Source organism: Coregonus lavaretus (assembly GCF_964263955.1).
Source record: "Coregonus lavaretus genome assembly, contig: HAP1_SCAFFOLD_79, whole genome shotgun sequence".
NCBI classification, from domain to species: domain Eukaryota; kingdom Metazoa; phylum Chordata; class Actinopteri; order Salmoniformes; family Salmonidae; genus Coregonus; species Coregonus lavaretus.
The window spans coordinates 263,928-336,016 of record NW_028157882.1 but is presented as its reverse complement, the minus strand read 5'-3'; the positions used below and the strand labels follow the sequence as shown (position 1 = coordinate 336,016).

The following is a 72,089-nucleotide window of genomic DNA, read 5'->3' as shown; positions in this document are numbered from 1 at the left end:
AACAAATCTAAAAACCTTTTTTCGCTTTGTTATTATGGGGTATTGTGTGTAGATTGCTGAGGATTTTTATTTATTTAATCCATTTCAGAATAAGGCTGTAACATAACAAAATGTGGAAAAAGTCAAGGGGTCTGAATACTTTCCGAAGGCACTGTATATATATATATATAACATTGGCAATATCAATGTGAGTTAGCCACATACTTCACAGAAGTGTTTGCCTGTCTTGCCTTCCATATGGGAGCACATATCAAATTCAATGAACATGCATGTTTGAGTTTGAAGTTGAACATGATTATTGCCCTACCATGAATGTGACGATTTTAATTTACTGTACCTGTGCTGCCTCGTACATAAACATTTGACTATAAACATTGACTACAGTTAAAGCTGTTCATTCTGCTCCTACTAGCTTGAGCTGGAGTATACTGGAGTATGTTTGTTCAAGTGTGTATTCAAGTGTGTGCAAATATGCCCATATTGCTTTATATTTTTGCAAAATTGGTTGTTGTTCACTCACAGATGCAACTTGAAGTGCCAGGTCATTCTTCTCCTGCACCAGGGCCACCAACTTCTCCTCCAACTCCTTCTTCTTGGCCAGAGCCTTGGCCAGGTCTGTCTGCATCTTCTCATAGTTCTCCTTCATGTTGGCCAGCTCCTTCTCAGTCTCAGCACTCTTCAGCAGGGGCTTGATCTTGTAATAGACCTTCATCCATGGCCAGTGTTTCACATTCATGAATGAGCGAATGTTGTACTGGATGGTGTACACAGATTCTCTGGTCGACAGAAAGAATAGAGTGGCATGGTGAGTGACATGCTTAAAGCTACATTCTGGGATTCAAAGAACAACAAAACGGAACACCCCCGCCACTGTTTGTTTACAGCTGAGGAATGGGGCTAGGGAAGTGTAACCCCTCTTAAATTCACAGACAGCGGTCTAGATGCAAGGACTGACAGGTCATGCTAAGCACATGAGGCATTTTATGTTCTAAAGAATGAATGGATAAATTCCACAAATGTAAATGACAATTGAACAGCCAAATGCCAAACTGCAGCTATAAAGCTAGAATCCTTAGTTACTAAATCCATTGTTGGACTTATAAATGAATTAACCCAAAAGCTTTAGTAAACCATTATAAGCCCTACTTTCTCATCCTGAAAAACTCACAGCATATACAGTATGTAATCAAAATGCATTGGTTCATAGAAAGCTTTGCCAAGATGTCCACTATTCCTCACCTCCTCTCCATCATCTTGCTAAACTCTCTCCTCATGAGGAATCCACGGCTGAGAGCCTGGACCATGCCGACCAGAGTGGCCAGCTTCTCATCTCTCATCTCCTCCAGGACACCCAGAAGACCGGCTTTGAAGAACACCTGAGACACAGGTTAGCATGGTCAATGGAACCACAGATGGTGACAGATAGAAAGGGTTGAATCAAAAGAGGGGAAAAACACCACTAGATTGATTCCAACAACAAACTTTGCAACGCTTACAAACTAACCATGGGATAGGATGTTTAAGTAGTTAGTTATTGTACAGTTGTAGATTAATAATGTCCACAGATACAGATAACTGCAGCCATACCACTCTAACACAATGCACATGATAATGAGTTTAGTTTCTCTTCTATACTTGAATGACGTTGAAGTAAAAAAACACTACAATGTTTTTCCACCTTTTCCTTTAGTTAAATGAAGAAGAAAGAACAAAAGGATGCATAGATCAACTGGAGAGATTTTATATGGTAAGGGTTTAAATTATCATTCAAGTTGTGTTTTGTTGTCAGCTTTTGCTGGGGGTATTTGACTGACCTTGGTGTGTCCAAACTTGTAATCTTCGTGATTCACATCAATGGAACCAAGCAGCTTCTCAGAAGCCTTCTTGTTGTCCATGAACTGGCCCTCGGGGATGACACTGGCATTCAGTACTTTGTACCTGAATGAAGAGACAGTTTTAAAATATGTCAAGCTGTAATAGGTTGGTTATATTACGTAAAAGGTAAGCCTATTCTGATGCTGGGAAAACCCTTGGAGCAGATCTGTATTCTTGCGTCCATTTATGTTTGTGTACCTCTGCTTGAAGTCAGCATAGATGATTCTGCTGGGGAAGCCCTTTCTGCAGATCCTGATACCCTCCAGTACACCATTACACCTGAGCTGGTGGATAACCAGGAAGTTCTCCATCAGACCTGGAAAACAAACCAAGTCTCTTTTAATACACATAAACAGGTTAAAGATTGGGATTGTTAAAGTCACTGATACTGTACTGATAAGATGACATATTTAACTCAATATTTATTGTACCTGGAGTCTTTGACTCGTTGGGGATCAGGCAGCGCACAAAGTGAGGATGAGTGCTCCTCAAGTTGGTCATCAGCTTATGTAAGTTCTCCTGTAAGAGGGTTACAAACCATTTTCTCAGACATCATTTATGATAATCAATGCACCTTTTGAAGGACTGACTAAAACTTTCAAAAGCTCACCCTGAACTGGGAGGACACAGTCTGCATGGAACCACCCTTCTTCTTGCCTCCTTTCTTGCTTGTATCTGTTAAAATGGGGAAAAGTTGAAGATAACTAGAAAAGTACATTTCTTAGAGCGGGTGGAATAAATACAATAATAATAAGAGTATGTAAGAAATCTAGAGTGGTCTTGTCTTCAGCAAGCACATTAATTATAAACCAGAGAATATCTGGTTAACTTCACACTTATCTAGAGGCAAATGCTACCAATGAGATTTGTGTAAAATAACACCTATTGTATGATTGAATTAACCAAGTGTATGAATAAATTAACCCGGTGAAAACGCCATGAGAAATTGGGATACATTCAAAGACTTTAAAGAACATTTGGTCTGATTTATAACTGGTGCTTAATTAAATATTTTGACGTGATGCTAGTCTTACCCTCAGGTGGGGCAGCGGGATACAGGGCAGCCAAAAGTTTGACTGAGGACTTCCCGTACAACTGACAAACTGAGTCGTTCAGGGGGTCCTTGTTCTTCTCCAGCCAGCCAGTGATGTTGTAGTCCACAGTACCAGCGTAGTGCACCAGGGAGAAGTGGGCCTCTGCCTTGCCTTTGGCAGGCTTTGGTTTCTCAAACGCCTTTGTTTTCCCAAGATGCTGGGAGTACAGCTTGTCCTTGAAGGTAGTGTCTGAAGACTTGGGGAACATGCACTCCTCTTCAAGGATGGAGAATATGCCCAATGGCTTTACGAAAAGAGATGCATATCAAATTAGTGATATTTACATTTAGGATCACATTCCTTCAGTAAAAATGCTATTATAGTATTATGTACATTTAGGGACACATAATAGGAAACATATTGAGTTCTCAACAGTCAGATGCGTTGTAAAACTGTGATAATATTTCACACAGCGATCCCTATGAGCTTTGCTGTTGCGGTCCAGTATAATCCTCACAGACAGTTTACCTTCTCAATAAGCTCAATGCAGGCAGCCAAGTCCATGCCGAAGTCAATGAAGGCCCAGACGATTCCCTCCTTCTTGTACTCCTCTTGCTCCAGGACGAACATGGTGTGGTTGAAAAACTGTTGCAGTTTCTCATTGGTGAAGTTGATGCACAGCTGTTCCATGCTGTTGTACTGTTGATGGAGTTTTAAAAGGGATAATTTCATCATACAAGGCTGTAATCCATCTCAATCACAACTAATTATCTTGTTCTGGTCTCATACTCACATCAAAGATCTCAAAACCGGCAATATCGAGCACACCGATATAGAACTGCCTTGGCTGCTTGGTGTCCAACATTTCGTTGATACGAATGACCATCCACAAGAACATCCTCTCATAGATAGACTTGGCCAGAGCGCTGACTGAGTTATTAACCTGCAATGATAATACCTCAAATTAATACATGCGATATTGACCATGTCTACTGATAAGGTGATACGAGCTTGGGAAAAACTAAAGTATGCACTTGTCCCCAAAATAATTCCAGTGCTCAGAAAATGGTAGATGCTGTGTTTGGCCGCCTAACCTGAGGCACAGTCTGTCCCTTGGTCACATACTCGTTGCCGACCTTCACTCTGGGGTAGCACAGAGCCTTCAACATCTCAGCTGAGTTCAGGCCCAGCAGGTAGCCGATTTTATCAGCCACTGGAGAGAGAGAACCAACAACAACAGACTCAGGCACACAAGATGGCTTGTTTCTGATGTCACACTGACAAAATAGTTTGGCTTACTTCTTTGTGGGTTAGGTTTAGATTTTCTCCCATATCCATAATTTCAAATAATTTCTGGAGGTTGGTATTTTGTCTTCACAAAAACTCCTGCCTGACTTTTATATGAAACTTACGGGTTCTACACTGGGTGAACAAAACATTAGGAACACCTGTTCATTCTATGACATAGACTGACCAGGTGAAAGCTATGATCCCTTGCTGATGTTAAATCCACTTGTTAAATCCACTTCAATCAGTGTAGATGAAGGATTTTTAAGGCTTGAGACAATTGAGTCATGGATTGTGTATGTGTGCCATTCAGAGGGTGAATGGGCAAGACAAAAGATTTAAGTGCCTTTGAACAGGGTATGGTAGTAGGTGCCAGGTGCACCGATTTGAGTGTGTCAAGAACTGCAAAGCTGCTGGGTTTTTCACGCTCAACAATCTCCTGTGTGTTTAAAGAATGATCCACCACCCAAAGGACATCCAGTCAACTTGACACAATTGTGGGAAGCATTAGAGTCAACATGGGCCAGCATCCCTGTGGAACATTTTCAACACTTTTTAGAGTCCATGCCCCAAAGAATTGAGGCTGTTCTGAGGGCAAAAGGGGGTGAAACTCAATATTAGGAAGGTGTTCCTAATGTTTTGTACACTCAGTGTATTTCTATGTTTGGGACTGGGAATTGGACTAATGCTTTACATATTGTTTATCTGTGAGTGGGACTGGCAATGGGACTAATGCTTTACATATTGTATATCTATGAGTGGGACTGGGAATGGGACTAATGCTTTACATATTGTATATCTATGAGTGGGACTCACCCTCTGTGCCGTCTGGCTCGGCCTGCTCCTCACGCTGCTTCTGCTTGAATTTCAAGTTGCCATGGTGCAATACAGCTCCTGTCAGCTTGTAGATGGCCTGCTTCTCTTCATTACTGAAGCCCAGGATTGTAATGGCATCCTGGCATTAAAGAGGAAGTACAACAGTGATGAACTGAACGGTAGTTTGGTATATAAAAAAATTAATACATGAACATTCCCAGCTGCCACCATGTTGGAATGTCACAGTGCATTCAGTGTGTATGGTGGTCATTACCCATTCCCTATCTAGTGTTTGGTTAACCCTTTGTTTGACTCACGTCTGTGGCATCCAGCTCGTCATTGTCATTGATGCTGGCCACAGTGATCTGACCCTGGCTGCACATGGGGAAGTCGTAGGGGTTGGTGGTGATGAGCGCCATTTCTGTGGACAACGGAGAACGGCTTGTCAGTTAAATCTCTTAGAATTGTGCTCTCCTACCTTTTACAGTATCTCTCCCTCCTTTACTCAATAGATGGACTCAAGGATACATGTAGTATATAATAAATAGCATCAAAAGAGGGGACTGAGACTTGTGGACTAGTGTGATCACAGTGCATTACTTGATAGATATTTCCCAAAAACCTGACCCATGTCTAGATGCCTTGTTACCTTGAATGTACTCATTGTGTTAGTTTTAATAGTGTGGACTATGGTGTGGAGGGGTTGAGGGTAGCTGAAGGATGGGACTAAAAACAAACAAAAGACAACTATTGTAAAATACATTGTGTCCGTAAATAGTATGTATAAGCTGTAAGTAGAAGCATAAGTGTTGTTGTCCATTAGTTTACTCCAATTAGGGGAGGGATGGTAGGTTTAGGGGAAAATAATAAAGGGAAATATATTGTACAAAACATATGGGGGATTGGAAATGATGCAGACAATTACATTGATGGAAGCCACAATCTATCTGCAATATTAAAGCTGATCTACCCCCACCCCCCCCACCCCCAAAAAGAAATGTGGACTATGATTTTTTTTTTTTTTACAAGTTCCACAGATGGGGGTGGGAATAATTTCCTCTGAACCTCTACTTTGCCGTACCAACTATCTCAGGTTTGTGGTTGGTCATCATCTGGAAGAAGATGTGGTAGCCTCTCTCATCGGGCAGCTGGAAGGTCACTCTGGACTTCTCCAGCAGGTCTGAGGGAGAAAGAGAAAGAGAGATGAGAGAGTGAGAGAGAGAACATGAGATACATTTAAATTTGATGATCTCCAAAAAATAATCTGTGTGTATTTAGGAAAGCATTGAGAAACAATCAAAACCAACTCACAGGTCTCAATGTCAGCTTTAGCCAGTTTACCACCTTGGAAGTGAATCCTGATGAATTTACCCTATAGTAGAGCATGGGGGTTAGAAATGGGTCAACAAATAAATCTAAACTTTTTACTTTGATAGACCTCTTTTAAATGTTACAGTTTTTTGGACAGATGTTGGATCTATTGATACAGATGTAGGATCCAGTTTGCTACAGCAGGAAAATAAATCCTGCAGCAACAGGAAATGTGAATTATTATGTGGCTTGCAAATAATGAAAACAAATTGGTGATAAAACATTTTATTACCGCAAATCAAGTCTGAAATGTTAAAGTGCAACTATAGGGAACTACAGTAATACATTTTTCCAATATTAAATTAACTTCCACAGTATGTCCTTCATACTTACAAAGCGAGACGAATTGTCGTTCCTCACTGTCTTGGCATTACCGTAAGCCTCCAGCAGAGGGTTAGCTGCAATGATCTGATCCTCAAGAGACCCCTGATTGAGACAAACAAACACAAGTTGCTCAGAAACTGGTAAAGTAATTTTTTCTTGATTGCTTGAAATGTGTTAAAAAGGCAAACATGAGCCCAACCTACCTGCATTTTGCCGGGGTCTGCTTCCTTCTTCTTCTCGCCACCAGACACTGCAATGGTGGCGAAGTACTGGATGACACGCTTGGTATTGACAGTCTTTCCTGCACCGGATTCTCCACTGGTTTATATGACAGAGAAAGAGGGAGTTTAGGTACATGTTTGAGTGTCAGATTGGCTTTCACTAAGAAATAGCATAGAAAAATACACTGTTGACCTGTTTTCTAATATTCCCATTTATCAACTCATTATTACACATAGCCTAATGCTCTAATCCATTCATAATGTCATGTATTTCATCACACCAAGAGACCCAACATATTACAATAGAAACACCTTCTCAATGACATTTTAGTAAACAACTTACGTAATCAGGACGGACTGGTTCTCCTTATCTGTAACCCAAAAACATATTGCTTATCATACTCAAGCAACATTATGGGGACATTACTGCATTCATAGCATCATCACGAATTTCAATTTGGAACATATTACATTCAAGGCTAGTGAATTCAGATATCCCCAGCAAACTGTTCCAACCTAGACTAGAAAACAGTAGATACGTCTCTAAAACATATTTAATACTATTTATTTATCTCTGTAGCTCAGCTGGTAGAGCACGGCGCTTGTAACGCCAAGGTAGTGGGTTCGATCCCCGGGACCACCCATACACAAAAAAAAAAAATGTATGCACTCATGACTGTAAGTCACTTTGGATAAAAGCGTCTGCTAAATGGCTTATTATTATTATTATTATTATTATTATTATTATTATTATTATTATCTATTTATAAACATTTATGGACTTTGAGATCAATATGCACTTATGGACATCCATCCAACCCACCAACCATCCCTCCATCCATCCATCCATCCATCCATCCATCCATCCATCCATCCATCCATCCATCCATCCATCCATCCATCCATCCATCCATCCCTCCCTCCCTCCATCCATCCATCCATCCATCCACCCCTCCATCCATCCATCCATGCATCCATCAGAGCTCGTACCAATCAGCATGAACTGAAAGGCGTTGTCAGAGACGGAGAAGATATGGGGTGGAGCCTCCATCCTCTTCTTCCCTCTGTAGGCGTTGACAACCTCCATGTCATACACGGGGAGCCACTTGTAGGGGTTCACCGTGGCACAGAAGAGCCCAGAGTAGGTCTGAATGAAAGTGATTAAATTAAATTAGGGGATTTGCAAAGTCAGATGGACTTTTACCTGGATTTATGTGAGGATGTGGGTGTACTTTGGTATACTGATGTGAGTCTACTGTATTGATATGTTTTGGTTTCTACCGTTCATTTACAGTGGTGTCACTTTACTGAGCTATATTGTAGGCTGCACAATTATATTATTTTATATTAATAGAATTATTGAAAAAAAGTATTTTGTTTTTAACAAGTAATATATCTTTCTCTCAAAAAGATAGGGGTCAACATTATTGAAGTCTATTTTCATGTCATCCGACCAAAGCACTGGTTCAAATCCAAGTTCCAATGCCGTTTTGCAAACTCCAGGCATTTACATTTGTTGGATGACATGAAAATAGAGCTCTTTGGGTAAGCCAACCAGTGATGGGTTTGGCGTTGAAATTAGAATGCATGAGCACAAAATAACCTCATCCCTACTGTAAAATATGGTGGTGGATCTTTGATGTTATGGAGCTATTTTGCTCCTCTGCTAGGAGGCTGAAACCTGGTCGCAAGTTAATCTTCCAGCAGGAAAATAAACCCACGTTCACATGAAAATCCACAATGAAATGGTTAATTGGCCACAAAATCAACATTTTGCAAAGGCCATGTCAGTCTCGGGACTTGAAACCCATTGAAAACATGTGGTTTGAATTGAAGAGGGCGGTCCATAAATGCAGACGAAGGATATCAAGGGCCTGGAAGGATTCTGCATGGAGGAATGGTCTAAGATCCCTCCCAATGTGTTCTCCAACTCATAAAACATTTTAGAATACAGTATTTTTTGCTCTTGTTTATCAAGGGTGTCAATATTGTTGGACCCCACTGTATGTGTAGGACTGTATGTGTGTATTTATTATCTTCATGTATGTGTGTGTTTATCTGTGCAGGTTTCTTACATAGATCATCCATGCTGCATAACGCTCTTTGAGGTTATACAACACAGAGGCTTCATTCAGGTAGGTCATCATGGCCATGTCCTCAATCTTGTCATACTTAGGGGGGTTCATCTCGAAGATGTCTGCATCTTTGAACTCTTTTCCTTCCTGAAACAGTCAGATATCAAGATTACACGCAGATCAAACTGGACGTGACTGAATGCTTTTTTGCTCATTAAATACAAGTTGAATCGTAAAAAAAAAGAAAATGCATACCGACATTTAATCTAACTACTTTGTTATCACCCACTGACACATACATGGTGATTCTTGACTAGTCAACATAAAAAATGTGTTATAAAATGTTATATACTGCCTTCAAACACCAATTAAATGCTTCTTTATATACAGTGACTTCAGAAAGTATTCATACCCCTTAATTTATTCCAGATTTTGTTGTATTACAGCCTGGATTCAAAATGTATTAAATACATTATTTTTTATACATTTTTGCAGATTTATTGAAAATGAAATATCTCATTTACATAAGTATTCACACCCCTGAGTCAATACATGTTAGAATCACCTTTGGCAGCGATTACAGCTGTGAGTCTTTCTGGGTAAGTCTCTAAGAGCTTTGCATACCTGGTTTGTACAATAATTGCACATTATTATTTTTTTAATTCTTTAAGCTCTGTCAAGCTGGTTGTTCATCATTGCTAGACAGGCATTTTCAAGTCTTGCCATATATTTTCAAACCAATTTTAGTCAACTGTAACTAGGCCACTCAGGAACATTCAATGTCGTCTTGGTAAACAACTCCAGTGTATATTTGGCTTTGTGTTTTAGATTATTGTCCTGCTGAAATGTGAATTTGTCTCCCAGTGTCTTTTGGAAAGCTGAATAAGGATTCATCTAGGATTTTGCCTGAGCTTAGCTCTACTCCGTTTCTTTTTATCGTAAAAAAATTCCCTAGTCCTTGACGATGACAAGAATACCCATAGCATGCATGATGCAGCCACCACCAGGCTTGAAAATATGAAGAGTGGTATTCAGTGATGTGTTGTGTTGGATTTGCTCCAAACATAACGCTTTGTCTTCAGGACATAAAGTTAATTTCTTTGCCACATTCTTTTCAGTTTTACTTTAATGCCTTATTGCAAACAGGATGCATGTTTTGGAATATTTTTCTTTCTTTACGAGCTTACTTCTTTTCACTCTGTCATTTAGGTTAGTATTGTGGAGTAACTACAATGTTGTTGATCCATCCTTTGTTTTCTCCTATCACAGCCATTAAACTCTGTAACTGTTTTAAAGTCACCAGTGGCTTCATGGTGAAATCCCTGAGCGGTTTCCTTCCTCTCCGGCAACTGAGTTAAGAAGGACACCTGTATCTTCATAGTGACTGGGTGTATTGATACACCATCCAAAGTGTAATTAAAATGTGTGTTTGTTTTTTTACCCATCTACCAATAGGTGCCTTTCTTTGCAAGGCATTGGAAAACCTCCCTGGCCTTTGTGGTTTAATCTATGTTTAAAATGCACTGCTCGACTGAGGGACCTTACAGATAATTGTATGTGTGGGGTACAGAGATGAAGTAGTCATTCAAAAATCATGTTAAACACTATTATTGCACACAGAGTGAGTCCATGCAACTTATTATGTGACTTGTTATGCAAATATATACTCCTGAACTTATTTAGGCTTGCCGTAACAAAGGGGTTGAATACTTATTGACTCAAGACATTTCATCTTTTCATTTTTAATTCATCCGTAAATATTTCAAAAAACATAATTCCACTTTGATATTATGGGGTATTCTGTGTGTGTGTAGGTCATTGATACAACAACATTTTGAAAAATTCAAAAATACATTCTGAATTAGCTGTTGTTGTTTTTTTTTTTTTTTTTTTTGGGGGGGGGGTATGTTTTGTTTCTGATTTCATATTGCCTGTTGACATTTTCTTTGATAATATTTAGAAGGTTTTTCAAGGAATAGTGTGATTTTTCAAGGAATAGTGTGATTTTTCAAGGAATAGTGTAATTGAACAAACTTGAATACTTTTCAGCTCAGGCTTACCTCCTTAGTGCCATCAGGTTTGGTGACTGTCACAGTACACTTCCCATCGGCCCTGGCAGTGACCAGACCCTTAAGGTACAGCTCCGCCTTGTCTGTCACATAGCAGGAGTTCTTTGAATCAAAGGGTGCGGTTTGTGCCTCAATCCTCTCCCTCTCAGGCTTACGGAGGTATATGGCAGCCTTGCCGTAGATTTGCATCTCAGCGTCCGTACTCATGGTGACGGATCACTAGGAAAGAGATGAAACAAGAAACATGATTGACTCTGTGGTGCTTCCTCCCCAGTCAACAGAGTTAGATGAGCGGTATCTCTCAGAATAGTCTCATCACTTTTTATGTGAAGACTCAAACCATGTCTCACCTTCTTTTTCCCCTCCTACAGATGAATGTGTACTTCTTGGAGGACCCTGTGGAACATAAGGTGTTGTGAAAACACACAAGTTTAAAGGCTCATCATTTAGCAATCAAAGGGTTCGAAAACATTTAGGCAACTCACTTTACTACACATTCTGTCATTCAAATAATTTCCCCTGAAAACCCAGTTACATTCTAGGCCACCCCCTCAATTTATGTAAATGAAAGATACAGTTTTGAAGTAAAACACATTTTAAACCAATGCCACTGTATTGCATACTGTCCAATCTTACAAGAGACATGCAGAACTCAATTCAAACAGATGCTGAGTGCAAAGATGAGACAAATGTACAAATCTAAGGAGGTGGAGAGGTCTTACCACAGAGGAAGAAGGTATCTGACTTATGGATGCTGGGGCCCCAGCCTCCTTATATCTGGTTGGAAGTGCCAACCAAGCAGAAGTTAATTATGGACCACTCTGGGGAAGGACATGGACTGTAGGAGAGACCTCCCCCCCAGACCTGTGTGTCTGTCCCTAACTAGCACCTCCCACTTCCAGGACCACCACACTCCCATTACATGACTTTTTAATGTCAAATTTGTCCATTAATTGAATTTCACTGAATTTACATAAGAGAGATTTCATTACTAATAGTTATAACAATATCAGAAGTTTGATCTATCAAATGTATTCCAATGTTACTACCACTGACCCTCAAATACTGTAATGGAGTGAGTCCATGTTGCCCCACTACCACTAAAATAGTTTTCATGAATTCTAATCTGACCTTATTTAGTTCCATTTTAGTGGCATTAATCCTCATCAACAACTTTATATATATGTTCACCTATTGTTTATATTATTTAGCTTGTAAACACATCTGAACTGTCTCCTCACCTCATGCTTGTGACGGAGTTGGCCTTTACCTCGTGCTTTGCTTGGTTTGATTTATCACCCTGGTGGAACCGTATTTAATTAATATTGAAAAGCTAGAACATTAAATATTTAGGCTTTCAAGAACAGCTTATAAAACTGTTAAATCTAATGTGTTATTTGTCTACAGTATGATCTATTGAAGATTCTGGAGGCGCTTTTATTTGTCTCACATTTCAGTTGGCTAAAATAGTCCAGTAGGATACTTATGACTTACATAACACCATACCAGTATTTCAACCATCTTATCCACTCATATTGCTGACAGTGATATAGCTGCCTTAAACTTTTATTACACTCTGAAGTAAACTGCTTAGCAGATGAGCTAGTTGATAAAAGTATATATATATATATATATATATGTAGATATATATTATTTATATATATTTATCTAAAGAAAAAATTATAAGTTACACATCACATTTACCAGACGCTCTTATCCAGAGCAACTAGGGTTAAGTGCCTTGCTCAAGGGCACATTGACAGATTTTTCACGTAGTCGGCTCGGGGATTAGAACCAGCGACCTCTTGGTTACTGGCACAACGCTCTTAACCACTAAGCTACCTGCCGCCCCAATTACATTAAACTGAATCCTTTACATTACAGTTTTTATATATTTCTAAAAGACAGCTCTAGCAACTTGTGGAGGCATAGAAAGTTATTTTTAATACATGTAATTGAGCAAGTTCCTTCAAGTCAGGCATTTCACATTCTTCAATGTTGATCACATCTCTTCTGTTTTCAAACCTCTGCATTCAAATAGTAGTTTAAATGTGTTTTGTGTCTCATATGGTGCAGCTACTGTCTGTCAGGTAGAATAGGGAATCACGTCGGGGCGGCAGGTAGCTTAGTGGTTAAGAGCGTTGTGCCAGTAACCGAAAGGTCGCAGGTTCTAATCCACAAGCCGACTAGGTGAAAAATATGTTGATGTGCCCTTGAGCAAGGCACTTAACCCTAATTGCTCCTGTAAGTTGCTCTGGATAAGAGCGTCTGCTAAATGACTAAAATCTAAATGTAATGTCAGCTCTATTCAATGCAATGTTCAGAACTTTTTAACTCCCTGTTTGTTCAATCAATCAATCAAATGTATTTATAAAGCCATTTTTACATCAGCAGATGTTACAAAGTGCTATACAGAAACCCAGGTTCAGAGCCCACCCAGCACATCAGTACAAGACCCTCAATAGGGTGGAGCTGCTGGATGCACTAGTTGAGCAGGGGGCTGACCATCTGGAAGGACCCCATCAAGGCCTTTTCATTTCTTGGACTGTGCTCTCATCTTCACTGCAGCCAAGGTTTATTGATTGGTATATCTGCCAACACGGCCTAATTCTGGCACCGATGCCACTGTTATTAGACAAGATATTTACTTGCCGTGTTTGTGGGTGAAGAGAACATTAACACCATGCAGACTAAATGTTTATGACATTAAGTTATTTTAATGTGCAAAGATCTTGCATGATATATGACCTGTGCAACTAGGTTCAGCTATGGGACGTTTTCTGTCAGAGCTGATGATCAGGGGGCAGGAACATAATTATAATATTTTGTACTCTACAAATTGACCACAACTAAGCCCAAAAAGAGATTGTATTTGAAAATAACAATAATTTCATACCTTGATTACATTGGGACACGATTACATCTCTTTTTTTATTCGTGGGAATACTTGGGAAAATATATCCTAAATTAAACTATTTTCTACCAGTGATTTCACCATTTTTACACATTTTTTTAAAAACACTACAAAAACAATCACTTACTTTGGAAGGCCCCAAAAAATCACTTGCTGGCTGGTTTTGGCACATGGGCTGCCTGTTGCCGAGCAATTGGGAGTCCTATAGGAGTGAGTCGATTCGATTAAGATGGCCCGAATGCCCAGCTGGGCGTAGTTTGCACAGGGTGAAAAGGGATTGCATTCGTTTTGGAACCAAGCTGCCTTGCAAGACCCCGTTCAGGTCAACGGTGATGTCGGCTCAAAACAAAGGTGACGTTGGCTAAGCACATGGAGTAATGAGAAGGATTCCGGGTTGGCACTAGCAAAAGTGATTGCTTTTGATAAAAACTTTATATCTGCCTTCCCAATAAAAAATAGTTAGAAAATTCGAACATATACAGTATTCTATGGAAAATAGATATTGCATGTTTCTTAACAATGCATCATGCTGCATTGTTGACAATATGACTAAACGGCGCAGATTGCTCTTCAATTTGAGCAGGGTGCGCTTCCCTCACCTGCTTCACTTGGTCACGTGACAGGCCATACCTCGGTGCAACCCAGGCCAGTATAATCGAATCCCCTCATTGGCATAACCCTTCACAACAAGTTGATTTAGCTGAAGCCGCTGTGTTAGTGCTGGGATGGAACAAGAGCCTGCACACCATGTGGATGGGCTGTCCAGAACAGGAGTTGCAGGCCCCTGATATACTGTTATTAACTGTCAGATGTCATTAAGCAGTTGAGTAAACTGTCATTATAAAACTGTTATTGTACATATTTGATACATTTTAGCAGGGCCTTGGGAGGATTGAATAGTAACTCTTGATCCAATATATTTTAAGAGTGCTTTAAAAGACTGTCTGTTCCCACAAAGTAGTTTATCACCACAGACAGGAGGTTGGCTGAGACACCCCACAGCCAGTTAAAATCTAAATCTGGATGTGAAATGTCAAGTTGTGGCATGGTTCCAAAAAACAACCAAGCTTGGCTCGGTTAATTCAGATTTGATTTTCCAGGTCATATTTCTCACTGTAAATCTATTACGGTGTCAGCAATGTGAGGACCTCATGGTCGACTAATAAGGTCAGAATAATGTGCTGGCCTGTATCGGATCTCTCTGTGGTTATGAGGTCTTCACTTTCAGCATGCAGTGTCAAGTCAATGGGGGGCTAAATGTAATAGTAATCTAAAACATTTACAAGGATGAACACATGGATGAAATGGGGAGCTGTTGTGTTTTTCAGCAAGCTTTACAGATCTTTGGACAAACAAGTAGTCCAAATTATTACCCCCTTTCAGTGACCTTCTCCAAACATGGCAATGATCCAAACTGGGTGTCAGAAATACATAAAGCCTAAAGTTGTTTTGGATTGCTTTATGAACCTCTGTCATAGAGATGGTATCAAACCACATCTGCTGAACTGTTCTTGAAACTACAATTTGATCCCATAAAGTCGATGCAGAGTTACAAGAAGCGTACCAAAGCAACAGATAATGTTCAGAAACAGCTGTGTCAGAAATCCCTGAACTCCCCCTCAGCTGCAGCTGTTGGAACACAAGCGTCTCTGGGGGAGCAGGGGACTCATCCTAGCCAAGCCTTTTAGAAGAGTCAGGACAAGTGACCGCCCAATCCACTAGATGACCCCGCCAATGATCAATGTTTAGAAGTGTAACCCTTCACATCCAGTCGCACTATTGGAAGACTGATTTAAATCATGGGAAAAATGGAGTGTTCCTGTCTGCCTGTGAATGAGTTGAATAGAAGGTTGTCCAGTTTAACTGCTGCTTTGATAATAGCCTTGACCTCTATGGCAGCTGTTATATCTGGGATGACTGAAGACCTGATGATAGGAGCCTCTGCTTTATAGTCCTGCAATGTATCCCACTTAAGAGTAGGCTTAACTTTAATATCAATTATCTCAATAATGTTGTACTCAACCTGTTGGATCGGAACCAGGGTTGTGTTCATTAGGCCCAGTGTAACAAAACATTCCAAAACATATTACACCATACCAGAAATCTTAACCACGTATATTGCTGACAGCGATACAGCTGCCTCAAACTTTTATTACACTCTGAAGTAAACGTGTATATATATACACAGTGCCTTCAGAAAGTATTCAGACCCCTTGCCTTTTTCCACATTTTGTTATGTTACAGCCTTATTCTAAAATGGATTTTTTTTTAAATAATCCTCAGCAATCTACACACAATAACCCATAATGACAAAGCCAAAACAAGTTTTTAGAAAGTATTCAGACCCTTTGCTATGAGACTCGAAATTGAGCTCAGGTGCATCCTGTTTCCATTGATCATCCTTGAGATGTTTCTACAACTTGATTGGAGTCCACCTGTGGTACATTCAATTGATTGGACATGATTTGGAAAGGCACACACCTGTCAATATAAGGTCCCACAGTTAACAGTGCATGTCAGAGCAAAAACCAAGCCATGAGGTCGAAGGAATTGTCCGTAGAGCTCTGGGACAGGATTGTGTCGAGGCACAGATCTGGGGAAGGGTACCAAAAAATGTCTGCAGCATTGAAGGACCCCAAGAACACAGTGGCCTCCATCATTCTTACATGGAAGAAGTTTGGAACCACCAAGACTCTTCCTAGAGCTGGCTGCCCGGCCAAACTGAGCAATCGGGGGAGAAGGGCCTTGGTCAGGGAGATGACCATGAACCCGATGGTCACTCTGACAGAGCTCTAGAGTTCCTCTGTGGAGATGGAGGGAGAACCTTCCAGAAGGACAACCATCTCTGCAGCACTCCACCAATCAGGCTTTTATGGTAGCGTGGCCAGACGGAAACCACTCCTCAGTAAAAGGCACATGACAGCCCGCTTGGAGTTTGCAAAAAAGGCACCTAAAGACTCACAGACCATGAGAAACAAGATTCTCTGGTCTGATGAATCCAAGATTAAACTCTTTGGCTTAAATGCCAAGCGTCACGTCGGGAGGAAACCTGGTACGATCCCTACGGTGAAACATGGTGGTGGCAGCATCATGCTGTGGGGCTGTTTTTCAGTGGCAGGGACTGGAAGACTAGTCAGGATCGAGGCAAATATGAAATATGCAATCTCCATAGACAAACATTGGCAATAGAATGGCCTTACTCAACGTGGCACCGTCATAGGACGCCACCTTTCCAACAAGTCAGTTCGTAACATTTCTGCACTGCTAGAGCTGCTCCGGACAACTGTAGATGCTGTTGTTGTGAAGTGGAAACATCTAGGAGCAACAACGGCCCAGCCGCGAAGTGATAGGCCACACAAGCTCACAAAAAGGAACCGGCGAGTGCTGATGCGCGTAGCGCGTAAAAAATCATCTGTCCTTGGTTGCAACACTCACTACCTAGTTCCAAACTGTCTCTGGAAGCAACGTCAGCACAATAACTGTTCATCGGGAGCTTCATGAAATGGGTTTCCATGGCCGAGCAGCCGCACACAAGCCTAAAATCACTATGCGCAATGCCAAGCGTCGGCTGGAGTGGTGTAAAGCGCGCCGCCCATGGACTCTGGAGCAGTGGAAACACGTTCTCTGGAGTGATGAATCGCGCTTCACCATCTAGCAGTCCGACGGACGAATTTGGGTTTTACTGAGTTACAGTTCATAGAAGGAAATCAGTCAAATGAAATAAATAAATTAGGCCCTAATCTGTGGATTTCACATGACTGGGCAGCGGCGCAGCCATGTATAGGCATGGGAGGGCATAGGCCCACCCACTCGGGAGCCAGGCCTACCCAGTGGGGAGCCAAACCAGCCAATCAGATTGAGTTTATCCCCACAAAAGGGCTTCATTACAGATATAAATACTCCTCAGCACCCCCTTTCCCCCTCCTCAGACGATCCCGCAGGTGAAGAAGCTGGATGTGGAGGTCCTGGGCTGGTGTGGTTCCATGTGGTCTGCGGTTGTGAGGCTGATTGGATGTACTGCCAAATTCTCTAAAACAATGTTGTAGGCGGCTTATGGTAGAGAAATTAACATTCAATTATCTGGCAACAGCTCCGTTGGCCATTCCTACAATTAGCATGCCAATTGCACGCTCACTCAAAACCTGAGACATGTGTTGCATTGTTTTGTGTGAGAAAACTGCACATTTTAGAGTGGCCTTTTATTGTCCCCAGCACAAGGTGCACATGTGTAATGATCATGCTGTTTAATCAGCTTCTTGATAAGCCACACCTGTCAGGTGGATGGATTATCAAAGGCAAAGGAGAAATGCTCACTAACAGGGATGTAAACAAATTTGTGCACACCATTTGAGAGAAATAAGCTTTTTGTACTTGTGGAACACTTCTGGGGTCTTTTATTTCGGTTAATGAAACATGCGACCAAAACTTTACATGTTGTGTTTATATTTTTGTTCACTGTTAATTAATTAATATATTTAAATATATTTAAATATATATATATATATATATACACACAGTGGGGAGAACAAGTATTTGATACACTGCCGATTTTGCAGGTTTTCCTACTTACAAAGCATGTAGAGGTCTGTAATTTCTATCATAGGTACACTTCAACTGTGAGAGACGGAATCTAAAACAAAAATCCAGAAAATCACATTGTATGATTTTTAAGTAATTAATTTGCATTTTATTGCATGACATAAGTATTTGATACATCAGAAAAGCAGAACTTAATATTTGGTACAGAAACCTTTGTTTGCAATTACAGAGATCATACGTTTCCTGTAGGTCTTGACCAGGTTTGCACACACTGCAGCAGGGATTTTGGCCCACTCCTCCATACAGACCTTCTCCAGACCCTTCAGGTTTCGGGGCTGTTGCTGGGCATTACGGACTTTCAGCTCCCTCCAAAGATTTTCTTGTGGGTTCAGGTCTGGAGACTGGCTAGGCCACTCCAGGACCTTGAGATGCTTCTTACCGAGCCACTCCTTTGTTGCCCTGGCTGTGTGTTTCAGGTCGTTGTCATGCTGGAAGACCCAGCCACGACCCATCTTCAATGCTCTTACTGAGGGAAGGAGGTTGTTGGCCAAGATCTCGCGATACATGGCCCCATCCATCCTCCCCTCAATACGGTGCAGTCGTCCTGTCCCCTTTGCAGAAAAGCATCCCCGAAGAATGATGTTTCCACCTCCATGCTTCACGGTTGGGATGGTGTTCTTGGGGTTTTACTCATCCTTCTTCTTCCTCCAAACATGACAAGTGGAGTTTAGTCCAATAAGCTCTATTTTTGTCTCATCAGACCACATAACCTTCTCCCATTCCTCCTCTGGATCATCCAGATGGTCATTGGCAAACTTCAGACGGGCCTGGACATGCGCTGGCTTGAGCAGGGGGACCTTGCGTGCGCTGCAGGATTTTAATCCATGACGGCGTACTGTGTTACTAATGGTTTTCTTTGAGACTGTGGTCCCAGCTCTCTTCAGGTCATTGACCAGGTCCTGCCATGTAGTTCTGGGCTGATCCCTCACCTTCCTCATGATCATTGATGCCCCACAAGGTGAGATCTTGCATGGAGCCCCAGACCGAGGGTGATTGACCGTCATCTTGAACTTCTTCCATTTTCTAATAATTGTGCCAACAGTTGTTGCCTTCTCAACCAAGCTGCTTGCCTATTGTCCTGTAGCCCATCCCAGCCTTGTGCAGGTCTACAATTGTATCCCTGATGTCCTTACACAGCTCTCTGGTCTTGGCCATTGTGGAGAGGTTGGAGTCTGTTTGATTGAGTGTGTGGACAGGTGTCTTTTATACAGGTAACGAGTTTAAACAGGTGCAGTTAATACAGGTAATGAGTGGAGAACAGGAGGGCTTCTTAAAGAAAAACTAACAGGTCTGTGGGAGCCGGAATTCTTACTGGTTGGTAGGTGATCAAATACTTATGTCATGCAGTAAAATGCAAATTAATTACTTAAAAATCATACAATGTGATTTTCTGGATTTTTGTTTTAGATTCCGTCTCTCACAGTTGAAGTGTACCTATGATAAAAATTACAGACCTCTACATGCTTTGTAAGTAGGAAAACCTGCAAAATCGGCAGTGTATCAAATACTTGTTCTCCCCACTGTGTGTGTGTGTATATATATATATATATATATATATATATATATATTATTATTATTATTATTATTTTATTTTTTTACCAGTCAAAAGTTTAGACACACCTACTCATTCAAGGGTTTTTCTTTATTTTTACTATTTTCTACATTGTAGAATAATAGTGAAGACATCAAAACTGTGAAATAACACAAATGGAATAATGTAGTAACCAAAGTACCCCCCCTTTGCCTTGATGACAGCTTTGCAGATTCTCTCAACAAGCTTCACCTGGAATGCTTTTCCAAAAATCTTGAAGGAGTTCCCACATATGCTGAGCACTTGTTGGCTGCTTTTCCTTCACTCTGCGATCCAACTCATCCCAAACCATCTCAATTGGGTTGAGGTCGGGTGATTGTGGAGGCCAGGTCATCTGATGCAGCACTCCATCACTCTCCTTCTTGGTCAAATAGCCCTTACACAGCCTGGAGTTGTTTTTTGGGTCATTGTCCTGTTGAAAAACAAATATGCTGCAGAATGGTGTGGTAGCCATGCTGGTTAAGTGTGCCTTGAATTCTAAATAAATCATAGACAGTGTCACCAGCAAAGCACCCCCACACCATCACACCTCCACCTCCATGCTTCACTGTGGGAACCACACATGCAGAGATCATCCGTTCACCTACTCTGCGTTTCACAAAGACACGTCGGTTGGATCCAGAAATCTCAAATTTGGACTCATCAGACCAAAGGACAGATTTCCACCAGTCTAATGTCCATTGCTCATGTTTCTTGGCCCAAGCAAGTCTCTTCTTATTATTGGTGTCCTTTAGTAGTGGTTTCTTTGCAGCAATTCGACCATGAAGGCCTGATTCACGCAGTCTCCTCGAAAACAGTTGATGTTGAGATGTGTCTGTTACCTGAACTCTGTGAAGCATTTATTTGGGCTGCAATCTGAGGTGCAGTTTATTGCCGATTTCTAAGGCTGGAAACTCTAATGAACTTATCCTCTGCAGCAGAGGTAACTCTGGGTCTTCCTTTCCTGTGGCGGTCCTCATGAGAGCCAGTTTCATCATAGCGTTTGATGGTTTTTGTGACTGCACTTGAAGAAACTTTCAAAGTTCTTGAAATGTTCCGTATTGATTGACCTTCATGTATTAAAGTAATGATGGACTGTCGTTTCTCTTTGCTTATTTGAATTGTTCTTGCCATAATATGGACTTCGTCTTTTACCAAATAGGGCTATCTTCTGGTATACCAACCCTACCTTGTCACAACACAACTGATTGACTCAAATGCATTAAGAAGGAAAGAAATTCCACAAATTAACTTTTAAGAAGGCACACCTGTTAATTGAAATACATTCCAGGTGACTACCTCATGAAGCTGGTTGAGAAAATGCCAAGAGTGTGCAAAGCTGTCATCAAGGCAAAGGGTAGCTACTTTGAAGAATCTCAAATCTAAAATATATTTTGATTTGTTTAACACTACTATATGATTCCATGTGTGTTATTTCATAGTTTTGATGTCTTCACTATTATTCTACAATGTAGAAAATAGTAAAAATAAAGAAACCCTTGAATGAGTAGGTGTGTCCAAACTTTTGACTGGTACTGTATGCAGTTGAAGTCGGAAGTTTACATACACTTAGGTTGGAGTCACTAAAACTCGTCTTTCAACCACTCCACAAATGTCTTGTTAACAAACTATAGTTTTGGCAGGTCAGTTAGGACATCTACTTTGTGCATGACACAAGTAATTTTTCGAACAATTGTTTACAGACAGATTATTTCACTTATAATTAATTGTATCACAATTCCAGTGGGTCAGAAGTTTACATACACTAAGTTGACTGTGCCTTTAAAAAGCTTGGAAAATTCCAGAAAATGATGTCATGGCTTTAGAAGCTTCTGATAGGCTAATTGACATCATTTGAGTCAATTGGAGGTGTACCTGTGGATGTATTTCAAGGCCTACCTTCAAACTCAGTGCCTCTTTGCTTGACATCATGGGAAAATCTAAAGAAATCAGCCAAGACCTCAGAAAAAAAATTGTACGCATGTACAGTGGGGAAAAAAAGTATTTAGTCAGCCACCAATTGTGCAAGTTCTCCCACTTAAAAAGAAGAGAGAGGCCTATAATTTTCATCATAGGTACACGTCAACTATGACAGACAAATAGAGAGAAAAAAAATCCAGAAAATCACATTGTAGGATTTTTTATGAATTTATTTGCAAATTATGGTGGAAAATAAGTATTTAATATTGCAATTACTTGCACAATTGGTGGCTGACTAAATACTTTTTTTGCCCACTGTATAAACACCATGGGACCACTTTTGTAGACCTCCACAAGTCTGGTTCATCCTTGGGAGCAATTTCCAAACACCTTAAGGTACCACGTTCATCTGTACAAACAATAGTATGCAAGTATAAACACCATGGGACCACACAGCCATCATACCGCTCAGGAAGGAGACGCGTTCTGTCTCCTAGAGATGAACGTACTTTGGTGCTGAAAGGCCGCTCAGCAAGGAAGAAGCCCCTGCTCCAAAACCACCATAAAAAAGCCAGACTACGGTTTGCAACTGCACATGGGGACAAAGATCGTACTTTTTTGGAAAAATGTCCTCTGGTATGATGAAACAAAAATAGAACTGTTTGGCCATAATGACCATCGTTATGTTTGAAGGAAAAAGGGGGATGCTTGCAAGCCGAAGAACACCATCCCAACCGTGAAGCACGGGGGTGGCAGCATCATGCTGTGGGGGTGCTTTGCTGCAGGAGGGACTGGTGCACTTCACAAAATAGATGGCATCATGAGGAAGGAAAATTATGTGGATATATTGAAGCAACATCTCAAGACAGCAGTCAGGAAGTTAAAGCTTGGTCGCAAATGGGTCTTCCAAATGGACAATGACCCCAAGCATACTTCCAAAGTTGTGGCAAAATGGCTTAAGGACAACAAAGTCAAGGTATTGGAGTGGCCATCACAAAGCCCTGACCTCAATCCTATAGAAAATGTGTGGGCAGAACTGAAAAAGCATGTGCGAGCAAGGTTTACAAACCTGACTCAGTTACACCAGCTCTGTCAGGAGGAATGGGCCAAAATTCACCCAACTGATTGTGGAAAGCTTGTGGAAGGCTACCCGAAACGATTGACCCAAGTTAAACAATTTAAAGGCAATGCTACCAAATACTAATTGAGTGTATGTAAACTTCTGACCCACTGGGAATGTGATGGAATAAATAAAAGCTGAAATAAATAATTCTCTCTATTATTATTCTGACATTTCACATTCTTAAAATAAAGTGGTGATCCTAACTGACCTAAAACAGGGAATCTTTACTAGGATTAAATGTCAGGAATTGAGTTTAAATGTATTTGGCTAAGGTGTATGTAAACTTCTGACTTCAACTGTGTGTGTATATATGTATATATATATATGTATGTAATAGGGAAGTTACAATAAAGTAATAGATTCCTTTACATTACAGTTTTTATATATTTCTAAAAGACAGCTCTAGAAACTTGTAGAGACAGAGACATTGGTTGACATGTAACTGAGCAAGTTCTTCTTTCAAGTCAGGCATTTCACATTCTTCAATGTCGATCATATCTCTGTTTTCAAACTGCATTCAAATAGTAGTTTAAATGATATTTGTGTCTAATGTTGTGCAGTTACTGTCTATCAGGTAGAATAGGGACTCGTGTCAGTTCTATTCAATTCATTTCTATCAGCAATGTTCAGAACATTTCACCTCCCTGAATACACCTTGTTCATTCAGGTTCAGTGTCCACCCAGCACATCAGTACAAGAAGCCCCATAGGGTGGAGCTACTGGATACACTAGTTGAGCAGGGGGCTGACCATCTGGAAGGACCCCATCAAGGCCTTTTCATTTCTTGGACTGTGCTCTCATCTTCACTGCAGCCAAGGTTTATCGTTTGGTATATCTGCCAACACAGCCTAATTCTGGCACCGACGCCACTGTTATTAGACGAGATATTTACTTGCCGTGTTTGTGGGTGAAGAGAACATTAACACCATGCAGACTAAATGTTTATGACATTGAAGTTATTTTAATATGCAAAGATCTTGCATGATATATGGCGTTTGTTTCTTGGCTTCGCCTCAGGCCTAAGGAAGGATTGTATTAAGATGTTTTCTATAGGACTTCTGCTGCCAACATGCTGCAGCATCATGTTATGGGTATGTTTGTCGCTGCCAGGGACTGGTGAGTTTGTTAGGATCAAAATAAATATGAAAGGAGCAAACCCCAGGTAAAAAGTTAGAGAAAACCTGTCCTCAGTTTTCTAAAAACCTAACTTTGGGATAGAGTTGTATTTTTCAGCGGGACAATTAATTAATTTTTAATGCCAAAGCCATACCAGCATGGCTTTTCAAGAGGTGTTGAGTGTTCCTGAAAGTTCCAGTCTCAGTCCTGACTTAAATTTGCTTGAAGGTTTAAATATTGCTGTCAATCAATGATCCCCAGCCAAATTTACTGAGCTTGAGCAATTCTGACAAAAAATGATAAATGTTGCCTTTAGAGTTGTGCACAGTTGGTAGAATCCTATCTCAAAAAGTCATCCCATACGGGAAAAAAATACCCCGTCCTGGCTGGATGCCCATCTTCGCACGGCACGTGCGTGGTGCAAGCACAGGACGTACAGGACTGTGCCGGCGCACTGGCGACACAGTACGTAGCTCCGCATAACACGGAGCCTGCCCAGTCATACGCTTCCTCACGTGAGTACGGGGAGTTGGCTCTGCTCTGACACTAGGCTCCGCCAACCACCCTGTATGCCCCCCCCCCCCCCTGATTTTTTTTAATTGGGGCTGCTTCTCGGGCTTCCTCCTCGACTGGCCTCCTCTGTGTTGCCGTTGCTCCTCTCCTGCCTGGGCATTTACCTTAGCCCATGGTCCTCACCCCGCAAATATCTCTTCCCATGACCACAAATTGCCCACCTGTGACATGGCTACTCGCTCCGCCTGGGCACGCTGCTTGGTCCTCGTTTGGTGGGATCTTCTGTCATGTTCGTTGAAGGACGGGACAGACCAAGGTGCAGCGTGATATGCGTACATGTTTATTTGAAGTAAATAAACAACATGACAAAACAACAAAGGAAACGAAACGTGAAGTCCAAGGTAGTGCACACAACATACCTTACACGGAACAAGATCCAACAACCCACTAGTGCCAATAGGCTGCCTAAGGATGGTCCCCAATCAGAGACAACGAGCTACAGCTGCCTCTGATTGGGAACCACACCGGCCAACATAGATCTACACATAATAGATAATACAACATAGAACATACACAACAAAGTATATACACACCCTGACTCAACATTTAAGAGTCCCCTGAGTCAGGGCGTGACAATAGGCTGGTAAGGCTCTCTGCATCCAAAATGTTTTCAGGATTTGCAAAGCAACTCTTTGAGAGATCTTGACCATATCTGTCAGATTTGCATTACACGACTCGGGAAAAAAACAAAACTGGAATGAGTCCAGAGAGGACGCAAACTGCAAACACCTCTTGGCAGGTGGAGGCAAAGATGCACATTGAAAGAAACAATAGCAACCCCATAAAAACCTCTGACCCAGAAATATGACTTTGGGTAAGTAGTAGAGAAACTTCCTTAACGAGTTTTAACCAATGACTGGTAACGATTTGACAACAATTCCATTAAGTAGTGGAACAATATAGTACAGAAGCCACATGTACCATTCGTGTGCCTTTCAAAATGTTATTTGGGTGATCAAACGTGGTACACGTGAGATGTTGAATGGTGGCTTTATATTCAAAAGCATCTAGATGTTGAGTTGATCTACCTACAGTACCAGTTAAAAGTTTGGACACACCTACTCATTCAAGGGTTTTTCTTTATTTTTACTATTTTCTAGATTTGAGTAATTTAGCAGACGCTCTTATCCAGAGCGACTTACAGTTTTAGGGAGTGCATACATTTTCATACTGGCCCCCCGTGGGAATCGAACCCACAACCCTGGCGTTGCAAACGCCATGCTCTACCAACTGAGCTACACGGGGCCTACATTGTAGAATAATAGTGAAGACATCAAAACTATGAAATAACACATATGGAATCATGTAGTAACTAAAAACGTGTTAAACATATCCAAATATATTTTATATTTGAGATTCTTCAAATAGCCACCCTTTGCCTTGATGACAGCTTTGCACACTCTTGGCATTCTCTCAACCAGCTTCACCTGGAATGCTTTTCCAATAGTCCTGAAGGAGTTCCCACATGCTGAGCACTTGTTGGCTGCTTTTCCTTCACTCTGCTGTCCGACTCATCCCAAACCATCTCATTTGGGTTGAGGTCGGGTGATTGTGGAGGCCAGGTCATCTGATGCAGCACTCCGTCACTCTCCTTCTTGGTAAAATAGCCCTTACACAGCCTGGTGGTGTGTTGGGTCATTGTCCTGTTGAAAAACAAAATTATAGTCCCACTAAGCCCAAACCAGATGGGATGGCGTATTGCTGCAGAATGCTGTGGTAGCCATGCTGGTTAAGTGTGACTTGAATTCTAAATAAATCACAGACAGTGTCACCAGCAAAGCACCCCCACACCATAACACCTCCTCCTCCATGCTTTACGGTGGGAACTACACATGCAGAGATCATCCGTTCACCCACACCGCGTCTCACAAAGACACGGCGGTTAGAACCAAAAACCTCAAATTTGGACTCCAGACCAAAGGACAAATTTCCACTTGTCTAATGTCCATTGCTCGTGTTTCTTAGCCCAAGCAGGTCTCTTCTTATTATTGGTGTCCTTTCGTAGTGGTTTCTTTGCAGAAATTCGACCATGAAGGTCTGATTCACACAGTCCCCTCTGAACAGTTAATGTTGAGATGTGTCTGTGACTTGAACTCTGTGAAGCATTTATTTGGGCTGCAATTTCTGAGGCTGGTAACTCTAATGAACTTATCCTCTGCAGCAGAGGTAACTCTGGGTCTTCCATTCCTGTGGCGGTCCTCATGAGAGCCAGTTTCATCATAGCGCTTGATGGTTTTTGTGACTGCACTTGAAGAAACTTTCAAAGTTCTTGAAATGTTCCATATTGACTGACCTTCATGTCTTAAAGTAATGATGGACTGTTGTTTCTCTTTGCTTATTTGAGCTGTTCTTGCCATAATATGGACTTGGTCTTTTACCAAATAGGGCTATCTTCTGTATCTTGTCACAACACAACTGATTGGCTCAAATGCATTAAGAAGGAAAGAAATTCCACAAATGAACTTTTAACATGGCACACCTGTTAATTGAAATGCTTTCCAGGTGACTACCTCATGAAGCTGGTTGAGAGAATGCCAAGAGTGTGCAAAGCTGTCATCAAGGCAAAGGGTGGCTACTTTGAAGAATATTAAATAAAAAATATATTTTGATTTTTTTTAACACTTTTTTGGTTACTACATGATTCCATATGTGTTATTTCATAGTTTTGATGTCTTCACTATTATTCTACAATGTAAAACATAGTACAAATATATGAAAAACCCTTGAATGAGTAGGTGTGTCCAAACTGTTGACTGGTAGTGTACATACCATGACATCTCATGATTTCCACTGTTTAACCATAACTGGTCATGCTCCTGACAACCCCCAACAGCACATTGTGCATTATAATCTGGGATAGGTCCCTCTGGTATGTCAAAGTGTTCAAGCCGTGATAAAATAATGGGGCCTTTAATTCCCTTTACAGCTTTTGCCAGACTCTAGTCTGAATCTATAAATATGTCAGTCAGACTGATTTCTGAGATGACAGTTTCCCTCAGAAGGTTATGCACCCTCTTCCCTTGGTTACTACAGAACCTTTTTGGAGACAAAAAAGAGCAGCCAAATTCCCCATTAAACTGTTCAAATTCCCCACTAAACTGTTCAAATTCCCCACTAAACTGTTCAAATTCCCCATTAAACTGTTCAAATTCCCCATTAAACTGTTCAAATTCCCCACTAAACTGTTCAGATTCCCCATTAAACAGTTCAGATTCCCCATTAAACTGTTCAAATTCCCCATTAAACTGTTCAAATTCCCCATTAAACTGTTCAGATTCCCCACTAAACTGTTCAAATTCCCCACTAAACTGTTCAAATTCCCCACTAAAACGTTCAAATTCCCCATTAAACAGTTCATATTCCCCATTAAACTGTTCAGATTCCCCACTAAACTGTTCAAATTCCCCACTAAACTGTTCAAAATCCCCACTAAAACGTTCAAATTCCCCACTAAAACGTTCATATTCCCCATTAAACAGTTCAAATTCCCCATTAAATAGTTCAAATTCCCCAGTAAACTGTTCAGATTCCCCATTAAACCGTTTAATATCCCCATTAAACTGTTCAAATATCTAAACTGTTCAAATTCCTCATTAAACTGTTTAAAGTTTTGAAGAAGAGGTCTGGCAACTGAGACACTGATTCAAATTAAAGGAAATACTTTTCTAGTCACAATAGCACTTTCAGGATTTTTCCATTTGACACGTCCATTTCACCTACAAAATGTTTCAAGTACGTGTTCATGTGTGGCTTTTTGGGGCCTAAACCATAAACGGCAGAGAAGGACGTGTTTGTTTTCTCAGATGTACAGGAAGCTCATTAATAGTACAAAGGAAGAGGATAAAATAAACTAAAATTGAACCCAGTCACACCTGAACTGAAGGGACAGATTATCAGGACAATTTAGAGGAGACAATTCCTTATACATCTTCCATCATATATATCATCTATAGAAGCTGGGTTTTGTTTAACTCGATCAAATCTATGTTTGCGATTGTTTTCACAGGTTCCTGCAACATATTCTGAATGTGCTCGTTTTATTTCTCTCCCCAATTCCGTGATTACGATCTCGTCTCATCGCTGCAACTCCCCAACGGGCTCGGGAGAGGTGAAGGTCGAGTCATGCATCCTCCGAAACACGACCCGCCAAGCCGCGCTTCTTAACACACCGCTCGCTTAACCCGGAAGACAGCTGCACCAGTGTGTCGGAGGAAACACTGTTTAACTGACGACCGAAGTCAGCCTGCAGGCGCCATGGCCCGCCACAAGGAGTCGCTAGAGCGCGATGAGCCAAGTAAAGCCCCCCCCCCCGGCCAAACCCCTCCCGTAACCCGGACGACGCTGGGCCAATTGTGTGCCGCCCTGTTGGCCATCACGGGAGGCCCCTGAATGTGCCCCTGAATGTGCCCCTGAATGTGCCCCTGAATGTGCCCCTGAATGTGCCTCCAATCTGTTAGTAGTTAGACTTATTTCACCTCTACTGAAATGGTTGTTCCAATTTAGAGGGTTTTAGTAGACATGAAAATAGAGCTTTTTGCCCACGCACACCAGGAGCTTATCGTGGACAACAGGAAAAGGCGGGCCGAACACGCCACCATTCACATTGACGGGGCTGTAGTGGAGCGGGTCGAGAGTTTCAAGTTCCTTGGTGTCTACATCACCAACAAACTATCATGGTCCAAACACACCAAGACAGTCGTGAAGAGTGCACAACAACACCTTTTCCCCCTCAGGAGACTGAAAAGATTTGGCATTGGTCCCCAGATCCTCAAAAAGTCATACAGCTGCACCATCGAGAACATCCTGACCGGTTGCATCACCACCTGGTATGGGAACTGCTCAGCATTCGACTGTAAGCCGCTACAGAGGGTAGTGCGTACGGCCCAGCACATAACTGGGGCCAAGCTTCCTGCTATCCAGGACCTATATACTAGGCGGTGTCAGAGGAAGGCCAAAAAAATTGTCAAAGACTCCAGTCACCCAAGTGACAGACTGTTCTCTCTGCTACCGCACGGCAAGCGGTACCGGAGCGCCAAGTCTAGGTCCAAAAGTCTCCTTAACAGCTTCTACACCCAAGCCATACGACTGCTGAACAATTAATCAAATGGCCACCAGACTATTTACATTGACACCACCTTTTGTTTTTACACTGCTGCTACTCACTGTTTATTATCAATGCATAGTCACTTTACCCCTACCTACACGTACAAATTACCTCGACTAACCTGTACCCCCGCACATTGACTCGGTACTGGTACCCCCTGTATATAGCCTCATTATTGTTATTTTATTGTGTTACTTTTTATTTTATTTTTTACTTTAGTTTATTTAGTAAATATTTTCTCAACTCTATTTCTTTAACTGTATTGTTGGTTAAGGGCTTGTAAGTAAGCATTTCATGGTTGTCACGATCGTCATTCATAGAGGAGGACCAAGGCGCAGCGTTGAATGCGAACATTTTATTAAACTTGAATGAACACACGAACAAAACAACAAAACGAAAACGTGACGTCCCTGGTTACATAAACAAACCAACACGGAACAAGAAACCACAAATAATGAATGCCTAACGGCTACCTAAGTATGACTCCCAATCAGAGACAACGAGCTACAGCCGTCTCTGATTGGGAGACACCCTGGCCAACATAGAATTACAACAACTAGAACATAAACAAATGAAAACTCACACCCTGGCTCAACATACTAGAGTCCCCAGAGCCAGGGCGTGACAATGGTAAGGTCTACACCTGTTGTATTCGGCGCATGTGACAAATACAATTTGATTTGATTACCGTTTAAGTAGTCTGTCCACGAGATATTAATATTTGCATAATCTGTGATAGCATTCAAATGCAAATATCCGGTCTATTTCCTTAGAACTTTGTTCTGAGAATTTCCCAACAATCTCCAAATTGTTCCCTTTCAACTGCTACCATGGTTATGCATATTCTTCTCATATCTTTTTATTTTTTAAACATTTACATTTGGGCCTGTCCATAGTTAAAATGATCATGTTGATGTTTGGAAGGTCAGTCCTTGTGAACCATAGCTTAGTCTATGAATTTGAGTGGTTACATTTCTCCATCCTCATCCCTCAGCTGTTTACCAAAAACAGTGACCGCTTTGTTGGGGTACGTGCTTTGTTGATGTTGGAATCCCAGATTGCTCCTTTAATTAAAGTACAAAATTTTTATGGTATTAAAAAGCAGTTTTCTGAGTAATAAGTCCACAGTCACAAAGGAAGTGTATGTAGGTCAACATGTTTTTAATCAATGCTCAACATTTCACCATGAAAATCATATTTTATGCAACACAGGAAAATGATGACTTAGATCTTCAATACTTTGGACTTCATTTATTCAGCAGCTTCTTTGCCCTGTAAGAATGAAATAATATAATGGATCAGTAATAATAATGAACATGTAAAATATATGGATAGACTTGGATAGAATATAATGGATCAAGCATTTTAAGGCTCAGTGCTCAGCTTGGATTTTCACTTTTGAACCAACAGAATTAACCTTTATTTTTTTGCCCTACCTGAAATGTGCTTCTTAAATACAGTTGAGTGTAAAAGGTCAGTATTGACCTCTGTGAAGACTGAATCATAATTGGTGTTGATGTGGTCATATTTAAACATGAGTCAGCAGCAGTTCTGTACCTTTCCAGTGTCACGGGTCTTGGCTCTGAGCTTGTTGACCTGAGTCTCAGCGATGTCAGCACGCTCCTCAGCCTCCTCCAGCTCATGCTGAACCTTCCTGAACTTAGACATGTGCTGGTTTGCTGCTTCCTCCTGGGTGAGGAAAAGATAGGGAGAGCAGAACATCAGTATTTACACTTTTTGAAGCTTCAGGTAGCAAATTAAAATATACATTGTTAAATGTATTTTCAACTAAACAAATATTGGCAGATTTATGATAGCAATGTATATAGGGAGATGGATGATACAGCAGAGAAAGTGAGTGGCGGAACAGGGGATCAAACTAGACCAGCAAATTATTATTCAACCCCCTCTCCTTTAAGTTAGTAACACATAGGCATAGGAGGCACTCAGAAATGTGTATAATATCTTCAGTAATGACTTGCACTATCAACTGAGTCATTGTTGACTGATGTGATGTAGCAACACTTACTTCAACTAAACTATATGGACATTAAGTTTTGTAATGTACACAAGGGAAACCATGTTTTCAAACGTATGCTTTCAGAGTATTTGACTAAGTCTGACTCACCGCTTCCTCAGCCTGCCTCTTGTAGGCCTTCACTTTCAACTGCAGCTTATCTACCAGGTCCTGAAGTCTGCTAACGTTCTTCTTATCCTCCTCAGTCTGTGGGAGAAGAGCAAAGAATCAATATCAATATAGTTTTATACACAAACCTGTCTGTGTTAGTGTCAAGTGTGTGAAGAAGGCACTTTCTCTTACCTGGTAAGTGAGCTCCTTGACTCTGCGCTCATACTTGCGGACTCCCTTGACTGCGTCTACACCTCTTCTCTGCTCGGCCTCCACCTCAGTCTCGAGCTCACGCACCTTTGTGGAAAAAATAAACGTAGGCATTTGTTTGTGGTGAAATCAGAAGTTACTCATCTTTATAAAACAGAGGTACAGTCTTCTACCCAGTCAAGGAGGAACAATTGTTATCTGTTTCTATGTACTTTTAAACTTTTAATTGAAGGGGTCTGTAATAATAATAACACATTTTCATTATCAGTGGTTCCCAAAGTGGAATAAAAAAATATGAATATTGCTAGCAACAACAGATTAAACTACCAGGGATCTGTGGAAAGAAGGGTATAATACATTTACATTTTTACATTGACATTTTAGTCATTTAGCAGACGCTCTTATCCAGAGCGACTTACAGTTAGTGCATACATTTTTTCCCCCCAGCAGGACAATGACCCTAAAGCAACACTCAAGTGGTTTAAGGGGAAACATTTAAATGTCTAGGAATGGCCTAGTCAAAGCCCAGACCTCAATCTAATTGAGAATCTGTGGTATGACTTATAGATTGCTGTACACCAGCGGAACCCATCCAACTTGAAGGAGCTGGAGCAGTTTTGCCTTGAAGAATGGGCAAAAATCCCAGTGGCTGGATGTGCCAAGCTTATAGAGACATACCCCAAGAGACTTGCAGCTGTAATTGCTGCAAAAGGTGGCTCTACAAAGTATTGACTTTGGGGGGGGTGAATAGATATGCATGCTCAAGTTTTCTGTTTTTCTTGTCTTATTTCTTGTTTGTTTCACCCCTAAAAAGATTTTGCATCTTCAAAGTGGTAGGCATGTTGTGTAAATCAAATGATACAACCCCCCCCCAAAATCCATTTTAATTCCAGGTTCTAATTCAACAAAATAGGAAAAATGCCAAGGGGGGTGAATACTTTCGCAACTCACTGTGTGAGATTGCTGAAAGAAGTTTGCCATGTCAACAGCAAGACAGAAGCACCGATATAAATACATTTTAATGTCTTTATTTTTAAGGTTATTGAGTGGAATAGCACCATATTTGAGACGGTAATGTTTCCAGAGTATGTACATATGTTTGTTAAGATGTTATGTTGTGTTTTCACGTTTTTATGAACTTTTGAAAGTCCGCTAGCCTACATGCAAATTCATCCGTTAGACTGCTAGCTGGTAGCCTCGGATAGCAATGCTAGCTTCCCTAGCAGCGGCACTTTTGCAGCAGAGTGAATTAGACATGTAGCTAGCGATCTAGAGAGAGAAATGATGCAAATGTAGTTAATAATAATAATAATAATAATATCTATTCATGAAATGGCAGTTTAGAAGAAGTAATCCAAGACAACTGTACAAGCCTGAACAAATGCAACTAGATAAATAATTTTTTACATCGAAGGTCTTGGCTCCAATTCTTCTCAACTCCAACTATATAAGTGTAACATATTCCCCAAATGTTTTATTTTGAGCATAAATGCACCATAATTTAACCCCCTAAGGTCGATATCCATGCCCCCGGAAAAATCTAATTTAGGATATTTTAAAAATCCCCATAAACGTCTGTCAGTTTTACGCTAGAGACATGTTTTTTTGCATTGGATGCGTCTCAATCCACCGCATCAGCCTATGTAACACTTCTGCATTTGCGGTGAAAGGCGACAGAGCGAGAGCGGTGCTTGTCAGACAGACCATGAGACATCCCGAAAATGGGTTTTCTTACAACATCGTCTGTAGTGTCCGAAAAGTTTGGGCTACACACTATGACCCCTCTGTGTAAAGGTGAGACTCTCCAGGACGCCCACAAGCCTCACAAGACTCGTCTGAAGGTCCCCCGGTATCAGTAGAAAAAATGTATGGAAGTACAGTATAAATGGAGACTTAAGTGACAAAGGGGTTAAATAAAATGTTCCTGATCTTTCTTATATCTCTCAGATATAGGATACACACTTCAGAACAAACTTATTTAGATTTTTTGGGGGGGACTATCTGTTGTTCCATGTAGTGAATCTGTTATTCAATGCGTTTGTATGGGCTAATAGCAGTAAGGCCAGATAACATTTTTCATCAAATAAATGTTTTATATATATTTTTTTATACTTCAATGGGTCTTCAAATTCAAAATCAAATAGCAAAATTATCCTTGGTATGACCTTCTTAAAACAACTCCATATTGCTTAGTAGTACCCCCCTCCCCTCCTCTGGCTTACACAGGGTTTAGACTCTCATTTAAGCTTTAAAACTGCAAAATTTTCTCTCCGCCCTATGGCAACATGTGTAGAATTGCAAGAAATTAGCTTTAAAACTGCAACATTTTCTTTCTGATGCCAAGACTTTAAAATGTTCTTTCCCCAGGGCACGAGACTTGATTAGTCTGACCATGTATTGCTGAAGTCATAGTAAAACTGAGTAGATGCTATTTTTATCGCACACTAAAGTAGGAGTTGTGTTCTGACATTATGGGGTCCCTGATGCAAAGAAGTTTGGGAACCCCTGATCTAGGTGGGTTATTGAGAGAAAAAGTCATTACACAATGCTCCTGCGTATTTTTATATGATCAAATACATTTATTTCAATCCACCCTGCTGTTAACTCACCCTGGACTCCAGTTTCTGGAGCTGCTTCTTGCCTCCCTTCATGGCCAGATTCTCAGCCTCATCCAGGCGGTGCTGCAGGTCCTTGACTGTGACTTCCAGGTTCTTCTTCATCCTCTCCAGGTGAGAGCTGGTGTCCTGCTCCTTCTTCAGCTCCTCAGCCATCATGGCCGCCTGGAAAAGTAGTTTGTTTAATTAATGCACCAATTGGCACCAATCATAACATTCCTCTGAGAACTTTGTTGTTCTTAACCAGCCCAGCTACCATTGACCCTAGGGGACAAATCAAGTTGATGTAATTCAAGGACTCACGTCAGTGATGGCCTTCTTGGCCTTCTCCTCTGCATTCCTGGCCTCCTGGACGATGTCGTCAACCTCTCCCTGCACCTGCACCAGGTCAGTCTCCAACTTCTTCTTGGTGTTCAGAAGGCTGGTGTTCTGAAGGAGGAAACAAGACGATTTGTTAGACTCTCAAGAGAACTTACATGTCACAGGGCTGATATTATGAAAATCTAAAAGCAAGCGCTGTTGAAATACTGTTGTGTGTAAACGGTATGGTTGGTTGAGTTTCATTGGCTTTTGACCCATACCTGGGAGTGCAGCAGTCCAACACGCTCGCTGGCATCTACCAGCTCAGTCTCAGCCACTTTGCGGCCTCTCTCTGTCTGCTCCAGAGCAACTCTCAGCTCCTCGATTTCAGCCACCATCAGACCATTTCTGCGCTCCACCATGGCTGCCTGCTCCTTCATGTCCTCTGCAGCGCGGACGGCGTCATCAAGGTGCAATTGAGCATCCTGGGGTTCACAATGACATAGGTTAATTGGTAAGAATTTCCACCTTTATACAGTACATAGTCCACTCCTAAATGCCTCTGTTGTATTATTTTCTACAGATTCACAAACAAATCCTTCTCCATGTTCAGATTTTTTATCCTGATGTCCCAGTCCTTTTACCTTGAGCTGTCCCTGGACGTTCCTCAGCTGTTTCTGGGCCTCAGCGGCCTGCCTGTTGGAGTGGCTCAGCTGGATCTCCATCTCGTTCAGGTCTCCCTCCATCTTCTTCTTCACCCTCAGCGCATCATTCCTGCTCCTGACCTCAGAGTCCAGGGTGCTCTGCATGGAGTCAACGACCCTCTGGCTGTTCCTCTTGATCTGCTCCATCTCCTCGTCCTTCTCAGCAATCTTCCTGTCCACCTCACCCTTGATCTGGTTCAGCTCCAGCTGCACACGCAGAATCTTGGATTCCTCGTGCTCCAGTGTGCCCTGGACAAACAGAAGCAGTCAGGCGAATTGTGTTCAATACATTTGGATGTAGGAATTAAATATATATGACTACAATAAACACCAATACAGGGAGCATTTGACTGTAGCTGGCATTGGCTAGTGTAACACTGCTTTTCCCATCAAACAGCTGTAGTTTGTACCTCAGCCTCCTCCAGAGCGGTCTGGATCTCAGACTTCTCTGTCTCCACGGTCTTCTTGGCCTTCTCCAGCTCATGGATGCTCTTGCCAGTCTCTCCGATCTGCTCAGTCAGGTCAGAGATCTCCTCTGCGCACACAAACACACAGGAGCTGTTTAGACTTGGGAGATTTTCAGTGGATATGCCAATGCACTGAAATTGACATTGAATCAAAATAACAGTTAATTAACAGCACTTCATATGGTCTTGCAAATCGAATTGCTCTCCACTTCCTTGGGTTGTTAAAAGGTATAGCGATTAAATGCTCACGTTGCAGGTTCTTGTTCTCTCTCTTCAGAGTCTCCAGATGATCCAGAGCCTCCTCATAGGAGTTCTTCATCTTGAAGAGTTCAGTGCTCATAGAGCGAGCCTCCTTCTGAGCTCCTTCCAGCTCAGCCTGACCCTCCTCATACTTCTGCTTCCACTCTGCCAGAACCTAGGGAAATTCATGGGATTTTCATTAGAAGTCATTGATGAAGAGCTTTGAATCAGAAATATACTACAATGAATCTGACAGAAAATAACAAGGGTGAGGTTTCTTAATTTTTACCTTATCAAAGTTCCTCTGCTTCTTGTCGAGGTTGGCGGCCATTGCGTTGGCTCTCTCAACGTCAATCATGAGGTCCTCCACCTCTCCCTGCAGCCTCTGCTTGGTCTTCTCCAGGGAGGCGCACTTGGAGTTGGTCGCCTCAATGGTCTCCTCAGCCTCCTGCAGACGCTGGGCCAGCTTCTTCCTGTTGGACAACAGAGGGTGATGTTTCGGTTTGAAACATAAGTTACAATTTATATTGACGTAACATTTTCTCAGAGCCCTCTTACCACCCACACTCTATATTTGAGTTTTTGCTGTTGCATGTGACTCACTTGGCCTCCTCCAGCTCCTCTGTGCGCTGGATGGCATCAGTTTCATACTTAGTCCTCCACTGAGCCACCTCACTGTTAGCCTTTGACATGCCGCGTTGCAGCTCTGCCTTGGCCTCCTGCTCCTCCTCAAACTGTTCCCTCAAGAGGTCACAGTCATGGCGGGCAGACTGGACACCGTGGGCCAGTGCGTTTTTAGCCTGAAAGAAGGAGACAAAGAGAGATAGTCAAACAAATTACAGTAGAAGACTGAGGGTGGCATAGTCCCTGGATGTTTCTCAATATGCACACTACCGTGCCCCGAGGCACGCAATCTGGAGCACGGGAGGGTCGGAGCGTGAGTCCAAATCAAAGTATGTTATACGGATTATGGAGGGCAACACATTTCGAAGCATGCATTGATGCAAGTTTCAACGAAATGTATGGACAGAAATATGACCCAACCACGTAAAAAAACAAAGCAACATTTCTTGAGCTAAACCGAGAGAAAATAAGATCTGACTTCAGAATGAAATGTTGCCCATTCCCATCTCATATGTTGCCTGACAACAATATTTTCTCTTGAAAACGTTAAATACATTCTGTGTTAATTTTTGCTTTTTTACCTGATTACAATACCCTCTGTAGTGTGCGCAATTGCAAGCCCATATTAAGTCAATAGGGCGAACTGGCTAGCAACTACTGTTAGCTGGCTAGCCACAAATAATTGGTAGCTAGCTACCCACGAAGGATTGACATCTACATAACATTAGTTTTAGGTCATTTTTGGCTGTTTTAACTAGCTGGATAGCTAGATTATTACGATTCACAGCTAGCTGATAATTATGAAGTAAAACTTTTGCTTTGTGTGTATCTTATTAGGTCTCTATTGCCATTGTTCTGGCTGGAAGAAGGTTTAGTGAATGGGGAGGTGCAGCATGTGTGAGGTAATACAGTAGGTGGAGTGTGAATGCTTCTCAAATGTAATGTTTTATGCGTTCTCCACTCTCTCATCCTCACAAGTACGGACTCAAGAGAACGTCCTCAGAGAACGCACTCGGAGCATGAGAGTGTGGAGTACGGTAGTGTGCATATTGAGAAACACCCACTGTCTATATGAAGATATGGCTCTAATCTCTGTGGTCGGTGGAGTCCATTTTGGGTCCCTTACCTTGACCTCTTCCTCAATCGCCCTCTTCAGCTCCTCCAACTGCTGGGTGAAGGCCTGTTTTCCTCTGGTCAGCTGAGACACCAGGGCTTCCTTCTCTTCCAGCTGGCGGCCAAACTCACCTTCAGGGATAGAGGGATATCTAGTTAATAGGGTCTCTGTTCTCTAAGATTGAAAATGTATTTGGAGGTATCATAGGGCAAAGTTAGGTGGTGAATAGTACAGTATAAATTATGTGGATACAGCCCCCAACACATGTTATTGTGTTTTACTGAAGGAAAGCATTGGGTTGTAGTTCATTGTTGATGGTACCATTTTCTGTCAGGAGTCTGGCCCTCTGTCCGCTGATGTCGTTGACCTGGCGAACATTCTCATCATTCTTAGTCTTGAGCTCGCTCAGCTGGTCCTCAAGAGTACGGCACATCTTCTCCAGATTGCCCTGTTAGTGAAACATGTACCATCATTACTTTATAAATGGGACTCCTGTCAACCTCAGTTCAGTTGAATGGTAATGTAGTTGACCCTCCTCAACACTGCTTGATCAAAACATCACTACTCACCTTAGCCTTGGCGACGGCCTCCATGTTGCTGGAGAGGTCATCAATCTCCATCTTGTACTCGCTCTTCTCCTTCTCCAGCTTCTGCTTGACGCGCTGCAGGTTGTCGATCTGCTCCCCGAGCTCAGCCACACTGTCGGCCTGCTTCTTTCGCAGAGCGGCGGCTGTGGCCTCGTGCTGCAGGGTGGACTCTTCAAGATCACGGCGCAGCTTCTGGAACTCAGCCTCGCGCTTCTTGTTCATCTCAATCTGAGCAGCAGTGGCGCCTCCGGCCTCCTCCAGCCTCTCGCTGATCTCCTCAAGTTCCCTGGAGAGATCAGCCCTCTGCTTCTCAACCTTAGCCCTGGCAGCACGCTCAGCCTCAATTTCCTCCTCCAGCTCCTCAATACGGGCCTAGAACAGGGGGCAGGAGCAGGGGGGATGAACACTACAATAGAGTTGAAACAATTGAACCTCACAAAATAATAATATGTATATTTTGCATAAATGTGTTAAATACAAAGCCAGTTACACTAATATATTCAATAGACAGTGTCCCATGCAGGAGCCAAAACCACAATGGCAAGAAGCCCCCCATAGTGTTAGACAGATGACTCTAGACGGAAATGGCCCATTTTAGCATTGATATTGTCATTGAGGGCTTCTACCATTTATAAAGTAGTCAACTGGGTGGGGATTTCCCATGGGTTGGGAGCCATCAGCCAATGATCAGAGCATTGAATTCTTCAAATAGGGTTGCCAATGGTTAGTAAATGGCTTTAAGCTATATCACTGCCATCTAGTGGCCGCAATAAATGAAGGACAAGATTTGGTTCAGGACTCCAGCACTGCAGGTGGCAGTAAATCACCAATATTAGTTTTAGACTTTTTTCAAACACAAGAAGAAAATTAACTACATAAAACATGTATATTTAGATGCCTATTCTATCACAGACGCCATCATGGCAAAGATACAAATCCTCTATCTAAGTTTATGGAAGCACCATCTTTACAATGGGAAGAAGCTCCTACTGAGCCATCAGAAGCTGCCAGAACAAATGTGTCAGCTTTTTTCAGGAAATGATTCAGATGTGTGCTTTTCTGTACTGGAGCGTATATCCTGTACTGTACCTGGAGTTCCTTGATCTTCTTCTGCAGCTGAGCTCCCAGAGACTGTTCATCCTCAATCTTGCTGAGGAGCTGAGTGGTCTCAAACTCCTTCCTAAGAAACAGAAACACGTCGATTGCAGAGTTGGTTTAGGTTTGATAGTGTAAAGGGAGTATAATACCATTCACGTTGCTTTTAAGAATGACATGCAAATGCTAATTCCTAATTAGTCAAGAACAACCATTATAGCAGCTGATACTGTAGTCATTTGTTTGTGTTTACTTCTTGATTTTCTCATCAGCTTGCTGCTTGTCATTCTCCAGGTCCATTATGGACTCCTGGGCCAGTTTCAGATCTCCCTCCAGCTTTCTCTTGGCTCTCTCTAGGTCCATACGTAGCTTCTTCTCTTGCTCAAGAGAACCCTCAAGCTATAAGATAAAAACAAATATATTTTTCAAATCTAAACAAATTAAGATAATATCATCTTACATTCTATCATGGCCAAAATGTCAAACTCCACTCACGTCGTCCACTTGCTGTTCCAGCTTGGTCTTGGCCTTGGTCAGAGTGTTGACTTTGTCCTCCTCTGCCTGCAGGTCGTCCAGTGTCTGCTGGTGGGCCTCTTGGAGGGCTTTCTTCTCCTTGGTCAGCTTGGCAACACTCTCATCCATAGATGCCATCTCCTCTGTCAGGTTTTTAACCTGAAAATGGCCACAACATAATTATACTTCACCATAAAGGGGAGATATAGTTTGTTATATGTTGCATTCATTTAAATTAGAAATGTGTCAACAAGTACTGTACTATAGATGTAACACTAGATGGCAGTGTGCACCATGCCAGTGTTCTGAGTGGAAGTCATAAATGAGGGGGGAGCAGAACAGGCAATGAATGTTGGGAGTAGCCCGCAACTGAAATTGTACAATTCAATTTTGTGTCTTAATTTTTCCTGCACCCACAATACAACTTGAATTCCATTTCTGTTAAGCTATGTTTTGAGTTGATTATTGTTTGGATTATTGTGTGGTTAGACTGTCTATGGTAAGACACTAGACCTTGTTTTCAGTGGCGTGCTTCTCCTTCTCCACTTTGGCCAGGGTGAGCTCCAGGTCATCGATGTCCTTCTTCAGCTCAGAGCACTCATCCTCCAGCTTCCTCTTCTTGGCAGTCAACTCGGCATTGATCTCCTCCTCATCCTCCAGCCTCTCGGTCGTCTCTTTGAGTTTGGCCTCCAGCTGGATCTTGCTCTTGATGAGCCCCTCGCACCTTTCCTCAGCATCGTTCAGATTCTCAGAATCCTGTTTTAAGAACAAAATATAGACTTCATTTAGTCAAAGAGGTCAGAACAAATCAATATAAATTCATGAAACATACACTGATCAAAAATATAAATGCAACATGCAACAATTTCAAAGATTCTGCTGAGTTACAGTTCATATAAGGAAATCAGTCAACTGAAATAAATTCATTAGGCCCTAATCTATAGATTTCACATGACTGGGCAGGGGTGCAGCCATGGGTGGGCCTGGGAGGGCATAGGCCCACCCACTTAGGAGCCAGGCCGACCCACTGGGGAGCCAGGCCCAGTCAATCAAAATCAGTTTTTCCCGACAAAAGGGCTTTATTACAGACAGAAATATCACATTTATATAAGTATTCAGACCATTTACTCAGTACTTTGTTGAAACATCTTTGGCAGCAATTTCAGCCTCAAGTCTGGGAATGACGCTACAAGCTTGGCACACCTGTATTTGGGGAGTTTCTCCCATTCTTCTCTGCAGATCCTCTCAAGCTCTGTCAGGTTGGATGGGGAGTGTTGCTGCACAGCTATTTTCAGGTCTCTCCAGATATGTTCGATTGGGTTCAAGTCAGGGCTCTGGCTGGGCCACTCAAGGACATTCAGAGACTTGTCCCAAAGCCACTCCTGCGTTGTCTTGCCTGTGTGCTTACGGTCGTTGTGCTGTTGGAAGGTGAACGTTCGCCCCAATCTGAGGTCCTGAGTGCTCTGGAGCAGGATTACATCAAGGATGTCTCTGTAATTTGCTCCGTTCATCTTTCCCTCGATCCTGACGGGTCTCACAGTCCCTGTCGCTGAAAAACACCCCCACAGCTTGATTCTGCCACCACCATGCTTCACTGTAGGCTTGGTGCCAGGTTTCCTCCAGATGTGACGCTTGGCATTCAGGCCAAAGAGTTCAATCTTGGTTTCATCAGACCAAAGAATCTTGTTTCTCATGGAGAGTCTTTAGGTGCCTTTTGGCAAACTCCAAGCAAGCTGTCATGTGCCTTTTACTGAGGAGTGGCTTCCGTCTGGCCACTCTACCATAAATGTCTGATTGTTGGAATGCTGCAGAGATGGTTGTCATTCTGGAAGGTTCTCCCATCTCCACAGAGGAACTCTAGAGCTCTGTCAGAGTGACCATTGGGTTCTGGGTCACCTCCCTGACCAAGGCCCTTCTCCCTTGATTGCTCAGTTTGGCCGGGCGGCCAGCTCTAGGAAGAGTCTGGGTGGTTCCAAACTTCTTTCATTTAAGAATGATGGAGGTCACTGTGTTCTTGGGGACCATCAATGCTGCAGACATTTTTTGGTACCCATCCCCAGATCTGTGCCTCGACACAATCCTGTCTCGGAGCTCTACGGACAATTACTTCAACCTCATGGCTTGGTTTTTTCTCTGACATGCACTGTCAACTGTGGGACCTTTATATACAGGTGTGCCTTTCCAAATCATGTCCAATCAATTGAATTTACCACAGGTGTACTCCAGTCAAGTTGTAGCAACATTTCAAGGATGATCAATGGAAACAGGATGCACCTGAGATCAATTTCGAGTCTCGTCGCAAAGGGTCTGAATACTTATGTAAATAAGGTATTTCAGTTTTTTTTTTTTTATACATTTGCAAACATATCTAAAAACCTTTTTTCGCTTTGTTATTATGGGGTATTGTGTGTAGATTGCTGAGGATTTTTATTTATTTAATCCATTTCAGAATAAGGCTGTAACATAACAAAATGTGGAAAAAGTCAAGGGGTCTGAATACTTTCCGAAGGCACTGTATATATATATATATAACATTGGCAATATCAATGTGAGTTAGCCACATACTTCACAGAAGTGTTTGCCTGTCTTGCCTTCCATATGGGAGCACATGTCAAATTCAATGAACATGCATGTTTGAGTTTGAAGTTGAACATGATTATTGCCCTACCATGAATGTGACGATTTTAATTTACTGTACCTGTGCTGCCTCGTACATAAACATTTGACTATAAACATTGACTGCAGTTAAAGCTGTTCATTCTGCTCCTACTAGCTTGAGCTGGAGTATACTGGAGTATGTTTGTTCAAGTGTGTATTCAAGTGTGTGCAAATATGCCCATATTGCTTTATATTTTTGCAAAATTGGTTGTTGTTCACTCACAGATGCAACTTGAAGTGCCAGGTCATTCTTCTCCTGCACCAGGGCCACCAACTTCTCCTCCAACTCCTTCTTCTTGGCCAGAGCCTTGGCCAGGTCTGTCTGCATCTTCTCATAGTTCTCCTTCATGTTGGCCAGCTCCTTCTCAGTCTCAGCACTCTTCAGCAGGGGCTTGATCTTGTAATAGACCTTCATCCATGGCCAGTGTTTCACATTCATGAATGAGCGAATGTTGTACTGGATGGTGTACACAGATTCTCTGGTCGACAGAAAGAATAGAGTGGCATGGTGAGTGACATGCTTAAAGCTACATTCTGGGATTCAAAGAACAACAAAACGGAACACCCCCGCCACTGTTTGTTTACAGCTGAGGAATGGGGCTAGGGAAGTGTAACCCCTCTTAAATTCACAGACAGCGGTCTAGATGCAAGGACTGACAGGTCATGCTAAGCACATGAGGCATTTTATGTTCTAAAGAATGAATGGATAAATTCCACAAATGTAAATGACAATTGAACAGCCAAATGCCAAACTGCAGCTATAAAGCTAGAATCCTTAGTTACTACATCCATTGTTGGACTTATAAATGAATTAACCCAAAAGCTTTAGTAAACCATTATAAGCCCTACTTTCTCATCCTGAAAAACTCACAGCATATACAGTATGTAATCAAAATGCATTGGTTCATAGAAAGCTTTGCCAAGATGTCCACTATTCCTCACCTCCTCTCCATCATCTTGCTAAACTCTCTCCTCATGAGGAATCCACGGCTGAGAGCCTGGACCATGCCGACCAGAGTGGCCAGCTTCTCGTCTCTCATCTCCTCCAGGACACCCAGAAGACCGGCTTTGAAGAACACCTGAGACACAGGTTAGCATGGTCAATGGAACCACAGATGGTGACAGATAGAAAGGGTTGAATCAAAAGAGGGGAAAAACACCACTAGATTGATTCCAACAACAAACTTTGCAACGCTTACAAACTAACCATGGGATAGGATGTTTAAGTTGTTAGTTATTGTACAGTTGTAGATTAATAATGTCCACAGATACAGATAACTGCAGCCATACCACTCTAACACAATGCACATGATAATGAGTTTAGTTTCTCTTCTATACTTGAATGACGTTGAAGTAAAAAAACACTACAATGTTTTTCCACCTTTTCCTTTAGTTAAATGAAGAAGAAAGAACAAAAGGATGGATAGATCAACTGGAGAGATTTTATATGGTAAGGGTTTAAATTATCATTCAAGTTGTGTTTTGTTGTCAGCTTTTGCTGGGGGTATTTGACTGACCTTGGTGTGTCCAAACTTGTAATCTTCGTGATTCACATCAATGGAACCAAGCAGCTTCTCAGAAGCCTTCTTGTTGTCCATGAACTGGCCCTCGGGGATGACACTGGCATTCAGTACTTTGTACCTGAATGAAGAGACAGTTTTAAAATATGTCAAGCTGTAATAGGTTGGTTATATTACGTAAAAGGTAAGCCTATTCTGATGCTGGGAAAACCCTTGGAGCAGATCTGTATTCTTGCGTCCATTTATGTTTGTGTACCTCTGCTTGAAGTCAGCATAGATGATTCTGCTGGGGAAGCCCTTTCTGCAGATCCTGATACCCTCCAGTACACCATTACACCTGAGCTGGTGGATAACCAGGAAGTTCTCCATCAGACCTGGAAAACAAACCAAGTCTCTTTTAATACACATAAACAGGTTAAAGATTGGGATTGTTAAAGTCACTGATACTGTACTGATAAGATTACATATTTAACTCAATATTTATTGTACCTGGAGTCTTTGACTCGTTGGGGATCAGGCAGCGCACAAAGTGAGGATGAGTGCTCCTCAAGTTGGTCATCAGCTTATGTAAGTTCTCCTGTAAGAGGGTTACAAACCATTTTCTCAGACATCATTTATGATAATCAATGCACCTTTTGAAGGACTGAATAAAACTTTCAAAAGCTCACCCTGAACTGGGAGGACACAGTCTGCATGGAACCACCCTTCTTCTTGCCTCCTTTCTTGCTTGTATCTGTTAAAATGGGGAAAAGTTGAAGATAACTAGAAAAGTACATTTCTTAGAGCGGGTGGAATAAATACAATAATAATAAGAGTATGTAAGAAATCTAGAGTGGTCTTGTCTTCAGCAAGCACATTAATTATAAACCAGAGAATATCTGGTTAACTTCACACTTATCTAGAGGCAAATGCTACCAATGAGATTTGTGTAAAATAACACCTATTGTATGATTGAATTAACCAAGTGTATGAATAAATTAACCCGGTGAAAACGCCATGAGAAATTGGGATACATTCAAAGACTTTAAAGAACATTTGGTCTGATTTATAACTGGTGCTTAATTAAATATTTTGACGTGATGCTAGTCTTACCCTCAGGTGGGGCAGCGGGATACAGGGCAGCCAAAAGTTTGACTGAGGACTTCCCGTACAACTGACAAACTGAGTCGTTCAGGGGGTCCTTGTTCTTCTCCAGCCAGCCAGTGATGTTGTAGTCCACAGTACCAGCGTAGTGCACCAGGGAGAAGTGGGCCTCTGCCTTGCCTTTGGCAGGCTTTGGTTTCTCAAACGCCTTTGTTTTCCCAAGATGCTGGGAGTACAGCTTGTCCTTGAAGGTAGTGTCTGAAGACTTGGGGAACATGCACTCCTCTTCAAGGATGGAGAATATGCCCAATGGCTTTACGAAAAGAGATGCATATCAAATTAGTGATATTTACATTTAGGATCACATTCCTTCAGTAAAAATGCTATTATAGTATTATGTACATTTAGGGACACATAATAGGAAACATATTGAGTTCTCAACAGTCAGATGCGTTGTAAAACTGTGATAATATTTCACACAGCGATCCCTATGAGCTTTGCTGTTGTGGTCCGTTATAATCCTCACAGACAGTTTACCTTCTCAATAAGCTCAATGCAGGCAGCCAAGTCCATGCCAAAGTCAATGAAGGCCCAGACGATTCCCTCCTTCTTGTACTCCTCTTGCTCCAGGACGAACATGGTGTGGTTGAAAAACTGTTGCAGTTTCTCATTGGTGAAGTTGATGCACAGCTGTTCCATGCTGTTGTACTGTTGATGGAGTTTTAAAAGGGATAATTTCATCATACAAGGCTGTAATCCATCTCAATCACAACTAATTATCTTGTTCTGGTCTCATACTCACATCAAAGATCTCAAAACCGGCAATATCGAGCACACCGATATAGAACTGCCTTGGCTGCTTGGTGTCCAACATTTCGTTGATACGAATGACCATCCACAAGAACATCCTCTCATAGATAGACTTGGCCAGAGCGCTGACTGAGTTATTAACCTGCAATGATAATACCTCAAATTAATACATGCGATATTGACCATGTCTACTGATAAGGTGATACGAGCTTGGGAAAAACTAAAGTATGCACTTGTCCCCAAAATAATTCCAGTGCTCAGAAAATGGTAGATGCTGTGTTTGGCCGCCTAACCTGAGGCACAGTCTGTCCCTTGGTCACATACTCGTTGCCGACCTTCACTCTGGGGTAGCACAGAGCCTTCAACATCTCAGCTGAGTTCAGGCCCAGCAGGTAGCCGATTTTATCAGCCACTGGAGAGAGAGAACCAACAACAACAGACTCAGGCACACAAGATGGCTTGTTTCTGATGTCACACTGACAAAATAGTTTGGCTTACTTCTTTGTGGGTTAGGTTTAGATTTTCTCCCATATCCATAATTTCAAATAATTTCTGGAGGTTGGTATTTTGTCTTCACAAAAACTCCTGCCTGACTTTTATATGAAACTTACGGGTTCTACATTGGGTGAACAAAACATTAGGAACACCTGTTCATTCTATGACATAGACTGACCAGGTGAAAGCTATGATCCCTTGCTGATGTTAAATCCACTTGTTAAATCCACTTCAATCAGTGTAGATGAAGGATTTTTAAGGCTTGAGACAATTGAGTCATGGATTGTGTATGTGTGCCATTCAGAGGGTGAATGGGCAAGACAAAATATTTAAGTGCCTTTGAACAGGGTATGGTAGTAGGTGCCAGGTGCACCGATTTGAGTGTGTCAAGAACTGCAAAGCTGCTGGGTTTTTCACGCTCAACAATTTCCTGTGTGTTTAAAGAATGATCCACCACCCAAAGGACATCCAGTCAACTTGACACAATTGTGGGAAGCATTAGAGTCAACATGGGCCAGCATCCCTGTGGAACATTTTCAACACTTTTTAGAGTCCATGCCCCAAAGAATTGAGGCTGTTCTGAGGGCAAAAGGGGGTGAAACTCAATATTAGGAAGGTGTTCCTAATGTTTTGTACACTCAGTGTATTTCTATGTTTGGGACTGGGAATTGGACTAATGCTTTACATATTGTTTATCTGTGAGTGGGACTGGCAATGGGACTAATGCTTTACATATTGTATATCTATGAGTGGGACTGGGAATGGGACTAATGCTTTACATATTGTATATCTATGAGTGGGACTCACCCTCTGTGCCGTCTGGCTCGGCCTGCTCCTCACGCTGCTTCTGCTTGAATTTCAAGTTGCCATGGTGCAATACAGCTCCTGTCAGCTTGTAGATGGCCTGCTTCTCTTCATTACTGAAGCCCAGGATTGTAATGGCATCCTGGCATTAAAGAGGAAGTACAACAGTGATGAACTGAACGGTAGTTTGGTATATAAAATATTAATACATGAACATTCCCAGCTGCCACCATGTTGGAATGTCACAGTGCATTCAGTGTGTATGGTGGTCATTACCCATTCCCTATCTAGTGTTTGGTTAACCCTTTGTTTGACTCACGTCTGTGGCATCCAGCTCGTCATTGTCATTGATGCTGGCCACAGTGATCTGACCCTGGCTGCACATGGGGAAGTCGTAGGGGTTGGTGGTGATGAGCGCCATTTCTGTGGACAACGGAGAACGGCTTGTCAGTTAAATCTCTTAGAATTGTGCTCTCCTACCTTTTACAGTATCTCTCCCTCCTTTACTCAATAGATGGACTCAAGGATACATGTAGTATATAATAAATAGCATCAAAAGAGGGGACTGAGACTTGTGGACTAGTGTGATCACAGTGCATTACTTGATAGATATTTCCCAAAAACCTGACCCATGTCTAGATGCCTTGTTACCTTGAATGTACTCATTGTGTTAGTTTTAATAGTGTGGACTATGGTGTGGAGGGGTTGAGGGTAGCTGAAGGATGGGACTAAAAACAAACAAAAGACAACTATTGTAAAATACATTGTGTCCGTAAATAGTATGTATAAGCTGTAAGTAGAAGCATAAGTGTTGTTGTCCATTAGTTTACTCCAATTAGGGGAGGGATGGTAGGTTTAGGGGAAAATAATAAAGGGAAATATATTGTACAAAACATATGGGGGATTGGAAATGATGCAGACAATTACATTGATGGAAGCCACAATCTATCTGCAATATTAAAGCTGATCTACCCCCACCCCCCCCACCCCCAAAAAGAAATGTGGACTATGATTATTTATTTTTTTACAAGTTCCACAGATGGGGGTGGGAATAATTTCCTCTGAACCTCTACTTTGCCGTACCAACTATCTCAGGTTTGTGGTTGGTCATCATCTGGAAGAAGATGTGGTAGCCTCTCTCATCGGGCAGCTGGAAGGTCACTCTGGACTTCTCCAGCAGGTCTGAGGGAGAAAGAGAAAGAGAGATGAGAGAGTGAGAGAGAGAACATGAGATACATTTAAATTTGATGATCTCCAAAAAATAATCTGTGTGTATTTAGGAAAGCATTGAGAAACAATCAAAACCAACTCACAGGTCTCAATGTCAGCTTTAGCCAGTTTACCACCTTGGAAGTGAATCCTGATGAATTTACCCTATAGTAGAGCATGGGGGTTAGAAATGGGTCAACAAATAAATCTAAACTTTTTACTTTGATAGACCTCTTTTAAATGTTACAGTTTTTTGGACAGATGTTGGATCTATTGATACAGATGTAGGATCCAGTTTGCTACAGCAGGAAAATAAATCCTGCAGCAACAGGAAATGTGAATTATTATGTGGCTTGCAAATAATGAAAACAAATTGGTGATAAAACATTTTATTACCGCAAATCAAGTCTGAAATGTTAAAGTGCAACTATAGGGAACTACAGTAATACATTTTTCCAATATTAAATTAACTTCCACAGTATGTCCTTCATACTTACAAAGCGAGAAGAATTGTCGTTCCTCACTGTCTTGGCATTACCGTAAGCCTCCAGCAGAGGGTTAGCTGCAATGATCTGATCCTCAAGAGACCCCTGATTGAGACAAACAAACACAAGTTGCTCAGAAACTGGTAAAGTAATTTTTTCTTGATTGCTTGAAATGTGTTAAAAAGGCAAACATGAGCCCAACCTACCTGCATTTTGCCGGGGTCTGCTTCCTTCTTCTTCTCGCCACCAGACACTGCAATGGTGGCGAAGTACTGGATGACACGCTTGGTATTGACAGTCTTTCCTGCACCGGATTCTCCACTGGTTTATATGACAGAGAAAGAGGGAGTTTAGGTACATGTTTGAGTGTCAGATTGGCTTTCACTAAGAAATAGCATAGAAAAATACACTGTTGACCTGTTTTCTAATATTCCCATTTATCAACTCATTATTACACATAGCCTAATGCTCTAATCCATTCATAATGCCATGTATTTCATCACACCAAGAGACCCAACATATTACAATAGAAACACCTTCTCAATGACATTTTAGTAAACAACTTACGTAATCAGGACGGACTGGTTCTCCTTATCTGTAACCCAAAAACATATTGCTTATCATACTCAAGCAACATTATGGGGACATTACTGCATTCATAGCATCATCACGAATTTCAATTTGGAACATATTACATTCAAGGCTAGTGAATTCAGATATCCCCAGCAAACTGTTCCAACCTAGACTAGAAAACAGTAGATACGTCTCTAAAACATATTTAATACTATTTATTTATCTCTGTAGCTCAGCTGGTAGAGCACGGCGCTTGTAACGCCAAGGTAGTGGGTTCGATCCCCGGGACCACCCATACACAAAAAAAAAAAATGTATGCACTCATGACTGTAAGTCACTTTGGATAAAAGCGTCTGCTAAATGGCATATTATTATTATTATTATTATTATTATTATTATTATTATCTATTTATAAACATTTATGGACTTTGAGATCAATATGCACTTATGGACATCCATCCAACCCACCAACCATCCCTCCATCCATCCATCCATCCATCCATCCATCCATCCATCCATCCATCCATCCATCCATCCATCCATCCATCCATCCATCCATCCATCCATCCCTCCCTCCATCCATCCATCCATCCATCCACCCCTCCATCCATCCATCCATGCATCCATCAGAGCTCGTACCAATCAGCATGAACTGAAAGGCGTTGTCAGAGACGGAGAAGATATGGGGTGGAGCCTCCATCCTCTTCTTCCCTCTGTAGGCGTTGACAACCTCCATGTCATACACGGGGAGCCACTTGTAGGGGTTCACCGTGGCACAGAAGAGCCCAGAGTAGGTCTGAATGAAAGTGATTAAATTAAATTAGGGGATTTGCAAAGTCAGATGGACTTTTACCTGGATTTATGTGAGGATGTGGGTGTACTTTGGTATACTGATGTGAGTCTACTGTATTGATATGTTTTGGTTTCTACCGTTCATTTACAGTGGTGTCACTTTACTGAGCTATATTGTAGGCTGCACAATTATATTATTTTATATTAATAGAATTATTGAAAAAAAGTATTTTGTTTTTAACAAGTAATATATCTTTCTCTCAAAAAGATAGGGGTCAACATTATTGAAGTCTATTTTCATGTCATCCGACCAAAGCACTGGTTCAAATCCAAGTTCCAATGCCGTTTTGCAAACTCCAGGCATTTACATTTGTTGGATGACATGAAAATAGAGCTCTTTGGGTAAGCCAACCAGTGATGGGTTTGGCGTTGAAATTAGAATGCATGAGCACAAAATAACCTCATCCCTACTGTAAAATATGGTGGTGGATCTTTGATGTTATGGAGCTATTTTGCTCCTCTGCTAGGAGGCTGAAACCTGGTCGCAAGTTAATCTTCCAGCAGGAAAATAAACCCACGTTCACATGAAAATCCACAATGAAATGGTTAATTGGCCACAAAATCAACATTTTGCAAAGGCCATGTCAGTCTCGGGACTTGAAACCCATTGAAAACATGTGGTTTGAATTGAAGAGGGCGGTCCATAAATGCAGACGAAGGATATCAAGGGCCTGGAAGGATTCTGCATGGAGGAATGGTCTAAGATCCCTCCCAATGTGTTCTCCAACTCATAAAACATTTTAGAATACAGTATTTTTTGCTCTTGTTTATCAAGGGTGTCAATATTGTTGGACCCCACTGTATGTGTAGGACTGTATGTGTGTATTTATTATCTTCATGTATGTGTGTGTTTATCTGTGCAGGTTTCTTACATAGATCATCCATGCTGCATAACGCTCTTTGAGGTTATACAACACAGAGGCTTCATTCAGGTAGGTCATCATGGCCATGTCCTCAATCTTGTCATACTTAGGGGGGTTCATCTCGAAGATGTCTGCATCTTTGAACTCTTTTCCTTCCTGAAACAGTCAGATATCAAGATTACACGCAGATCAAACTGGACGTGACTGAATGCTTTTTTGCTCATTAAATACAAGTTGAATCGTAAAAAAAAAGAAAATGCATACCGACATTTAATCTAACTACTTTGTTATCACCCACTGACACATACATGGTGATTCTTGACTAGTCAACATAAAAAATGTGTTATAAAATGTTATATACTGCCTTCAAACACCAATTAAATGCTTCTTTATATACAGTGACTTCAGAAAGTATTCATACCCCTTAATTTATTCCAGATTTTGTTGTATTACAGCCTGGATTCAAAATGTATTAAATATATTATTTTTTATACATTTTTGCACATTTATTGAAAATGAAATATCTCATTTACATAAGTATTCACACCCCTGAGTCAATACATGTTAGAATCACCTTTGGCAGCGATTACAGCTGTGAGTCTTTCTGGGTAAGTCTCTAAGAGCTTTGCATACCTGGTTTGTACAATAATTGCACATTATTATTTTTTTAATTCTTTAAGCTCTGTCAAGCTGGTTGTTCATCATTGCTAGACAGGCATTTTCAAGTCTTGCCATATATTTTCAAACCAATTTTAGTCAACTGTAACTAGGCCACTCAGGAACATTCAATGTCGTCTTGGTAAACAACTCCAGTGTATATTTGGCTTTGTGTTTTAGATTATTGTCCTGCTGAAATGTGAATTTGTCTCCCAGTGTCTTTTGGAAAGCTGAATAAGGATTCATCTAGGATTTTGCCTGAGCTTAGCTCTACTCCGTTTCTTTTTATCGTAAAAAATTCCCTAGTCCTTGACGATGACAAGAATACCCATAGCATGCATGATGCAGCCACCACCAGGCTTGAAAATATGAAGAGTGGTATTCAGTGATGTGTTGTGTTGGATTTGCTCCAAACATAACGCTTTGTCTTCAGGACATAAAGTTAATTTCTTTGCCACATTCTTTTCAGTTTTACTTTAATGCCTTATTGCAAACAGGATGCATGTTTTGGAATATTTTTCTTTCTTTACGAGCTTACTTCTTTTCACTCTGTCATTTAGGTTAGTATTGTGGAGTAACTACAATGTTGTTGATCCATCCTTCGTTTTCTCCTATCACAGCCATTAAACTCTGTAACTGTTTTAAAGTCACCAGTGGCTTCATGGTGAAATCCCTGAGCGGTTTCCTTCCTCTCCGGCAACTGAGTTAAGAAGGACACCTGTATCTTCATAGTGACTGGGTGTATTGATACACCATCCAAAGTGTAATTAAAATGTGTGTTTGTTTTTTTACCCATCTACCAATAGGTGCCTTTCTTTGCAAGGCATTGGAAAACCTCCCTGGCCTTTGTGGTTTAATCTATGTTTAAAATGCACTGCTCGACTGAGGGACCTTACAGATAATTGTATGTGTGGGGTACAGAGATGAAGTAGTCATTCAAAAATCATGTTAAACACTATTATTGCACACAGAGTGAGTCCATGCAACTTATTATGTGACTTGTTATGCAAATATATACTCCTGAACTTATTTAGGCTTGCCGTAACAAAGGGGTTGAATACTTATTGACTCAAGACATTTCATCTTTTCATTTTTAATTCATCCGTAAATATTTCAAAAAACATAATTCCACTTTGATATTATGGGGTATTCTGTGTGTGTGTAGGTCATTGATACAACAACATTTTGAAAAATTCAAAAATACATTCTGAATTAGCTGTTGTTGTTTTTTTTTTTTTTTTTTTTGGGGGGGGGTATGTTTTGTTTCTGATTTCATATTGCCTGTTGACATTTTCTTTGATAATATTTAGAAGGTTTTTCAAGGAATAGTGTGATTTTTCAAGGAATAGTGTGATTTTTCAAGGAATAGTGTAATTGAACAAACTTGAATACTTTTCAGCTCAGGCTTACCTCCTTAGTGCCATCAGGTTTGGTGACTGTCACAGTACACTTCCCATCGGCCCTGGCAGTGACCAGACCCTTAAGGTACAGCTCCGCCTTGTCTGTCACATAGCAGGAGTTCTTTGAATCAAAGGGTGCGGTTTGTGCCTCAATCCTCTCCCTCTCAGGCTTACGGAGGTATATGGCAGCCTTGCCGTAGATTTGCATCTCAGCGTCCGTACTCATGGTGACGGATCACTAGGAAAGAGATGAAACAATAAACATGATTGACTCTGTGGTGCTTCCTCCCCAGTCAACAGAGTTAGATGAGCGGTATCTCTCAGAATAGTCTCATCACTTTTTATGTGAAGACTCAAACCATGTCTCACCTTCTTTTTCCCCTCCTACAGATGAATGTGTACTTCTTGGAGGACCCAGTGGAACATAAGGTGTTGTGAAAACACACAAGTTTAAAGGCTCATCATTTAGCAATCAAAGGGTTCGAAAACATTTAGGCAACTCACTTTACTACACATTCTGTCATTCAAATAATTTCCCCTGAAAACCCAGTTACATTCTAGGCCACCCCCTCAATTTATGTAAATGAAAGATACAGTTTTGAAGTAAAACACATTTTAAACCAATGCCACTGTATTGCATACTGTCCAATCTTACAAGAGACATGCAGAACTCAATTCAAACAGATGCTGAGTGCAAAGATGAGACAAATGTACAAATCTAAGGAGGTGGAGAGGTCTTACCACAGAGGAAGAAGGTATCTGACTTATGGATGCTGGGGCCCCAGCCTCCTTATATCTGGTTGGAAGTGCCAACCAAGCAGAAGTTAATTATGGACCACTCTGGGGAAGGACATGGACTGTAGGAGAGACCTCCCCCCCAGACCTGTGTGTCTGTCCCTAACTAGCACCTCCCACTTCCAGGAGCACCACACTCCCATTACATGACTTTTTAATGTCATATTTGTCCATTAATTGAATTTCACTGAATTTACATAAGAGAGATTTCATTACTAATAGTTATAACAATATCAGAAGTTTGATCTATCAAATGTATTCCAATGTTACTACCACTGACCCTCAAATACTGTAATGGAGTGAGTCCATGTTGCCCCACTACCACTAAAATAGTTTTCATGAAATTTAATCTGACCTTTTTTAGTTCCATTTTAGTGCCATTAATCCTCATCAACAACTTTATATATATGTTCACCTATTATTTATATAATTTAGTTTGTAAACACATCTGAACTGTCTCCTCACCTCATGCTTGTGACAGAGTTGGCCTTTACCTCGTGCTTTGCTCAGTTTGATTTATCACCCTGGTGGAACCGTATTTAATTAATATTGAAAAGCTAGAACATTAAATATTTAGGCTTTCAAGAACAGCTTATAAAACTGTTAAATCTAATGTGTTATTTGTCTACAGTATGATCTATTGAAGATTCTGGAGGCGCTTTTATTTGTCTCACATTTCAGTTGGCTAAAACGGTCCAGTAGGATTCTTATGACTTACATAACACCATACCAGTATTTCAACCATCTTATCCACTCATATTGCTGACAGCGATATAGCTGCCTCAAACTTTTATTACACTCTGAAGTAAACTGCTTAGCAGATGAGCTAGTTGATAAAAGTATATTTATTTATATATATTTATCTAAATAAAAAATTATAAGTTACACATTACATTAAACTGAATCCTTTACATTACAGTTTTTATATCTTTCTAAAAGACAGCTCTAGCAACTTGTAGAGGCATAGAAAGTTATTTTTAATACATGTAATTGAGCAAGTTCCTTCAAGTCAGGCATTTCACATTCTTCAATGTTGATCACATCTCTTCTGTTTTCAAACCTCTGCATTCAAATAGTAGTTTAAATGTGTTTTGTGTCTCATATGGTGCAGCTACTGTCTGTCAGGTAGAATAGGGAATCATGTCGGGGCGGCAGGTAGCTTAGTGGTTAAGAGCGTTGTGCCAGTAACCGAAAGGTCGCTGGTTCCAAGCCGACTAGGTGAAAAATATGTTGATGTGCCCTTGAGCAAAGGCACTTAACCCTAATTGCTCTGGATAAGAGCGTCTGCTAAATGACTAAAATGTAAATGTAATGTCAGCTCTATTCAATACATTTCTATCAGCAATTTTCAGAACTTTTTAACTCCCTGTTTGTTCAATCAATCAATCAAATGTATTTATAAAGCCATTTTTACATCAGCAGATGTTACAAAGTGCTATACAGAAACCCAGGTTCAGAGTCCACCCAGTACATCAGTACAAGACCCTCAATAGGGGGGAGCTGCTGGATGCAGTAGTTGAACAGGGGGCTGACCATCTGGAAGGACCCCATCAAGGCCTTTTCATTTCTTGGACTGTGCTCTCATCTTCACTGCAGCCAAGGTTTATTGTTTGGTATATCTGCCAACACAGCCTAATTCTGGCACCGATGCCACTGTTATTAGATTAGATATTTACTTGATGTGTTTGTGGGTGGAGAGAACATTAACACCATGCAGACTAAATGTTTATGACATTAAAGTTATTTTAATGTGCAAAGATCTTGCCTGATATATGACCTGTGCAACTAGGTTCAGCTATGGGACGTTTTCTGTCAGAGCGGATGATCAGGGGGCAGGAACATAAGTATAATATTTTGTACTCTACAAATTGACCACAACTAAGCCCAAAAAGAGATTGTATTTGAAAATAACAATAATTTCATACCTTGATTACATTGGGACACGATTACATCTCTTTTTTTATTCGTGGGAATACTTGGGAAAATATATCCTAAATTAAACTATTTTCTACCAGTGATTTCACAATTTTTACTAAAAATGTTAAAAACACTACAAAAACAATCACTTACTTTGGAAGGCCCAAAATAATAACTTGCTGGCTGGTTTTGGCACATGGGCTGCCTGTTGCCGAGCAATTGGGAGTCCTATAGGAGTGAGTCGATTCGATTAAGATGGCCCGAATGCCCAGCTGGGCGTAGTTTGCACAGGGTGAAAAGGGATTGCATTCGTTTTGGAACCAAGCTGCCTTGCAAGACCCCGTTCAGGTCAACGGTGATGTCGGCTCAAAACAAAGGTGACGTTGGTTAAGCACATGGAGTAATGAGAAGGATTCTGGGTTGGCACTAGCAAAAGTGATTGCTTTTGATAAAAACGTTATATCTGCCTTCCCAATAAAAAATTGTTAGAAAATTCGAACATATACAGTATTCTATGGAAAATAAATATTGCATGTTTCTTAACAATGCATCATGCTGCATTGTTGACAATATGACTAAACGGCGCAGATTGCTCTTCAATTTGAGCAGGGTGCGCTTCCCTCACCTGCTTCACTTGGTCACGTGACAGGCCATACCTCGGTGCAACCCAGGCCAGTATAATCGAATCCCCTCATTGGCATAACACTTCACAACAAGTTGATTTAGCTGAAGCCGCTGTGTTAGTGCTGGGATGGAACAAGAGCCTGCACCCCATGTGGAAGGGCTGTCCAGAACAGGAGTTGCAGGCCCCTGATATACTGTTATTAACTGACAGATGTCATTAAGCAGTTGAGTAAACTGTCATTATAAAACTGGTATAGTACATATTTGATACATTTTAGCAGGGCCTTGGGAGGATTGAATAGTAACTCTTGATCCAATATATTTTAAGAGTGCTTTAAAAGACTGTCTGTTCCCACAAAGTAGTTTATCACCACAGACAGGAGGTTGGCTGAGACACCCCACAGCCAGTTAAAATCTAAATCTGGATGTGAAATGTCAAGTTGTGGCATGGTTCCAAAAAACAACCAAGCTTGGCTCGGTTAATTCAGATTTTATTTTCCAGGTCATATTTCTCACTGTAAATCTATTACGGTGTCAGCAATGTGAGGACCTCATGGTCGACTAATAAGGTCAGAATAATGTGCTGGCCTGTATCGGATCTCTCTGTGGTTATGAGGTCTTCACTTTCAGCATGCAGTGTCAAGTCAATGGGGGGCTAAATGTAATAGTAATCTAAAACAATTACAAGGATGAACACATGGATCAAATGGGGAGCTGTTGTGTTTTTCAGCAAGCTTTACAGATCTTTGGACAAACAAGTAGTCCAAATTATTACCCCCTTTCAGTGACCTTCTCCAAACATGGCAATGATCCAAACTGGGTGTCAGAAATACATAAAGCCTAAAGTTGTTTTGGATTGCTTTATGAACCTCTGGCATAGAGATGGTATCAAACCACATCTGCTGAACTGTTCTTGAAACTACAATTTGATCCCATAAAGTCGATGCAGAGTTACAAGAAGCGTACCAAAGCAACAGATAATGTTCAGAAACAGCTGTGTCAGAAATCCCTGAACTCCCCCTCAGCTGCAGCTGTTGGAACACAAGTGTCTCTGGGGGAGCAGGGGACTCATCCTAGCCAAGCCTTTTGGAAGAGTCAGGACAAGTGACAGCCCAATCCACTAGATGACCCCGCCAATGATCAATGTTTAGAAGTGTAACCCTTCACATCCAGTCGCACTATTGGAAGACTGATTTAAATCATGGGAAAAATGGAGTGTTCCTGTCTGCCTGTGAATGAGTTGAATAGAAGGTTGTCCAGTTTAACTGCTGCTTTGGTAATAGCCTTGACCTCTATGGCAGCTGTTATATCTGGGATGACTGAAGACCTGATGATAGGAGCCTCTGCTTTATAGTCCTGCAATGTATCCCACTTAAGAGTAGGCTTAACTTTAATATCAATTATCTCAATAATGTTGTACTCAACCTGTTGGATCGGAACCAAGGTTGTGTTCATTAGGCCCAGTGTAACAAAACATTCCAAAACATATTACACCATACCAGAAATCTTAACCACGTATATTGCTGACAGCGATACAGCTGCCTCAAACTTTTATTACACTCTGAAGTAAACGTGTATATATATACACAGTGCCTTCAGAAAGTATTCAGACCCCTTGCCTTTTTCCACATTTTGTTATGTTACAGCCTTATTCTAAAATGGATTTTTTTTTAAAATAATCCTCAGCAATCTACACACAATAACCCATAATGACAAAGCCAAAACAAGTTTTTAGAAAGTATTCAGACCCTTTGCTATGAGACTCGAAATTGAGCTCAGGAGCATCCTGTTTCCATTGATCATCCTTGAGATGTTTCTACAACTTGATTGGAGTCCACCTGTGGTACATTCAATTGATTGGACATGATTTGGAAAGGCACACACCTGTCAATATAAGGTCCCACAGTTAACAGTGCATGTCAGAGCAAAAACCAAGCCATGAGGTCGAAGGAATTGTCCGTAGAGCTCTGGGACAGGATTGTGTCGAGGCACAGATCTGGGGAAGGGTACCAAAAAATGTCTGCAGCATTGAAGGACCCCAAGAACACAGTGGCCTCCATCATTCTTACATGGAAGAAGTTTGGAACCACTAAGACTCTTCCTAGAGCTGGCTGCCCGGCCAAACTGAGCAATCGGGGGAGAAGGGCCATGGTCAGGGAGATGACCATGAACCCGATGGTCACTCTGACAGAGCTCTAGAGTTCCTCTGTGGAGATGGAGGGAGAACCTTCCAGAAGGACAACCATCTCTGCCGCACTCCACCAATCAGGCTTTTATGGTAGAGTGGCCAGACGGAAGCCACTCCTCAGTAAAAGGCACATGACAGCCCGCTTGGAGTTTGCAAAAAAGGCACCTAAAGACTCACAGACCATGAGAAACAAGATTCTCTGGTCGGATGAATCCAAGATTAAACTCTTTGGCCTAAATGCCAAGCGTCACGTCGGGAGGAAACCTGGTACGATCCCTACGGTGAAACATGGTGGTGGCAGCATCATGCTGTGGGGCTGTTTTTCAGTGGCAGGGACTGGAAGACTAGTCAGGATCGAGGCAAATATGAAATATGCAATCTCCATAGACAAACATTGGCAATAGAATGGCCTTACTCAACGTGGCACTGTCATAGGACGCCACCTTTCCAACAAGTCAGTTCGTAACATTTCTGCACTGCTAGAGCTGCTCCGGACAACTGTAGATGCTGTTGTTGTGAAGTGGAAACATCTAGGAGCAACAACGGCCCAGCCGCGAAGTGATAGGCCACACAAGCTCACAAAACGGAACCGGCGAGTGCTGATGCGCGTAGCGCGTAAAAAATAATCTGTCCTTGGTTGCAACACTCACTACCTAGTTCCAAACTGTCTCTGGAAGCAACGTCAGCACAAGAACTGTTCATCGGGAGCTTCATGAAATGGGTTTCCATGGCCGAGCAGCCGCACACAAGCCTAAGATCACCATGCGCAATGCCAAGCGTCGGCTGGAGTGGTGTAAAGCGCGCCGCCATTGGACTCTGGAGCAGTGGAAACGCGTTCTCTGGAGTGATGAATCGCGCTTCACCATCTAGCAGTCCGACGGACGAATTTGGGTTTTACTGAGTTACAGTTCATAGAAGGAAATCAGTCAAATGAAATAAATAAATTAGGCCCTAATCTGTGGATTTCACATGACTGGGCAGCGGCGCAGCCATGTATAGGCATGGGAGGGCATAGGCCCACCCACTCGGGAGCCAGGCCTACCCAGTGGGGAGCCAGACCAGCCAATCAGATTGAGTTTATCCCCACAAAAGGGCTTCATTACAGATATAAATACTCCTCAGCACCCCCTTTCCCCCTCCTCAGACGATCCCGCAGGTGAAGAAGCTGGATGTGGAGGTCCTGGGCTGGTGTGGTTACACGTGGTCTGCGGTTGTGAGGCTGATTGGATGTACTGCCAAATTCTCTAAAACAATGTTGTAGGCGGCTTATGGTAGAGAAATTAACATTCAATTATCTGGCAACAGCTCCGTTGGCCATTCCTACAATTAGCATGCCAATTGCACGCTCACTCAAAACCTGAGACATGTGTTGCATTGTTTTGTGTGAGAAAACTGCACATTTTAGAGTGGCCTTTTATTGTCCCCAGCACAAGGTGCACCTGTGTGATCATGCTGTTTAATCAGCTTCTTGATAAGCCACACCTGTCAGGTGGATGGATTATCAAAGGCAAAGGAGAAATGCTCACTAACAGGGATGTAAACAAATTTGTGCACACCATTTGAGAGAAATAAGCTTTTTGTACTTATGGAACACTTCTGGGGTCTTTTATTTCGGTTAATGAAACATGCGACCAAAACTTTACATGTTGTGTTTATATTTTTGTTCACTGTTAATTAATTAATATATTTAAATATATTTAAATATATATATATATATGTATGTATGTATATATATATATATATATATATATACACAGTGGGGAGAACAAGTATTTGACACACTGCCGATTTTGCAGGTTTTCCTACTTACAAAGCATGTAGAGGTCTGTAATTTCTATCATAGGTACAATTCAACTGTGAGAGACGGAATCTAAAAATCCAGAAAATCACATTGTATGATTTTTAAGTAATTCATTTGCATTTTATTGCATGACATAAGTATTTGATACATCAGAAAAGCAGAACTTAATATTTGGTACAGAAACCTTTGTTTGCAATTACAGAGATCATACGTTTCCTGTAGGTCTTGACCAGGTTTGCACACACTGCAGCAGGGATTTTGGCCCACTCCTCCATACAGACTTTCTCCAGATCCTTCAGGTTTCGGGGCTGTCGCTGGGCATTACGGACTTTCAGCTCCCTCCAAAGATTTTCTTGTGGGTTCAGGTCTGGAGACTGGCTAGGCCACTCCAGGACCTTGAGATGCTTCTTACCGAGCCACTCCTTTGTTGCCCTGGCTGTGTGTTTCAGGTCGTTGTCATGCTGGAAGACCCAGCCACGACCCATCTTCAATGCTCTTACTGAGGGAAGGAGGTTGTTGGCCAAGATCTCGCGATACATGGCCCCATCCATCCTCCCCTCAATACGGTGCAGTCATCCTGTCCCCTTTGCAGAAAAGCTTCCCCGAAGAATGATGTTTCCACCTCCAGGCTTCACGGTTGGGATGGTGTTCTTGGGGTTGTACTCATCCTTCTTCTTCCTCCAAACATGACAAGTGGAGTTTAGTCCAATAAGCTCTATTTTTGTCTCATCAGACCACATAACCTTCTCCCATTCCTCCTCTGGATCATCCAGATGGTCATTGGCAAACTTCAGACGGGCCTGGACATGCGCTGGCTTGAGCAGGGGGACCTTGCGTGCGCTGCAGGATTTTAATCCATGACGGCGTACTGTGTTACTAATAGTTTTCTTTGAGACTGTGGTCCCAGCTCTCTTCAGGTCATTGACCAGGTCCTGCCGTGTAGTTCTGGGCTGATCCCTCACCTTCCTCATGATCATTGATGCCCCACGAGGTGAGATCTTGCATGGAGCCCCAGACCGAGGGTGATTGACCGTCATCTTGAACTTCTTCCATTTTCTAATAATTGTGCCAACAGTTGTTGCCTTCTCAACCAAGCTGCTTGCCTATTGTCCTGTAGCCCATCCCAGCCTTGTGCAGGTCTACAATTGTATCCCTGATGTCCTTACACAGCTCTCTGGTCTTGGCCATTGTGGAGAGGTTGGAGTCTGTTTGATTGAGTGTGTGGACAGGTGTCTTTTATACAGGTAACGAGTTTAAACAGGTGCAGTTAATACAGGTAATGAGTGGAGAACAGGAGGGCTTCTTAAAGAAAAACTAACAGGTCTGTGAGAGCCGGAATTCTTACTGGTTGGTAGGTGATCAAATACTTTTGTCATGCAATAAAATGCAAATTAATTACTTAAAAATCATACAATGTGATTTTCTGCATGTAGGAAAACCTGCAAAATCGGCAGTGTATCAAATACTTGTTCTCCCCACTGTGTGTATATACATATATATATATATATATATACAGTGGGGAGAACAAGTATTTGATACACTGCCGATCTTGAAGGAGTTCCCACATATGCTGAGAACTTGTTGGCTGCTTTTCCTTCACTCTGCGATCCAACTCATCCCAAACCATCTCAATTGGGTTGAGGTCGGGTGATTGTGGAGGCCAGGTCATCTGATGCAGCACTCCATCACTCTCCTTCTTGGTCAAATAGCCCTTACACAGCCTGGAGTTGTTTTTTGGGTCATTGTCCTGTTGAAAAACAAATGGGATGGCGTATCGCTGCAGAATGCTGTGGTAGCCATGCTGGTTAAGTGTGCCTTGAATTCTAAATAAATCACAGACAGTGTCACCAGCAAAGCACCCCCACACCATCACACCTCCACCTCCATGCTTCACTGTGGGAACCACACATGCAGAGATCATCCGTTCACCTACTCTACGTTTCACAAAGACACGTCGGTTGGATCCAGAAATCTCAAATTTGGACTCATCAGACCAAAGGACAGATTTCCACCAGTCTAATGTCCATTGCTCATGTTTCTTGGCCCAAGCAAGTCTCTTCTTATTATTGGTGTCCTTTAGTAGTGGTTTCTTTGCAGCAATTCGACCATGAAGGCCTGATTCACGCAGTCTCCTCGAAAACAGTTGATGTTGAGATGTGTCTGTTACCTGAACTCTGTGAAGCATTTATTTGGGCTGCAATCTGAGGTGCAGTTTATTGCCGATTTCTAAGGCTGGAAACTCTAATGAACTTATCCTCTGCAGCAGAGGTAACTCTGGGTCTTCCTTTCCTGTGGCGGTCCTCATGAGAGCCAGTTTCATCATAGCGTTTGATGGTTTTTGTGACTGCACTTGAAGAAACTTTCAAAGTTCTTGAAATGTTCCGTATTGATTGACCTTCATGTATTAAAGTAATGATGGACTGTCGTTTCTCTTTGCGTATTAGAATTGTTCTTGCCATAATATGGACTTCGTCTTTTACCAAATAGGGCTATCTTCTGGTATACCAACCCTACCTTGTCACAACACAACTGATTGACTCAAATGCATTAAGAAGGAAAGAAATTCCACAAATTAACTTTTAAGAAGGCACACCTGTTAATTGAAATGCATTCCAGGTGACTACCTCATGAAGCTGGTTGAGAAAATGCCAAGAGTGTGCAAAGCTGTCATCAAGGCAAAGGGTGGCTACTTTGAAGAATCTCAAATCTAAAATATATTTTGATTTGTTTAACACTACTATATGATTCCATGTGTGTTATTTCATAGTTTTGATGTCTTCACTATTATTCTACAATGTAGAAAATAGTAAAAATAAAGAAACCCTTGAATTAGTAGGTGTGTCCAAACTTTTGACTGGTACTGTATGCAGTTGAAGTCGGAAGTTTACATACACTTAGGTTGGAGTCACTAAAACTCGTTTTTCAACCACTCCACAAATGTCTTGTTAACAAACTATAGTTTTGGCAGGTCAGTTAGGACATCTACTTTGTGCATGACACAAGTAATTTTTCGAACAATTGTTTTACAGACAGATTATTTCACTTATAATTAATTGTATCACAATTCCAGTGGGTCAGAAGTTTACATACACTAAGTTGACTGTGCCTTTAAAAAGCTTGGAAAATTCCAGAAAATGATGTCATGGCTTTAGAAGCTTCTGATAGGCTAATTGACATCATTTGAGTCAATTGGAGGTGTACCTGTGGATGTATTTCAAGGCCTACCTTCAAACTCAGTGCCTCTTTGCTTGACATCATGGGAAAATCAAAAGAAATCAGCCAAGACCTCAGAAAAATAATTGTACGCATGTACAGTGGGGGAAAAAAGTATTTAGTCAGCCACCAATTGTGCAAGTTCTCCCACTTAAAAAGAAGAGAGAGGCCTATAATTTTCATCATAGGTACACGTCAACTATGACAGACAAATAGAGAGAAAAAAATCCAGAAAATCACATTGTAGGATTTTTTATGAATTTATTTGCAAATTATGGTGGAAAATAATGCACAATTGGTGGCTGACTAAATACTTTTTTTTGCCCACTGTATAAACACCATGGGACCACACAGCCATCATACCGCTCAGGAAGGAGACGCGTTCTGTCTCCTAGAGATGAACGTACTTTGGTGCTGAAAGTCCGCTCAGCAAGGAAGAAGCCCCTACTCCAAAACCGCCATAAAAAAACCAGACTACGGTTTGCAACTGCACATGGGGACAAAGATCGTACTTTTTTGGAGAAATGTCCTCTGGTCTGATGAAACAAAAATAGAATATGACCATCGTTATGTTTGAAGGAAAAAGGGGGACGCTTGCAAGCCGAAGAACACCTTCCCAACCGTGAAGCACGGGGGTGGCAGCATCATGCTGTGGGGGTGCTTTGATGCAGGAGGGACTGGTGCACTTCACAAAACACTTCACAAAATAGATGGCATCATGAGGAAGGAAAATTATGTGGATATATTGAAGCAACATCTCAAGACAGCAGTCAGGAAGTTAAAGCTTGGTTCACCCAACTGATTGTGGAAAGCTTGTGGAAGGCTACCCGAAACGATTGACCCAAGTTAAACAATTTAAAGGCAATGCTACCAAATACTAATTGAGTGTATGTAAACTTCTGACCCACTGGGAATGTGATGGAATAAATAAAAGCTGAAATAAATCATTCTCTCTATTATTATTCTGACATTTCACATTCTTAAAATAAAGTGGTGATCCTAACTGACCTAAAACAGGGAATCTTTACTAGGATTAAATGTCAGGAATTGAGTTTAAATGTATTTGGCTAAGGTGTATGTAAACTTCTGACTTCAACTGTGTGTGTATATATGTATATGTAATAGGGAAGTTACAATAAAGTAATAGATTCCTTTACATTACAGTTTTTATATATTTCTAAAAGACAGCTCTAGCAACTTGTAGAGACAGAGACATTGGTTGACATGTAACTGAGCAAGTTCTTCTTTCAAGTCAGGCATTTCACATTCTTCAATGTCGATCATATCTCTGTTTTCAAACTGCATTCAAATAGTAGTTTAAATGTTATTTGTGTCTAATGTTGTGCAGTTACTGTCTATCAGGTAGAATAGGGAATCGTGTCAGTTCTATTCAATTCATTTCTATCAGCAATGTTCAGAACATTTCACCTCCCTGAATACACCTTGTTCATTCAGGTTCAGTGCCCACCCAGCACATCAGTACAAGAAGACCCATAGGGGGGAGCTGCTGGATGCAGTAGTTGAGCAGGGGGCTGACCAACTGGAAGGACCCCATCAAGGCCTTTTCATTTCTTGGACTGTGCTCTCATCTTCACTGCAGCCAAGGTTTACTGTTTGGTATATCTGCCAACACAGCCTAATTCTGGCACCGATGCCACTGTTATTAGACGATATATTTACTTGCCGTGTTTGTGGGTGGAGAGAACATTAACACCATGCAGACTAAATGTTTATGACATTGAAGTTATTTTAATATGCAAAGATCTTGCACGATATATGACCTGTGTTTCTTGGCTTCGCCTCAGGCCTAAGGAAGGATTGTATTAAGACGTTTTCTATAAGACTCCTCTGTTGCCAACATGCTGCAGCATCATGTTATGGGTATGTTTGTCGCTGCCAGGGACTGGTGAGTTTGTTAGCATCAAAATAAATATGAAAGGAGCAAACCCCAGGTAAAAAAGTTAGAGAAAACCTGTCCTCAGTTTTCTAAAAACCTAACTTTGGGATAGAGTTGTATTTTTCAGCGGGACAATTAAACAATTTTTAATGCCAAAGACATACCAGCGTGGCTTTCCAAGAAGTGTTGAGTGTTCCTGAATGTTCCAGTCTCAGTCCTTACTTAAATTTGCTTGAAGGTTTAAATATTGCTGTCAATCAATGATCCCCAGTCAAATGTACTGAGCTTGAGCAATTCTGACAAAAAATGATAAATGTTGCCTTTAGAGTTGTGCACAGTTGGTAGAATCCTATCTCAAAAAGTCATCCCATACGGGAAAAAAATGCATTAAAATATATTGAACTTAACTTAAAATGTATTTCAAAGCATGTAGATACATTTGCATCTTTGCTTAAATGCATTTAATGCCTTAAAATCTATTCCAGAGATGCATGTAAATACATGTCATATCATCTACAAGGTGGTTAATATTATAACACAACAATGTAACACACACAAAGGAAAAACAAAAATCTATTTTAAATTTCAAGCACATTTTTTCACATTTCTATTTGACAAGGTTCACATTAATAAGCGTTTAATTTCACACGTCAATGTAAAATATTTTTCTGGTTAAAAGTTCAAAATAATTCATATTCCATACATTCATGTTCTCATCTCATGACATATTCCATGTACATGTGGTTTGCATGAACAAACATTTACATTTAGGGGCAGGAACTGGGGACGCGCACCACTGGCTTGGTGCGAGGAGCAGGAACAGGCCGGGCCGGACTGGACAAACGCACCACTGGTCTGGTGCGAGGAGCAGGCACGGGCCGGACCTGACTAGGAACACGCACCACTGGCTTGGTGCGAGGGGCAGGAACGGGCCGGGCCGGACTGGCGACGCGCACCACTGGCTTGGTGCGAGGAGCAGGAACAGGCCGGGCCGGGCTGGCGACGCGCACCACTGGCTTGGTGCGAGGAGCAGGAACAGGCCGGGCCGGGCTGGCGACGCGCACCACTGGCTTGGTGCGAGGAGCAGGAACAGGCCGGGCCGGGCTGGCGACGCGCACCACTGGCTTGGTTTGAGGAGCAGGAACAGGCCGGGCCGGGCTGGCGACGCGCACCACTGGCTTGGTGCGAGGAGCAGGAACAGGCCGGGCCGGACTGGCGACGCGCACCACTGGCTTGGTGCGAGGAGCAGGAACAGGCCGGGCCGGGCTGGCGACGCGCACCGCTGGCTTGGTGCGAGGAGCAGGAACGGGCCACTCCGGACTGTGAAGGCGGACTGGAGGTCTGGAGCGGAGAGCTGGCACAACCCGTCCTGGCTGGCTGCCCACTTTCGCACTACACGTGCGGGGCGCTGGCACAGGACGCACTGGGCTGTGCACGCGCACTGGCGATCCAGTTCGTAGAACTGCCGCAGGATATGCGGGACCGAGGAGGCGTACTGGAGACCAGGAGCGTTGAGCCGGCACACCCCGTCCTGGCTGGATGCCCATCTTCGCACGGCACGTGCGTGGTGCAAGCACAGGACGTACAGGACTGTGCCGGCGCACTGGCGACACAGTACGTAGCTCCGCATAACACGGAGCCTGCCCAGTCATACACTTCCTCACGTGAGTACGGGGAGTTGGCTCTGCTCTGACACTAGGCTCCGCCAACCACCCCGTGTGCCCCCCCCCCCAATCTTTTTTTATTGGGGCTGCTTCTCGGGCTTCCTCCTCGACCGGCCTCCTCCGTGTTGCCGTTGCTCCTCTCCTGCCTGGGCATTTACCTTAGCCCATGGTCCTCTCCCCGCAAATATCTCTTCCCATGACCACAAATTGCCCACCTGTGACATGGCTACTCGCTCCGCCTGGGCACGCTGCTTGGTCCTCGTTTGGTGGGATCTTCTGTCATGTTCGTTGAAGGACGGGACAGACCAAGGTGCAGCGTGATATACGTACATGTTTATTTGAAGTAAATAAACAACACGACAAAACAACAAAGGAAACTAAACGTGAAGTCCAAGGTAGTGCACACAACATACCTTACACGGAACAAGATCCCACAACCCACTAGTGCCAATAGGCTGCCTAAGTACGATCCCCAATCAGAGACAACGAGCTACAGCTGCCTCTGATTGGGAACCACACAGGCCAACATAGATCTACACATAATAGATAATACAACATAGAACATACACAACAAAGAATATACACACCCTGACTCAACATATAAGAGTCCCCTGAGTCAGGGCGTGACAATAGGCTGGTAAGGCTCTCTGTATCCAAAATGTTTTCAGGATTTGCAAAGCAACTCTTTGAGAGATCTTGACCATATCTGTCAGATTTGCATTACACGACTCGGGAAAAAAACAAAACTGGAATGAGTCCAGAGAGGACGCCAACTGCAAACACCTCTTGGCAGGTGGAGGCAAAGATGCACATTGAAAGAAACAATAGCAACCCCATAAAAACCTCTGACTCAGAAATATGACTTTGGGTTAAGTAGTAGAGAAACTTCCTTAACAAGTTTTAACCAATGACTGGTAACGATTTGACAACAATTCCATTAAGTAGTGGAACAATATAGCACAGAAGCCACATGTACCATTCGTGTGCCTTTCAAAATGTTATTTGGGTGATCAAACGTGGTACACGTGAGATGTTGAATGGTGGCTTTATATTCAAAAGCATCTAGATGTTGAGTTGATCTACCTACAGTACCAGTTAAAAGTTTGGACACACCTACTCATTCAAGGGTTTTTCTTTATTTTTACTATTTTCTAGATTTGAGTAATTTAGCAGACGCTCTTATCCAGAGCGACTTACAGTTTTAGTGAGTGCATACATTTTCATACTGGCCCCCCGTGGGAATCGAACCCACAACCCTGGCGTTGCAAATGCCATGCTCTACCAACTGAGCTACACGGGGCCTACATTGTAGAATAATAGTGAAGACATCAAAACTATGAAATAACACATATGGAATCATATAGTAACTAAACACGTGTTAAACATATCCAAATATATTTTATATTTGAGATTCTTCAAATAGCCACCCTTTCCCTTGATGACAGCTTTGCACACTCTTGGCATTCTCTCAACCAGCTTCACCTGGAATGCTTTTCCAATAGTCCTGAAGGAGTTCCCACATATGCTGAGCACTTGTTGGCTGCTTTTCCTTCACTCTGCTGTCCGACTCATCCCAAACCATCTCAATTGGGTTGAGGTCGGGGGATTGTGGAGGCCAGGTCATCTGATGCAGCACTCCATCCCTCTCCTTCTTGGTAAAATAGCCCTTACACAGCCTGGAGGTGTGTTGGGTCATTGTCCTGTTGAAAAACAAAATGATAGTCCCACTAAGCCCAAACCAGATGGGATGGCGTATTGCTGCAGAATGCTGTGGTAGCCATGCTGGTTAAGTGTGCCTTGAATTCTAAATAAATCACAGACAGTGTCACCAGCAAAGCACCCCCACACCATAACACCTCCTCCTCCATGCTTTACGGTGGGAACTACACATGCAGAGATCATCCGTTCACCCACACCGCGTCTCACAAAGACACGGCGGTTGGAACCAAAAACCTCAAATTTGGACTCCAGACCAAAGGACAAATTTCCACTTGTCTAATGTCCATTGCTCGTGTTTCTTAGCCCAAGCAGGTCTCTTCTCATTATTGGTGTCCTTTCGTAGTGGTTTCTTTGCAGAAATTCGACCATGAAGGCCTGATTCACACAGTCCCCTCTGAACAGTTAATGTTGAGATGTGTCTGTGACTTGAACTCTGTGAAGCATTTATTTGGGCTGCAATTTCTGAGGCTGGTAACTCTAATGAACTTATCCTCTGCAGCAGATGTAACTCTGGGTCTTCCATTCCTGTGGCGGTCCTCATGAGAGCCAGTTTCATCACAGCGCTTGATGGTTTTTGCGACTGCACTTGAAGAAACTTTCAAAGTTCTTGAAATGTTCCATATTGACTGACCTTCATGTCTTAAAGTAATGATGGACTGTTATTTCTCTTTGCTTATTTGAGCTGTTCTTGCCATAATATGGACTTGGTCTTTTACCAAATAGGGCTATCTTCTGTATCTTGTCACAACACAACTGATTGGCTCAAATGCATTAAGAAGGAAAGAAATTCCACAAATGAACTTTTAAAATGGCACACCTGTTAATTGAAATGCATTCCAGGTGACTACCTCATGAAGCTGGTTGAGAGAATGCCAAGAGAGTGCAAAGCTGTCATCAAGGCAAAGGGTGGCTACTTTGAAGAATATTAAATATAAAATATATTTTGATTTTTTTTAACACTTTTTTGGTTACTACATGATTCCATATGTGTTATTTCATAGTTTTGATGTCTTCACTATTATTCTACAATGTAAAACATAGTACAAATATATGAAAAACCCTTGAATGAGTAGGTGTGTCCAAACTGTTGACTGGTAGTGTACATACCATGACATCTCATGATTTCCACTGTTTAACCATAACTGGTCATGCTCCTGACAACCCCCAACAGCACATTGTGCATTATAATCTGGGATAGGTCCCTCTGGTATGTCAAAGTGTTCAAGCCGTGATAAAATAATGGGGCCTTTAATTCCCTTTACAGCTTTTGCCAGACTCTAGTCTGAATCTATAAAGAAGTCAGTCAGACTGATTTCTGAGATGACAGTTTCCCTCAGAAGGTTATGCACCCTCTTCCCTTGGTTACTACAGAACCTTTTTGGAGACAAAAAAGAGCAGCCAAATTCCCCATTAAACTGTTCAAATTCCCCACTAAACTGTTCAAATTCCCCACTAAACTGTTCAAATTCCCCACTAAACTGTTCAAATTCCCCACTAAACTGTTCAAATTCCCCACTAAACTGTTCCAATTCCTCATTAAACTGTTCAAATTCCCCACTAAACTGTTCCAATTCCTCATTAAACAGTTCAAATTCCCCATTAAATAGTTCAAATTCCCCAGTAAACTGTTCAGATTCTCCATTAAACCGTTTAATATCCCCATTAAACTGTTCAAATATCCCATTAAACTGTTCAAATTCCTAATTAAACTGTTTAAAGTTTTGAAGAAGAGGTCTGGCAACTGAGACACTGATTCAAATTAAAGGAAATACTTTTCTAGTCACAATAGCACTTTCAGGATTTTTCCATTTGACACGTCCATTTCACCTACAAAATGTTTCAAGTACGTGTTCATGTGTGGCTTTTTGGGGCCTAAACCATAAACGGCAGAGAAGGACGTGTTTGTTTTCTCAGATGTACAGGAAGCTCATTAATAGTACAAAGGAAGAGGATAAAATAAACTAAAATTGAACCCAGTCACACCTGAACTGAAGGGACAGATTATCAGGACAATTTAGAGGAGACAATTCCTTATACATCTTCCATCATATATATCATCTATAGAAGCTGGGTTTTGTTTAACTCGATCAAATCTATGTTTGCGATTGTTTTCACAGCTTCCTGCAACATATTCTGAATGTGCTCGTTTTATTTCTCTCCCCAATTCCGTGATTACGATCTCGTCTCATCGCTGCAACTCCCCAACGGGCTCGGGAGAGGTGAAGGTCGAGTCATGCATCCTCCGAAACACGACCCGCCAAGCCGCACTTCTTA

General features: G+C 41.8%; 2 protein-coding genes across 4 annotated transcripts in view; both read right to left on the bottom strand.

Annotated features, from left to right (window-relative positions):
- Positions 1-11,279, bottom strand: part of LOC311124679 (myosin heavy chain, fast skeletal muscle-like) — a gene marked incomplete at both ends in the record, with an annotated part of 22,989 nt that extends 11,710 nt beyond the window's left edge. Inside the window, 20 exons of one of the 2 annotated variants that reach the window (XM_084198784.1) lie at positions 521-776; positions 1,240-1,376; positions 1,815-1,938; positions 2,074-2,191; positions 2,307-2,394; positions 2,486-2,550; positions 2,910-3,213; positions 3,438-3,608; positions 3,703-3,852; positions 4,004-4,122; positions 5,013-5,151; positions 5,330-5,433; positions 6,094-6,192; positions 6,324-6,384; positions 6,717-6,809; positions 6,911-7,025; positions 7,272-7,299; positions 7,919-8,075; positions 9,004-9,150; positions 11,064-11,279. In XM_084198784.1, coding sequence (XP_084054910.1) covers positions 521-776; positions 1,240-1,376; positions 1,815-1,938; positions 2,074-2,191; positions 2,307-2,394; positions 2,486-2,550; positions 2,910-3,213; positions 3,438-3,608; positions 3,703-3,852; positions 4,004-4,122; positions 5,013-5,151; positions 5,330-5,433; positions 6,094-6,192; positions 6,324-6,384; positions 6,717-6,809; positions 6,911-7,025; positions 7,272-7,299; positions 7,919-8,075; positions 9,004-9,150; positions 11,064-11,279 — 2,691 coding nt within the window. The remainder of the gene's footprint in view (positions 1-520; positions 777-1,239; positions 1,377-1,814; positions 1,939-2,073; positions 2,192-2,306; positions 2,395-2,485; positions 2,551-2,909; positions 3,214-3,437; positions 3,609-3,702; positions 3,853-4,003; positions 4,123-5,012; positions 5,152-5,329; positions 5,434-6,093; positions 6,193-6,323; positions 6,385-6,716; positions 6,810-6,910; positions 7,026-7,271; positions 7,300-7,918; positions 8,076-9,003; positions 9,151-11,063) is intronic. The other variant, XM_084198785.1, reaches the window with a different exon arrangement.
- A 19,963-nt stretch (positions 11,280-31,242) lies between these two features.
- LOC311124686 (myosin heavy chain, fast skeletal muscle-like) lies at positions 31,243-54,223 on the bottom strand (the record flags this gene model as incomplete). 2 transcript variants are annotated; one of them, XM_084198789.1, is made up of 39 exons in its annotated part: positions 31,243-31,263; positions 31,549-31,680; positions 32,120-32,215; positions 32,312-32,416; positions 34,939-35,109; positions 35,248-35,373; positions 35,526-35,729; positions 35,889-36,197; positions 36,359-36,483; positions 36,665-36,830; positions 36,945-37,128; positions 37,259-37,455; positions 38,406-38,524; positions 38,715-38,841; positions 38,963-39,352; positions 40,070-40,160; positions 40,329-40,474; positions 40,571-40,747; positions 41,102-41,344; positions 43,470-43,725; positions 44,189-44,325; positions 44,764-44,887; positions 45,023-45,140; positions 45,256-45,343; positions 45,435-45,499; positions 45,859-46,162; positions 46,387-46,557; positions 46,652-46,801; positions 46,953-47,071; positions 47,962-48,100; positions 48,278-48,381; positions 49,042-49,140; positions 49,272-49,332; positions 49,665-49,757; positions 49,859-49,973; positions 50,220-50,247; positions 50,865-51,021; positions 51,950-52,096; positions 54,008-54,223. In XM_084198789.1, the coding sequence occupies 39 exons, from the start codon at positions 54,221-54,223 to the stop codon at positions 31,243-31,245; spliced, it is 5,820 nt and encodes a 1,939-aa protein (XP_084054915.1). The 2 variants fall into 2 exon arrangements, with proteins under 2 accessions (XP_084054915.1, XP_084054916.1); XM_084198790.1 differs by having other exon boundaries at positions 51,950-52,084.
- Between the last annotated feature and the right edge of the window lie 17,866 nt (positions 54,224-72,089).